The sequence below is a fragment of the Heptranchias perlo genome, unplaced genomic scaffold (assembly GCF_035084215.1).
Source record: "Heptranchias perlo isolate sHepPer1 unplaced genomic scaffold, sHepPer1.hap1 HAP1_SCAFFOLD_154, whole genome shotgun sequence".
NCBI classification, from domain to species: domain Eukaryota; kingdom Metazoa; phylum Chordata; class Chondrichthyes; order Hexanchiformes; family Hexanchidae; genus Heptranchias; species Heptranchias perlo.
This window is the reverse complement of record NW_027138796.1, coordinates 657,075-709,529: the sequence shown is the minus strand read 5'-3', so window position 1 is coordinate 709,529 and position 52,455 is coordinate 657,075. Positions and strand designations below refer to the sequence as shown.

The following is a 52,455-nucleotide window of genomic DNA, read 5'->3' as shown; positions in this document are numbered from 1 at the left end:
GGGGCCTGAATGATGGGATCTGACTGATGGGGGTCTGACTGATGGTTGGGGGTCTGACTGATGGTTGGGGGTCTGACTGATGGTTGGGGGTCTGACTGATGGGGTTCTGATTGAAGGGAATCTGACTGATGGTTGGGGGTCTGATTGATAGGGGTCTGATTGATGAGGGTCTGATTGATGGGGGTCTAATTGATGGGGGTCTGATTGATGAGGGTCTGATTGAAGGGAATCTGACTGATGGTTGGGGGTCTGATTGATGGGGGTCTGATTGATGGGGGTCTGATTGAAGGGAATCTGATTGATGGGGATCTGACTGATGGGGGTCTGATTGAAGGGAATCTGATTGATGGGGATCTGACTGATGGGGGTCTGATTGATGGGAGTCTGATTGAAGGGAATCTGATTGATGGGGATCTGATTGATGAGGGTCTGACTGATGGGGGTCTGACTGATGGGGGTCTGATTGAAGGGAATCTGATTGATGGGGATCTGATTGATGAGGGTCTGACTGATGGGGGTCTGACTGATGGGGATCTGACTGATGGGGATCTGACTGATGGGGGTCTGATTGAAGGGAATCTGATTGATGGGGATCTGACTGATGGGGGTCTGACTGATGGGGTCTGATTGATGAGGGTCTGATTGATGGGGGTCTGATTGATGAGGGTCTGATTGAAGGGAATCTGATTGATGGGGATCTGATTGATGAGGGTCTGACTGATGGGGGTCTGACTGATGGGGGTCTGATTGATGAGGGTTTGATTGAAGGGAATCTGATTGATGGGGGTCTGACTGATGGGGGTCTGATTGAAGGGAATCTGATTGATGGGGATCTGACTGATGGGGGTCTGACTGATGGGGGTCTGACTGATGGGGGTCTGATTGAAGGGAATCTGATTGATGGGGATCTGACTGATGGGGGTCTGACTGATGGGGGTCTGACTGATGGGGGTCTGACTGATGGGGTTCTGACTGATGGGGTTCTGACTGATGGGAATCTGATTGATGGGGATCTGACTGATGGGGGTCTGACTGATGGGGGTCTGATTGATGGGAATCTGACTGATGGGGGTCTGACTGATGGGGGTCTGATTGATGGGAATCTGACTGATGGGGGTCTGACTGATGGGGGTCTGATTGATGGGAATCTGACTGATGGGGGTCTGACTGATGGGGGTCTGATTGATGGGAATCTGACTGATGGGGGTCTGACTGATGGGGGTCTGATTGAAGGGAATCTGACTGATGGGGGTCCAAGTGATGGGATCTGATGTTTGGGGGTATGAATGGTGGGGGTCTGATGTTTGGGGGTATGAATGGTGGGGGTGTGATTGATGGGGTGTGATTGATGGGGTCTGGTCGATGGGGATCTGATTGACAGGGATCTGATTGGTGGAGTCTGACTGATAGCGCCCGATTGATGGGGGTCTGATTGATGGGGGTCTGATTGATGGGGTTATAATTGACGGGGTCTGATGGTTCAGCTCTGATTGATGGGGGTCTGATTGATGGGGTTCTGATTGTTGGGAGTCTGATTGATGGGGGTGTGATTGATGCAGCTCTGATCGATGGAGTCTGATGGTTGGGGGTCAGATGGTTGGGGGTCTGATCAATGGGGTCTGCTTGATTGGGGTCCGATTGATGGCGTCTGATTGATTGGGGTCTGATTGATTGGGTATGATCGTGGGGCTGATTGATGGGGTCTGATGGTTGGGGGTCTGATCGTTACAGTCTGATTGATGGGGATCTGTTTAATTGGGTCTGACTGATCGACGTCCAATTGATGTGGGTCTGATTGATGGTGGTCTCATGGTGACGGGTCTGATCGATGGGTTCTGATTGATGGGGTCTGATGCTTGGGAGTCTGATTGATAGGGTTCTGATGTTTGGGGGTCTGATTGATGAGGGTCTGATTGTTGTGGGTCTGATTGATGGCGTCTGATTGATGGGGGTTCTGATGGTTGGGGGTCTGATTGATGGTGTGGGACTGATGGAGATCTGATTGATCGGGTCTAATTGATGGGGGTCTGAATGATAGGGATCTGATTGATGGAGTCTGATTGATGGGGGTCTGATGGTTGGGGGTCTGATTGATGGAGTCTGATTGATGGGGGTCTGATGGTTGGGGGTCTGATTGATGGTGTGGGACTGATGGAGATCTGATTGATCGGGTCTAATTGATGGGGGTCTGAATGATAGGGATCTGATTGATGGAGTCTGATTGATGGGGGTCTGATGGTTGGGGGTCTGATTGATGGAGTCTGATTGATGGGGGTCTGATGGTTGGGGGTCTGATTGATGGGGTCAGATGGTTCGGGACCTGATTGATGGGGGTCTGAGGTTGGGGGTCTGATTGCTGAGGTCGGATGGTTGGGGGTCTGATTGATGGTGTCTGATTGATGGGGGTCTGATGGTTGGGGGTCTGATTGATGGTGTCTGACTGATGGGGGTCTGATGGTTGGGGGTCTGATTGATCGGTGTCCGATTGATGGCATCTGATTGATGTGGCTCTGATTGATGGTGGTCTGAATGATGGGAGTCTGATTGATGGGGTCAGATGGTTCGGGACCTGATTGATGGGGGTCTGAGGTTGGGGGTCTGATTGCTGAGGTCGGATGGTTTTGGGTCTGAATGATGGTGTCTGAGGACGGGGGTCTGATTGATGGTGTCTGAGGACGGGGGTCTGATTGATGGGGATCTGACTGATGGGGGTCTGACTGATGGGGGTCTGACTGATGGGGGTCTGATTGAAGGGAATCTGATTGATGGGGATCTGACTGATGGGGGTCTGACTGATGGGGGTCTGACTGATGGGGGTCTGACTGATGGGGTTCTGACTGATGGGGTTCTGACTGATGGGAATCTGATTGATGGGGATCTGACTGATGGGGGTCTGACTGATGGGGGTCTGATTGATGGGAATCTGACTGATGGGGGTCTGATTGATGGGAATCTGACTGATGGGGGTCTGACTGATGGGGGTCTGATTGATGGGAATCTGACTGATGGGGGTCTGACTGATGGGGGTCTGATTGATGGGAATCTGACTGATGGGGGTCTGACTGATGGGGGTCTGATTGAAGGGAATCTGACTGATGGGGGTCCAAGTGATGGGATCTGATGTTTGGGGGTATGAATGGTGGGGGTCTGATGTTTGGGGGTATGAATGGTGGGGGTGTGATTGATGGGGTGTGATTGATGGGGTCTGGTCGATGGGGATCTGATTGACAGGGATCTGATTGGTGGAGTCTGACTGATAGCGCCCGATTGATGGGGGTCTGATTGATGGGGGTCTGATTGATGGGGTCTGATTGATGGGGGTCTGATTGATGGGGGTCTGATTGATGGGGTTATAATTGACGGGGTCTGATGGTTCAGCTCTGATTGATGGGGGTCTGATTGATGGGGTTCTGATTGTTGGGAGTCTGATTGATGGGGGTGTGATTGATGCAGCTCTGATCGATGGAGTCTGATGGTTGGGGGTCTGATTGATAGTGGTCTTATTGCTGGGGATCTGGTTGATAGGGATCTGATTGATGTGGTTGGATTGATGCAGCTCTGATCGATGGAGTCTGATGGTTGGGGGTCAGATGGTTGGGGGTCTGATCAATGGGGTCTGCTTGATTGGGGTCCGATTGATGGCGTCTGATTGATTGGGTATGATCGTGGGGCTGATTGATGGGGTCTGATGGTTGGGGGTCTGATCGTTACAGTCTGATTGATGGGGATCTGTTTAATTGGGTCTGACTGATCGACGTCCAATTGATGTGGGTCTGATTGATGGTGGTCTCATGGTGACGGGTCTGATCGATGGGTTCTGATTGATGGGGTCTGATGCTTGGGAGTCTGATTGATAGGGTTCTGATGTTTGGGGGTCTGATTGATGAGGGTCTGATTGTTGTGGGTCTGATTGATGGCGTCTGATTGATGGGGGTTCTGATGGTTGGGGGTCTGATTGATGGCGTGGGACTGATGGAGATCTGATTGATCGGGTCTAATTGATGGGGGTCTGAATGATAGGGATCTGATTGATGGAGTCTGATTGATGGGGGTCTGATGGTTGGGGGTCTGATTGATGGAGTCTGATTGATGGGGGTCTGATGGTTGGGGGTCTGATTGATGGGGTCAGATGGTTCGGGACCTGATTGATGGAGGTCTGAGGTTGGGGGTCTGATTGCTGAGGTCGGATGGTTGGGGGTCTGATTGATGGTGTCTGATTGATGGGGGTCTGATGGTTGGGGGTCTGATTGATGGTGTCTGACTGATGGGGGTCTGATGGTTGGGGGTCTGATTGATCGGTGTCCGATTGATGGCATCTGATTGATGTGGCTCTGATTGATGGTGGTCTGAATGATGGGAGTCTGATTGATGGGGTCAGATGGTTCGGGACCTGATTGATGGGGGTCTGAGGTTGGGGGTCTGATTGCTGAGGTCGGATGGTTTTGGGTCTGAATGATGGTGTCTGAGGACGGGGGTCTGATTGATGGTGTCTGAGGACGGGGGTCTGATTGATGGGGATCTGACTGATGGGGGTCTGACTGATGGGGGTCTGACTGATGGGGGTCTGATTGAAGGGAATCTGATTGATGGGGATCTGACTGATGGGGGTCTGACTGATGGGGTTCTGACTGATGGGAATCTGATTGATGGGGATCTGACTGATGGGGGTCTGACTGATGGGGGTCTGATTGATGGGAATCTGACTGATGGGGGTCTGATTGATGGGAATCTGACTGATGGGGGTCTGACTGATGGGGGTCTGATTGATGGGAATCTGACTGATGGGGGTCTGACTGATGGGGGTCTGATTGATGGGAATCTGACTGATGGGGGTCTGACTGATGGGGGTCTGATTGAAGGGAATCTGACTGATGGGGGTCCAAGTGATGGGATCTGATGTTTGGGGGTATGAATGGTGGGGGTCTGATGTTTGGGGGTATGAATGGTGGGGGTGTGATTGATGGGGTGTGATTGATGGGGTCTGGTCGATGGGGATCTGATTGACAGGGATCTGATTGGTGGAGTCTGACTGATAGCGCCCGATTGATGGGGGTCTGATTGATGGGGGTCTGATTGATGGGGTTATAATTGACGGGGTCTGATGGTTCAGCTCTGATTGATGGGGGTCTGATTGATGGGGTTCTGATTGTTGGGAGTCTGATTGATGGGGGTGTGATTGATGCAGCTCTGATCGATGGAGTCTGATGGTTGGGGGTCTGATTGATAGTGGTCTGATTGCTGGGGATCTGGTTGATAGGGATCTGATTGATGTGGTTGGATTGATGGGGGTGTGATTGATGCAGCTCTGATCGATGGAGTCTGATGGTTGGGGGTCTGATCAATGGGGTCTGCTTGATTGGGGTCCGATTGATGGCGTCTGATTGATTGGGGTCTGATTGATTGGGTATGATCGTGGGGCTGATTGATGGGGTCTGATGGTTGGGGGTCTGATCGTTACAGTCTGATTGATGGGGATCTGTTTAATTGGGTCTGACTGATCGACGTCCAATTGATGTGGGTCTGATTGATGGTGGTCTCATGGTGACGGGTCTGATCGATGGGTTCTGATTGATGGGGTCTGATGCTTGGGAGTCTGATTGATAGGGTTCTGATGTTTGGGGGTCTGATTGATGAGGGTCTGATTGTTGTGGGTCTGATTGATGGCGTCTGATTGATGGGGGTTCTGATGGTTGGGGGTCTGATTGATGGTGTGGGACTGATGGAGATCTGATTGATCGGGTCTAATTGATGGGGGTCTGAATGATAGGGATCTGATTGATGGAGTCTGATTGATGGGGGTCTGATGGTTGGGGGTCTGATTGATGGAGTCTGATTGATGGGGGTCTGATGGTTGGGGGTCTGATTGATGGGGTCAGATGGTTCGGGACCTGATTGATGGGGGTCTGAGGTTGGGGGTCTGATTGCTGAGGTCGGATGGTTGGGGGTCTGATTGATGGTGTCTGATTGATGGGGGTCTGATGGTTGGGGGTCTGATTGATGGTGTCTGACTGATGGGGGTCTGATGGTTGGGGGTCTGATTGATCGGTGTCCGATTGATGGCATCTGATTGATGTGGCTCTGATTGATGGTGGTCTGAATGATGGGAGTCTGATTGATGGGGTCAGATGGTTCGGGACCTGATTGATGGGGGTCTGAGGTTGGGGGTCTGATTGCTGAGGTCGGATGGTTTTGGGTCTGAATGATGGTGTCTGAGGACGGGGGTCTGATTGATGGTGTCTGAGGACGGGGGTCTGATTGATGGGGATCTGACTGATGGGGGTCTGACTGATGGGGGTCTGACTGATGGGGGTCTGATTGAAGGGAATCTGATTGATGGGGATCTGACTGATGGGGGTCTGACTGATGGGGGTCTGACTGATGGGGGTCTGACTGATGGGGTTCTGACTGATGGGGTTCTGACTGATGGGAATCTGATTGATGGGGATCTGACTGATGGGGGTCTGACTGATGGGGGTCTGATTGATGGGAATCTGACTGATGGGGGTCTGATTGATGGGAATCTGACTGATGGGGGTCTGACTGATGGGGGTCTGATTGATGGGAATCTGACTGATGGGGGTCTGACTGATGGGGGTCTGATTGATGGGAATCTGACTGATGGGGGTCTGACTGATGGGGGTCTGATTGAAGGGAATCTGACTGATGGGGGTCCAAGTGATGGGATCTGATGTTTGGGGGTATGAATGGTGGGGGTCTGATGTTTGGGGGTATGAATGGTGGGGGTGTGATTGATGGGGTCTGGTCGATGGGGATCTGATTGACAGGGATCTGATTGGTGGAGTCTGACTGATAGCGCCCGATTGATGGGGGTCTGATTGATGGGGGTCTGATTGATGGGGTCTGATTGATGGGGGTCTGATTGATGGGGGTCTGATTGATGGGGTTATAATTGACGGGGTCTGATGGTTCAGCTCTGATTGATGGGGGTCTGATTGATGGGGTTCTGATTGTTGGGAGTCTGATTGATGGGGGTGTGATTGATGCAGCTCTGATCGATGGAGTCTGATGGTTGGGGGTCTGATTGCTGGGGATCTGGTTGATAGGGATCTGATTGATGTGGTTGGATTGATGGGGGTGTGATTGATGCAGCTCTGATCGATGGAGTCTGATGGTTGGGGGTCAGATGGTTGGGGGTCTGATCAATGGGGTCTGCTTGATTGGGGTCCGATTGATGGCGTCTGATTGATTGGGGTCTGATTGATTGGGTATGATCGTGGGGCTGATTGATGGGGTCTGATGGTTGGGGGTCTGATCGTTACAGTCTGATTGATGGGGATCTGTTTAATTGGGTCTGACTGATCGACGTCCAATTGATGTGGGTCTGATTGATGGTGGTCTCATGGTGACGGGTCTGATCGATGGGTTCTGATTGATGGGGTCTGATGCTTGGGAGTCTGATTGATAGGGTTCTGATGTTTGGGGGTCTGATTGATGAGGGTCTGATTGTTGTGGGTCTGATTGATGGCGTCTGATTGATGGGGGTTCTGATGGTTGGGGGTCTGATTGATGGCGTGGGACTGATGGAGATCTGATTGATCGGGTCTAATTGATGGGGGTCTGAATGATAGGGATCTGATTGATGGAGTCTGATTGATGGGGGTCTGATGGTTGGGGGTCTGATTGATGGAGTCTGATTGATGGGGGTCTGATGGTTGGGGGTCTGATTGATGGGGTCAGATGGTTCGGGACCTGATTGATGGAGGTCTGAGGTTGGGGGTCTGATTGCTGAGGTCGGATGGTTGGGGGTCTGATTGATGGTGTCTGATTGATGGGGGTCTGATGGTTGGGGGTCTGATTGATGGTGTCTGACTGATGGGGGTCTGATGGTTGGGGGTCTGATTGATCGGTGTCCGATTGATGGCATCTGATTGATGTGGCTCTGATTGATGGTGGTCTGAATGATGGGAGTCTGATTGATGGGGTCAGATGGTTCGGGACCTGATTGATGGGGGTCTGAGGTTGGGGGTCTGATTGCTGAGGTCGGATGGTTTTGGGTCTGAATGATGGTGTCTGAGGACGGGGGTCTGATTGATGGTGTCTGAGGACGGGGGTCTGATTGATGGGGATCTGACTGATGGGGGTCTGACTGATGGGGGTCTGACTGATGGGGGTCTGATTGAAGGGAATCTGATTGATGGGGATCTGACTGATGGGGGTCTGACTGATGGGGTTCTGACTGATGGGAATCTGATTGATGGGGATCTGACTGATGGGGGTCTGACTGATGGGGGTCTGATTGATGGGAATCTGACTGATGGGGGTCTGATTGATGGGAATCTGACTGATGGGGGTCTGACTGATGGGGGTCTGATTGATGGGAATCTGACTGATGGGGGTCTGACTGATGGGGGTCTGATTGATGGGAATCTGACTGATGGGGGTCTGACTGATGGGGGTCTGATTGAAGGGAATCTGACTGATGGGGGTCCAAGTGATGGGATCTGATGTTTGGGGGTATGAATGGTGGGGGTCTGATGTTTGGGGGTATGAATGGTGGGGGTGTGATTGATGGGGTGTGATTGATGGGGTCTGGTCGATGGGGATCTGATTGACAGGGATCTGATTGGTGGAGTCTGACTGATAGCGCCCGATTGATGGGGGTCTGATTGATGGGGGTCTGATTGATGGGGTTATAATTGACGGGGTCTGATGGTTCAGCTCTGATTGATGGGGGTCTGATTGATGGGGTTCTGATTGTTGGGAGTCTGATTGATGGGGGTGTGATTGATGCAGCTCTGATCGATGGAGTCTGATGGTTGGGGGTCTGATTGATAGTGGTCTGATTGCTGGGGATCTGGTTGATAGGGATCTGATTGATGTGGTTGGATTGATGGGGGTGTGATTGATGCAGCTCTGATCGATGGAGTCTGATGGTTGGGGGTCTGATCAATGGGGTCTGCTTGATTGGGGTCCGATTGATGGCGTCTGATTGATTGGGTATGATCGTGGGGCTGATTGATGGGGTCTGATGGTTGGGGGTCTGATCGTTACAGTCTGATTGATGGGGATCTGTTTAATTGGGTCTGACTGATCGACGTCCAATTGATGTGGGTCTGATTGATGGTGGTCTCATGGTGACGGGTCTGATCGATGGGTTCTGATTGATGGGGTCTGATGCTTGGGAGTCTGATTGATAGGGTTCTGATGTTTGGGGGTCTGATTGATGAGGGTCTGATTGTTGTGGGTCTGATTGATGGCGTCTGATTGATGGGGGTTCTGATGGTTGGGGGTCTGATTGATGGTGTGGGACTGATGGAGATCTGATTGATCGGGTCTAATTGATGGGGGTCTGAATGATAGGGATCTGATTGATGGAGTCTGATTGATGGGGGTCTGATGGTTGGGGGTCTGATTGATGGAGTCTGATTGATGGGGGTCTGATGGTTGGGGGTCTGATTGATGGGGTCAGATGGTTCGGGACCTGATTGATGGGGGTCTGAGGTTGGGGGTCTGATTGCTGAGGATCTGGTTGATAGGGATCTGATTGATGTGGTTGGATTGATGGGGGTGTGATTGATGCAGCTCTGATCGATGGAGTCTGATGGTTGGGGGTCTGATCAATGGGGTCTGCTTGATTGGGGTCCGATTGATGGCGTCTGATTGATTGGGGTCTGATTGATTGGGTATGATCGTGGGGCTGATTGATGGGGTCTGATGGTTGGGGGTCTGATCGTTACAGTCTGATTGATGGGGATCTGTTTAATTGGGTCTGACTGATCGACGTCCAATTGATGTGGGTCTGATTGATGGTGGTCTCATGGTGACGGGTCTGATCGATGGGTTCTGATTGATGGGGTCTGATGCTTGGGAGTCTGATTGATAGGGTTCTGATGTTTGGGGGTCTGATTGATGAGGGTCTGATTGTTGTGGGTCTGATTGATGGCGTCTGATTGATGGGGGTTCTGATGGTTGGGGGTCTGATTGATGGTGTGGGACTGATGGAGATCTGATTGATCGGGTCTAATTGATGGGGGTCTGAATGATAGGGATCTGATTGATGGAGTCTGATTGATGGGGGTCTGATGGTTGGGGGTCTGATTGATGGAGTCTGATTGATGGGGGTCTGATGGTTGGGGGTCTGATTGATGGGGTCAGATGGTTCGGGACCTGATTGATGGGGGTCTGAGGTTGGGGGTCTGATTGCTGAGGTCGGATGGTTGGGGGTCTGATTGATGGTGTCTGATTGATGGGGGTCTGATGGTTGGGGGTCTGATTGATGGTGTCTGACTGATGGGGGTCTGATGGTTGGGGGTCTGATTGATCGGTGTCCGATTGATGGCATCTGATTGATGTGGCTCTGATTGATGGTGGTCTGAATGATGGGAGTCTGATTGATGGGGTCAGATGGTTCGGGACCTGATTGATGGGGGTCTGAGGTTGGGGGTCTGATTGCTGAGGTCGGATGGTTTTGGGTCTGAATGATGGTGTCTGAGGACGGGGGTCTGATTGATGGTGTCTGAGGACGGGGGTCTGATTGATGGGGTCTGAGGTTGGGGGTCTGAGTGTTGGAGGTCTGACTGATGGGGTCTGATGGTTGGGGGGGTCTGAGTTTGGGGGTCTGATTGATGGGAGTCTGAATGATGGGACTGATTGCTGGGGATCTGATTGATAGGGGTCTGATTGATGGGGCCTGATTGCTGGGGATCTGATTGATGGGGATCTGATTGATAGGGGTCTGATTAATGGGGTCCGATTGATGGCATCTGATTGAAGGTGGTCTGATTGATGGTGTCTGAGGTTGGGGTCTGATTGATGGGTCTGAGGTTGGGGTTTGATTGATGGGGTCAGTGGTTGGGGGTTTGATTGATGGGGTCTGATGGTTGGGGATCTTATTGATGGGGTCTGATGGTTGGGGGTTTGATTGATGGGGTCTGAGGTTGGGGTTTGATTGATGGGGTCTGATGGTTGGGGATCTGATTGATGGGGTCTGATGGTTGGGGATCTGATTGATGGGGTCTGATGGTTGGGGTCTGATTGATGGGGTCTGATGTTTGGGGGTCTGAGGTTGGGGTTCTGATTGACGGGGTCTGATGTTTGGGGGTCTGATTGGTGGTGTCTGTGGTTGGTGGTCTGTTTGATGGGGTTTGTGGTTGGGGGTCTGATTGATGGGGTCTGATGGTTGGGGGTTTGATTGATGGGGTCTGATGGTTGGGGATCTGATTGATGGGGTCTGAGATTGGGGTCTGATTGAAGTGGTTCTGAGGTTGGGGTCTGATTGATGGGGTCCGAAGTTGGGGGTCTGATTAATGGGAGTCTGAAGGTCAGGAATCTGATTGATGGTGGCTGAGGATGGGGTCTGATTGATGGGGTCTGAGGTTGAGGGTCAGATTGATGGGGTCTGATGGTTGGGGGTCTGTTTGATGGGGGTCTGAGGGTGGGGTCAAAGGTTGGGGGTCTGATTGATGGGGTCGGAGATTGGGGGACTGATTGATGGGATCTAAGGTTGGGGGTCTGATTGACGGAGTCTGATGGTTGAGGGTCTGATTGATGGGGACTGATTGATGAGGGTTGGCTGATTGGGGGTCTGATTAATGGGGTCTGATTGATCGGTGTCCGCTTAATGGCGTCTGATTGATGGGGTCTGAAATTTGGGGGTCTGATTGATGGGGGTCTGATTGATGGGGGTCCGATTGATGGGGTCTGATTGATGGGGTCTGATTGATGGGGTCTGATTGATGGGGGTCTGATTGATGGGGACTGATTGATGAGGGTCAGCTGATTGGGGGTCTGATTATGGGGTCTGATTGATCGGTGTCCGCTTCACGGTGTCTGATTGATTTGGGTCTGATTGATGGGGTCTGATTGATGGGGTCTGATGGTTGGGGGTCTGAGTTTGGGTGTCTGAGGTTGCGGGACTGATTGATGGGGTCTGAGGTTGGGGGTCTGATTGCTGGGATCTGAATTTGGGGTACTGATTGGTAGGGTCTGATGGTTGGGTGTCTGTGTGATGGGGTCTTAGGTTGGGGGTCTGATTGATGGGGTCTGATGTTGTGGGTCTGATTGTTTGGGTCTGATGGTTGGGGGTCCGATTGATGGGGTCTGAGGTTGGTGATCTGATTGATGGGGTCTGATTGATGGGGTCTGATTGATGGGGACTGATTGATGAGGGTCGGCTGATTGGGGGTCTGATTAATGGGGTCTGATTGATCGGTGTCCGCTTAATGGCGTCTGGTTGAGGTGGGTCTGATTGATGGGGGTCTAATTGCTGGAGCCTGATGGTTGGGTGTCCGATTGATGGGGTCTGAGGTGGGGGGGGGGTCTGAGAATGTGGGTTTGAATGATCGGGTCTGATGGTGGGGGTCTGATGGTTGGGGGTCAGTTTGATGGGGGTCTGAGGTTGCGGGTTTTATTGATGGGATCTGAGGTTGGGGGTGTGATTGATAGGGTCTGATTGATGGGGTCATTGGGTTGGGGGTCTGATTGATGGGGTCTGAGGGTTGGGGGTCTGATTGATGGGGTCTGTTGGTTGGGGGTTTGATTGATGGGATCTGATTGATGGGGTGTGATGGTCGGGGGTCTGATTGATGGGGTCGAATGGTCGGGGGTCTGATTGATGGGGTCTGTGGTTGAGGGTCTGATTGTTGGGGGTCTGAGGTTGGGGGTCTGATTGATGCGGTCTGAGGTTGGGGATCGGATTGTTGGGTTCTGAAGTTGGGCGTCTGATTGATGGGTTTTGATGATTGGAGGTCGGATTGATGGGGCCTGAGGTTGGGGTCTGATTGATGGTGATCTGATTGTTGGGATCAGATTGATGGGGTCTGATTGATGGGGGTCTGATTGATGGGGTCTGATTGATGGGGGTCGGATTGATGGGGATCTGATTGTTGGGATCAGATTGATGGGGTCTGATTGATGGGGGTCTGATTGATGGGGTCTGATTGATGGGGGTCGGATTGATGGGGATCTGATTGTTGGGATCAGATTGATGGGGTCTGATTGATGGGGGTCTGATTGATGGTGATCTGATTGTTGGGATCAGATTGATGGGGTCTGATTGATGGGGGTCTGATTGATGGTGATCTGATTGTTGGGATCAGATTGATGGGGTCTGATTGATGGGGGTCTGATTGATGGGGCCTGAGGTTGGGGTCTGATTGATGGTGATCTGATTGATGGTGATCTGATTGTTGGGATCAGATTGATGGGGTCTGATTGATGGGGGTCTGATTGATGGGGGTCTGATTGATGGGGATCTGATTGTTGGTGATCTGATTGATGGGGTCTGATTGATGGGGATCTGATTGTTGGTGATCTGATTGATGGGGATCTGATTGTTGGGATCAGATTGATGGGGTCTGATTGATGGTGGTCTGATTGATGGTGATCTGATTGTTGGGATCAGATTGATGGGGTCTGATTGATGGGGGTCTGATTGATGGTGATCTGATTGTTGGGATCAGATTGATGGGGTCTGATTGATGGGGGTCTGATTGATGGTGGTCTGATTGATGGGGTCAGATTGATGGGGTCTGATTGATGATGATCTGATTGATGGGGGTCTGATTGATGGTGGTCTGATTGTTGGGGTCAGATTGTTGGGGTCTGATTGATGGGGTCTGATTGATGGGGGTCTGATTGATGGGGTCTAATTGATGGTGATCTGATTGATGATGATCTGATTGATGGTGGTCTGATTGATGGTGATCTGATTGATGGGGGTCTGATTGATGATGATCTGATTAATGGTGATCTGATTGATGGTGATCTGATTGATGGGGGTCTGATTGATGGTGATCTGATTGATGGGGACTGATTGATGAGGGTCGGCTGATTGGGGGTCTGATTGATGGGGTCTGAGGGTTGGGGGTCTGAGGGTTGGGGGTCTGATTGATGGGGTCTGTGGTTGGGGGTCTGATTGATGCGGTCTGAGGTTGGGCGTCTGATTGATGGGTTTTGATGATTGGAGGTCGGATTGATGGGGTCTGATTGTGGGGGGTCTGATTGATGGGATCTGATTGATGGTGATCTGATTGATGGGATCAGATTGATGGTGATTTGATTGATGGGATCAGATTGATGGTGATCTGATTGATGGGATCTGATTGATGGTGATCTGATTGATGGGATCTGATTGATGGTGATCTGATTGATGGGATCTGATTGATGGTGATTTGATTGATGGGATCAGATTGATGGTGATCTGATTGATGGGATCTGATTGATGGTGATCTGATTGATGGGATCTGATTGATGGTGATCTGATTGATGGGATCTGATTGATGGTGATCTGATTGATGGGATCTGATTGATGGTGATCTGATTGATGGTGATCTGATTGTTGGGATCAGATTGATGGTGATCTGATTGATGGTGGTCTGATTGATGGTGATCTGATTGATGGTGATCTGATTGATGGGATCTGATTGATGGTGATCTGATTGATGGGATCAGATTGATGGTGATCTGATTGTTGGGATCAGATTGATGGTGATCTGATTGATGGGGGTCTGATTGATGGTGATCTGATTGACGGGATCAGATTGATGGTGATCTGATTGATGGGGGTCTGATTGATGGTGATCTGATTGTTGGGTTCAGATTGATGGTGATCTGATTGTTGGGTTCAGATTGATGGTGATCTGATTGTTGGGTTCAGATTGATGGTGATCTGATTGTTCGGATCAGATTGATGGTGGTCTGATTGATGGTGATCTGATTGTTGGGATCAGATTGATGGGATCTGATTGATGGTGATCTGATTGATGGGGTCTGATTGATGGGGTCTGATTGATGGGATCTGATTGATGGGGTCTGATTGATGGTGATCTGATTGTTGGGATCAGATTGATGGTGATCTGATTGTTGGGATCAGATTGATGGTGATCTGATTGATGGGGGTCTGATTGATGGGGTCTGATTGATGGGGGTCTGATTGATGGGGGTCTGATTGATGGGGGTCTGATTGATGGTGATCTGATTGATGGGGGTCTGATTGATGGTGATCTGATTGATGGGGTCTGATTGATGGTGATCTGATTGATGGGGGTCTGATTGATGGGGGTCTGATTGATGGTGATCTGATTGATGGGGGTCTGATTGATGGGGGTCTGATTGATGGTGATCTGATTGATGGGGTCTGATTGATGGTGACCTGATTGATGGGGGTCTGATTGATGGTGGTCTGATTGATGGTGATCTGATTGATGGGGTCTGATTGATGGGGATCTGATTGATGGGGTCTGATTGATGGTGATCTGATTGATGGGGTCTGATTGATGGGGATCTGATTGATGGGGGTCTGATTGATGGTGATCCGATTGATGGTGATCTGATTGATGGGATCTGATTGATGGTGATCTGATTGATGGGATCAGATTGATGGTGATCTGATTGTTGGGATCAGATTGATGGTGATCTGATTGATGGGGGTCTGATTGATGGTGATCTGATTGACGGGATCAGATTGATGGTGATCTGATTGATGGGGGTCTGATTGATGGTGATCTGATTGATGGGATCAGATTGATGGTGATCTGATTGTTGGGTTCAGATTGATGGTGATCTGATTGTTCGGATCAGATTGATGGTGGTCTGATTGATGGTGATCTGATTGTTGGGATCAGATTGATGGGATCTGATTGATGGTGATCTGATTGATGGGGTCTGATTGATGGGGTCTGATTGATGGGATCTGATTGATGGGGTCTGATTGATGGTGATCTGATTGTTGGGATCAGATTGATGGTGATCTGATTGTTGGGATCAGATTGATGGTGATCTGATTGATGGGGGTCTGATTGATGGGGTCTGATTGATGGGGGTCTGATTGATGGTGATCTAATTGATGGGGTCTGATTGATGGTGATCTGATTGATGGGGGTCTGATTGATGGGGGTCTGATTGATGGTGATCTGATTGATGGGGGTCTGATTGATGGTGATCTGATTGATGGGGTCTGATTGATGGTGATCTGATTGATGGGGGTCTGATTGATGGGGGTCTGATTGATGGTGATCTGATTGATGGGGGTCTGATTGATGGGGGTCTGATTGATGGTGATCTGATTGATGGGGTCTGATTGATGGTGACCTGATTGATGGGGGTCTGATTGATGGTGGTCTGATTGATGGTGATCTGATTGATGGGGTCTGATTGATGGGGATCTGATTGATGGGGTCTGATTGATGGTGATCTGATTGATGGGGTCTGATTGATGGGGATCTGATTGATGGGGGTCTGATTGATGGTGATCTGATTGATGGTGATCTGATTGATGGGGTCTGATTGATGGGGGTCTGATTGATGGTGATCTGATTGATGGTGATCTGATTGATGGGGGTCTGATTGATGGTGATCTGATTGATGGGGGTCTGATTGATGGGGTCAGATTGATGGGGGTCTGATTGATGGGGGTCTGATAGATGGGGTCTGATTGATGGGGGTCTGATTGATGGGGTATGATTGATGGGGATCTGATTGATGGTGATCTGATTGATGGGATCAGATTGATGGTGGTCTGATTGATGGGATCTGATTGATGGTGGTCTGATTGATGGTGATCTGATTGATGGGGGTCTGATTGCTGGTGATCTGATTGATGGTGATCTGATTGATGGTGATCTGATTGATGGGATCAGATTGATGGTGATCTGATTGATGGTGGTCTGATTGATGGTGATCTGATTGATGGTGATCTGATTGATGGTGATCTGATTGATGGGGGTCTGATTGATGGGGGTCTGATTGATGGTGATCTGATTGATGGTGATCTGATTGATGGTGATCTGATTGTTGGGATCAGATTGATGGTGGTCTGATTGATGGGATCTGATTGATGGTGATCTGATTGATGGGGGTCTGATTGATGGTGATCTGATTGATGGTGATCTGATTGATGGTGATCTGATTGATGGGATCTGATTGATGGTGGTCTGATTGATGGTGATCTGATTGTTGGGATCAGATTGATGGTGATCTGATTGATGGGATCAGATTGATGGTGATCTGATTGTTGGGATCAGATTGATGGTGATCTGATTGATGGGGGTCTGATTGATGGTGATCTGATTGATGGTGATCTGATTGATGGGGGTCTGATTGATGGTGGTCTGATTGATGGTGATCTGATTGTTGGGATCAGATTGATGGTGATCTGATTGATGGGATCAGATTGATGGTGATCTGATTGTTGGGATCAGATTGATGGTGATCTGATTGATGGGGGTCTGATTGATGCTGATCTGATTGATGGTGATCTGATTGATGGGTGTCTGATTGATGGTGGTCTGATTGATGGTGATCTGATTGATGGGGGTCTGATTGATGGGGGTCTGATTGATGGGGGTCTGATTGATGGGGGTCTGATTGATGGTGATCTGATTGATGGTGGTCTGATTGATGGTGGTCTGATTGATGATGATCTGATTGATGGGGTCTGATTGATGGGGGTATGATTGATGGGGGTCTGATTGATGGGTCTGATTGATGGTGGTCTGATTGATGGTGATCTGATTGATGATGATCTGATTGATGGGGTCAGATTGATGGGGTCTGATTGATGGGGGTCTGATTGATGGGGGTCTGATTGATGGGGGTCTGATTGATGGTGATCTGATTGATGATGATCTGATTGATGGTGGTCTGATTGATGGTGATCTGATTGATGGTGGTCTGATTGATGATGATCTGATTGTTGGGGTCAGATTGATGGGGTCTGATTGATGGTGATCTGATTGTTGGGATCAGATTGATGGTGATCTGATTGATGGGGGTCTGATTGATGGTGATCTGATTGATGGTGATCTGATTGATGGGGGTCTGATTGATGGTGGTCTGATTGATGGTGATCTGATTGTTGGGATCAGATTGATGGTGATCTGATTGATGGGATCAGATTGATGGTGATCTGATTGTTGGGATCAGATTGATGGTGATCTGATTGATGGGTGTCTGATTGATGGTGGTCTGATTGATGGTGATCTGATTGATGGGGGTCTGATTGATGGGGGTCTGATTGATGGGGGTCTGATTGATGGGGGTCTGATTGATGGTGATCTGATTGATGGTGGTCTGATTGATGGTGGTCTGATTGATGATGATCTGATTGATGGGGTCTGATTGATGGGGGTATGATTGATGGGGGTCTGATTGATGGGGTCTGATTGATGGTGGTCTGATTGATGGTGATCTGATTGATGATGATCTGATTGATGGGGTCAGATTGATGGGGTCTGATTGATGGGGGTCTGATTGATGGGGGTCTGATTGATGGGGGTCTGATTGATGGTGATCTGATTGATGATGATCTGATTGATGGTGGTCTGATTGATGGTGATCTGATTGATGGTGGTCTGATTGATGATGATCTGATTGTTGGGGTCAGATTGATGGGGTCTGATTGATGGTGGTCTGAGGTTGGGGGTCTGATTGATGCGGTCTTGAGGTTGGGGGTCAGATTTATAGGGTCTGAGGTTGGGGGTCAGATTGATGGGGTCTGATGGGGTCAGACCCACAAACTCAGAGCCCATCAAACCCACATCCTCAGACCCACCATCTCAGACCCCATCAATCAGACCCCCAACCATCAGACCCCAGCAATTAGACCCCCAACCCTCATACCCCATCAATCAGACCATCATCAATCAGACCCACAAACTCAGAGCCCATCAGAACCCGACCATCAAACCCCATCAATCAGACCCCCAACATCAGACCCCATCAAACTGACCCCCAACATCAGAGCCCATCAATCAGATTGATGGGGTATGATGGTTGGGGATCTGATTGATGGGGTCTGTGCTTGGGGGTCTGATTGATGAGGTCGGAGGTTGGGGGTCTGATTGATGGGGGATGATGGTTGGGGGTCTGATTGATGGGGTCAAGGGTTGGGGGTCTGATTGATGGGGTTGGATGGTTGAGGGTCTGATTGATGGGCTCAGAGGTTGGGGGTCTGATTGATGGGTTCGGAGGTTGGGGGTTTGATTGATGGGGGTCTGAAGTTAGGTTCCGATTGATGGGCTCTGAGGTTGGGGGTCGGATTGATGGGCTCTGAGGTTGGGGGTCTGATTGATAGGGTCTGATGGCTGGGGGTCGCATTACTGGGGTCTAAGGTTGGCAGTCTGATTGATGGGGTCTGATTGATGGGGTTCTGATGATTGGGGGTCTGAATAATGGGGACTGATTGATGGTAGTCTAATTGATGGGGTCTGCTGGTTCGGGTCTGATTGATGGGGTTCTAAGGTTGGGGTCTAAATGCTGGGGTCTGATGGTTCGGGGTCTGATTAATGGGGTCTGAGGTTTGGGGGTCTGATTGATGGGGTCTGAGGGTTGGGGTCTGATTGATGGGGTCTGGGGGTTGGGGGTCTGATTGATGGTGATCTGATTGTTGGGATCAGATTGATGGTGGTCTGATTGATGGGATCTGATTGATGGTGATCTGATTGATGGGGGTCTGATTGATGGTGATCTGATTGATGGTGATCTGATTGATGGTGATCTGATTGATGGGATCTGATTGATGGTGGTCTGATTGATGGTGATCTGATTGTTGGGATCAGATTGATGGTGATCTGATTGATGGGATCAGATTGATGGTGATCTGATTGTTGGGATCAGATTGATGGTGATCTGATTGATGGGGGTCTGATTGATGGTGATCTGATTGATGGTGATCTGATTGATGGGGGTCTGATTGATGGTGGTCTGATTGATGGTGATCTGATTGTTGGGATCAGATTGATGGTGATCTGATTGATGGGATCAGATTGATGGTGATCTGATTGTTGGGATCAGATTGATGGTGATCTGATTGATGGGGGTCTGATTGATGCTGATCTGATTGATGGTGATCTGATTGATGGGTGTCTGATTGATGGTGGTCTGATTGATGGTGATCTGATTGATGGGGGTCTGATTGATGGGGGTCTGATTGATGGGGGTCTGATTGATGGGGGTCTGATTGATGGTGATCTGATTGATGGTGGTCTGATTGATGGTGGTCTGATTGATGATGATCTGATTGATGGGGTCTGATTGATGGGGGTATGATTGATGGGGGTCTGATTGATGGGTCTGATTGATGGTGGTCTGATTGATGGTGATCTGATTGATGATGATCTGATTGATGGGGTCAGATTGATGGGGTCTGATTGATGGGGGTCTGATTGATGGGGGTCTGATTGATGGGGGTCTGATTGATGGTGATCTGATTGATGATGATCTGATTGATGGTGGTCTGATTGATGGTGATCTGATTGATGGTGGTCTGATTGATGATGATCTGATTGTTGGGGTCAGATTGATGGGGTCTGATTGATGGTGATCTGATTGTTGGGATCAGATTGATGGTGATCTGATTGATGGGGGTCTGATTGATGGTGATCTGATTGATGGTGATCTGATTGATGGGGGTCTGATTGATGGTGGTCTGATTGATGGTGATCTGATTGTTGGGATCAGATTGATGGTGATCTGATTGATGGGATCAGATTGATGGTGATCTGATTGTTGGGATCAGATTGATGGTGATCTGATTGATGGGTGTCTGATTGATGGTGGTCTGATTGATGGTGATCTGATTGATGGGGGTCTGATTGATGGGGGTCTGATTGATGGGGGTCTGATTGATGGGGGTCTGATTGATGGTGATCTGATTGATGGTGGTCTGATTGATGGTGGTCTGATTGATGATGATCTGATTGATGGGGTCTGATTGATGGGGGTATGATTGATGGGGGTCTGATTGATGGGGTCTGATTGATGGTGGTCTGATTGATGGTGATCTGATTGATGATGATCTGATTGATGGGGTCAGATTGATGGGGTCTGATTGATGGGGGTCTGATTGATGGGGGTCTGATTGATGGGGGTCTGATTGATGGTGATCTGATTGATGATGATCTGATTGATGGTGGTCTGATTGATGGTGATCTGATTGATGGTGGTCTGATTGATGATGATCTGATTGTTGGGGTCAGATTGATGGGGTCTGATTGATGGTGGTCTGAGGTTGGGGGTCTGATTGATGCGGTCTTGAGGTTGGGGGTCAGATTTATAGGGTCTGAGGTTGGGGGTCAGATTGATGGGGTCTGATGGGGTCAGACCCACAAACTCAGAGCCCATCAAACCCACATCCTCAGACCCACCATCTCAGACCCCATCAATCAGACCCCCAACCATCAGACCCCAGCAATTAGACCCCCAACCCTCATACCCCATCAATCAGACCATCATCAATCAGACCCACAAACTCAGAGCCCATCAGAACCCGACCATCAAACCCCATCAATCAGACCCCCAACATCAGACCCCATCAAACTGACCCCCAACATCAGAGCCCATCAATCAGATTGATGGGGTATGATGGTTGGGGATCTGATTGATGGGGTCTGTGCTTGGGGGTCTGATTGATGAGGTCGGAGGTTGGGGGTCTGATTGATGGGGGATGATGGTTGGGGGTCTGATTGATGGGGTCAAGGGTTGGGGGTCTGATTGATGGGGTTGGATGGTTGAGGGTCTGATTGATGGGCTCAGAGGTTGGGGGTCTGATTGATGGGTTCGGAGGTTGGGGGTTTGATTGATGGGGGTCTGAAGTTAGGTTCCGATTGATGGGCTCTGAGGTTGGGGGTCGGATTGATGGGCTCTGAGGTTGGGGGTCTGATTGATAGGGTCTGATGGCTGGGGGTCGCATTACTGGGGTCTAAGGTTGGCAGTCTGATTGATGGGGTCTGATTGATGGGGTTCTGATGATTGGGGGTCTGATTAATGGGGACTGATTGATGGTAGTCTAATTGATGGGGTCTGCTGGTTCGGGTCTGATTGATGGGGTTCTAAGGTTGGGGTCTAAATGCTGGGGTCTGATGGTTCGGGGTCTGATTAATGGGGTCTGAGGTTTGGGGGTCTGATTGATGGGGTCTGAGGGTTGGGGTCTGATTGATGGGGTCTGGGGGTTGGGGGTCTGATTGATGGGGTCTGAGGTTGGGGGTCTGATTGATGGGGTATGATGGTTGGGGGTCTGATTGATGGGGTCAAGGGTTGGGGGTCTAATTGATGGGGTTGGATGGTTGGGGGTCTGATTGATGGCGTCTGATTGTGGGGGGTCTGATTGATGGGGTCTGGGGTTTGGGGGTCTGATTGATGGGGTCTGAGGGTTGGGGATCTGATTGATGGGGTCTGAGGGTCTGATTGATGGGGTCTGGGAGTTGGGGGTCTGAGGGTTGGGGGTCTGGTTGATGGGGTCGGGGTTGGGGGAGTGATTGATGCGGTCTGGAGGTTGGGGGTCAGATTGATGGGGTCTGGGGGTCTGATTGATGGGGTCTGGGGGTTGGGGGTCTGATTGATGGGGTCTGGGGGTTGGGGGTCTGATTGATGAGGTCTGGGGGTTGGGGGTCTGATTGATGGGGTCTGGAAGTTGGGGGTCTGATTGATGAGGTCTGGAGGTTGTCGGTCTGATTGACGGGGTCTGCGTTGGGGGTCTGATTTATGGGGTCTGGGGGTTGGGGGTCTGATTGATGTGATCTGAGGGTTGGAGGTCTGAGGGTTGGGGGTCTGATTGATGGGGTCTGGGAGTTGGGGGTCTGAGGTTTGGGGGTCTGATTGATGGGGTCGGGGTTGGGGGACTGATTGATGGGGTCTGGGGGTCTGATTGATGGGGTCTCAGGTTGGGGGTCTGGTTGATGGGGTCTGGGGGTCAGATTGATGGGTTCTGGGAGTTGGGGGTCTGATTGATGGGGTCTGGGGGTTGGGGGTCTGATTGATGGGTTCTGGGAGTTGGGGGTCTGATTGATGGGGTCTGGGGGTTGGGGGTCTGAGGTTTGGGGGTCTGATTGATGGGGTCTGGGGGTTGTGGGTCTGATTGATGGGGTCTGGGCGTTGGGGGTCTGCTTGATGGGGTCTGGGGGTTGGGGTTCTGATTGATGGGGTCTGGGCGTTGGGGGTCTGATTCACGGGGTCTGGGGGTTGGGGGTCTTACTGATGGGGTCTGGGGGTTGGGGGTCTGATATATGGGGTCTGGGGGTTGGGTGTCTAATTGATGGGGTCTGGGGGTTGGGGGTCTGATTGATGGGGTCTGGGGGTTGAGGGTTCGATTGATGGGATATGGGGGGTTGGGGGTCTGATTGATGGGATCTGGGGGTTGGGGATCTGATTGATGGGGTCTGGGGGTTGGGGGTCTGATTGATGGGGTCTGGGGATTGGGGGTCTGAGGGTTGGGGGTCTGATTGATGGGGTCTGGGGGTTGGGGGTCTGATTGATGGGATCTGGGGGTTGGGGGTCTGATTGATGGGGTCTGAAGGTTGGGGGTCTGATTGATTGGGTCTGGGGGTTGGGGGTCTTACTGATGGGGTCTGGGGGTTGGGGGTCTGATTGATGGGGTCTGGGGGTTGGGTGTCTGATTGATGGGGTCTGGGGGTTGGGGGTCTGATTGATGGGGTCTGGGGGTTGGGGGTCTGATTGATGGGGTCTGGGGGTTGGGGGTCTGATTGATGGGGTCTGGGGGTTGGGGGTCTGATTGATGGGGTCTGGGGGTTGGGGGTTCGATTGATGGGATATGGGGGGTTGGAGGTCTGATTGATGGGATCTGAGGGTTGGGGGTCCGATTGATTGGGTCTGGGGGTTGGGGGTCTGATTGATGGGGTCTGGGGGTTGGGGGTCTGATTGATGGGGTCTGGGGGTTGGGGGTCTGAGGGTTGGGGGTCTGATTGATGGGGTCTGGGGGTTAGGGGTCTGATTGATGGGATCTGGGGGTTGGGGGTCTGATTGATGGGGTCTGAAGGTTGGGGGTCTGATTGATTGGGTCTGGGAGTTGGGGGTCTGATTGATGGGGTCTGGGGGTTGGGGGTCTGATTGATGGGGTCTGGGGGTTGGGGACTGATTGATGGGGTCTGGGGGTTGGGGGTCTGATTGATGGGGTCTGGGGGTTGGGGGTCTGATTGATGGGGTCTGCGGGTTGGGGGTCTGATTGATGTGGGTCTGATTGATGGGGGTCTGATTGATGGCGTTTGATTTACGGGGTCTGTTTGATGGGTTCTGTTTGATGGGGGTCTGATTGATGTGGTCTGATTGTTGGGGACTGGTTGATTCGGGTCTGATTGATGGGGACTGATAGTTGGGAGTCTGATCGATGGGAGTCTGGTGGTTGGGGGTCTGATTGATGGGGTCTGGGGGTTGGGGGTCTGATTGATGGGGTTTGAGGTTGGGGGTCTGATTGATGGGGTCTGATTGTGGGGGGTCTGATTGATGGGGTCTGGGGTTTGGGGGTCTGATTGATGGGGTCTGAGGGTTGGGGATCTGATTGATGGGATCTGAAGTTGGGGGTCTGATTGATGGGGTCTGGGGTTGGGGGTCTGATTGATGGGGTCTCGGGGTTGGGGGTCTGGGGTTTGTGGGTCTGATTGATGTGGTCTGGGCGTTAGGGGTCTGATTGATGGGGTCTGGGGGTTGGGGGTCTGATTGATGGGGTCTGGGGGTTGGGGGTCTGATTGATGTGGTCTGGGGATTGGGGGTCTGATTGATGGGGTCTGCGGGTTGGGGGTCTGATTGATGGGGTCTGGGGGTTGGGGGTCTGATTGATGGGGTCTGGGGGTTGGGGTTCTGATTGATGGGGTCTGGGGTTTGGGCGTCTGATTGATGGGGTCTGGGGGTTGGTGGTCTGATTGATGGGGTCTGGGGTTTGGGGGTCTGATTGATGGGGTCTGGGGTTTGGGGGTCTGATTGATGGGGTCTGGGGTTTGGGGGTCTGATTGATGGGGTATGGGGGTTGGGGGTCTGATTGATGGGGTCTGGGGGTTGTGGGTCTGATTGATGGGGTCTGAGGGTTGGGAGTCTGATTGATCGGTTCTGGGGGTTGGGGGTCTGATTGATGGGGTCTGGGGGTTGGGGGTCTGATTGATGTGGTCTGGGGGTTGGGGGTCTGATTGATGGGGTCTGGGGGTTGGGCGTCTGATTGATTGGGTCTGAGGGTTGGGGGTCTGATTGATGGGGGTCTGATTGATGGGGTCTGGGGGTTGGGTGTCTGATTGATGGGGTCTGGGGGTTGGGGGTCTGATTGATGGGGTCTGGGGGTTGGGGGTCTGATTGATGGGGTCTGGGGGTTGGGGGTCTGATTGATGGGGTCTGGGGGTTGGGGGTCTGATTGATGGTGTCTGCAGGTTGGGGGTCTGATTGATGGGGTCTGGGGGTTGTGGGTCTGATTGATGGGGTGTGGGGTTGGGGGTCTGTTTGATGGGGTCTGGGGGTTGGAGGTCTGATTGATGGGGTCTGGGGGTTGGGGGTCTGATTGATGGGGTTTGGAGGTTGGGGGTCTGATTGATGGGGTCTGGGGGTTGGGGGTCTGATTGATGGTGTCTGGGGGGTGGGGGTCTGATTGATGGGGTTTGGAGGTTGGGGGTCTGATTGATGGGGTCTGGGGGTTGGGGGTCTGATTGATGGTGTCTGGAGGTTGGGGGTCTGATTGATGGGGTCTGGGGGTTGTGGGTCTGATTGATGGGGTGTGGGGTTGGGGGTCTGTTTGATGGGGTCTGGGCGTTGGGGGTCTGATTGATGGGGTCTGGGGGTTGGGGGTCTGATTGATGGGGTCTGGGGGTTGGGGGTCTGAATGATGGGGTCTGGGGGTTGGGGGTTTGATTGATGGGGTCTGGGGTTTGGGGGACTTATTGATGGGGTCTGGGGGTTGGGGGTCTGATTGATGGGGTCTGGGGGTTGGGGGTCTGATTGATGGGTTCTGGGGTTGGGGGTCTGATTGATGGGGTCCAGGGGTTGGGGGTCTTATTGATGGGGTCCGGGGATTGGGGGTCTGATTGATGGGGTCTGGGGGTTGGGGGTCTGATTGATGGGGCCTGGGGGTTGGGGGTCTGATTGATGGGGTCTGGGGGTTGGGGGTCTGATTGATGGGGTCTGGGGGTTGGGGGTCTGATTGATGGGGTCTGGGGGTTGGGGGTCTGATTGATGGGGTCTGGGGGTTGGGGGTCTGATTGATGGGGTCTGGGGGTTGGGGGTCTTATTGATGGGGTCTGGGGGTTGGGGGTCTGATTGATGGGGTCTGGGGGTTGGGGGTCTGATTGATGGGGTCTGGGGGTTGGGGGTCTGATTGATGGGGTCTGGGGGTTGGGGGTCTGATTGATGGGGTCTGGGGGTTGGGGGTCTGATTGATGGGGTCTGGGGGTTGGGGGTCTGATTGATGGGGTCTGGGGGTTGGGGGTCTGATTGATGGGGTCTGGGGGTTGGGGGTCTGATTGATGGTGTCTGGGGGTTGGGGGTCTGATTGATGGGGTCTGGGGGTTGGGGGTCTGATTGATGTGGTCTGGGGGTTGGGGGTCTGATTGATGGGGTCTGGGGGTTGGGGGACTGATTGATGGGGTCTGGGGGTTGGGGGTCTGATTGATGGGGTCTGGGGGTTGGGGGTCTGATTGATGGGGTCTGGGGGTTGGGGGTCTGATTGATGGGGTCTGGGGGTTGGGGGTCTGATTGATGGAGTCTGGGGGTTGGGGGTCTGATTGATGGGGTCTGGGGGTTGGGGGTCTGATTGATGGGGTCTGGGGGTTGGGGGTCTGATTGATGGGGTCTGGTGGTTGGGGGTCTGATTGATGGGGTCTGGGGGTTGGGGGTCTGATTGATGGGGTCTGGGGGTTGGGGGTCTGATTGATGGGGTCTGGGGGTTGGGGGTCTGATTGATGGGGTCTGGGGGTTGGGGGTCTGATTGATGGGGTCTGGGGGTTGGGGGTCTGATTGATGGGGTCTGGGGGTTGGGGGTCTGATTGATGGGGTCTGGGGGTTGGGGGTCTGATTGATGGGGTCTGGGGGTTGGGGGTCTGATTGATGGGGTCTGGGGGTTGGGGGTCTGATTGATGGGGTCTGGGGGTTGGGGGTCTGATTGATGGGGTCTGGGGGTTGGGGGTCTGATTGATGGGGTCTGGGGGTTGGGGGTCTGATTGATGGGGTCTGGGGGTTGGGGGTCTGATTGATGGGGTCTGGGGGTTGGGGGTCTGATTGATGGGGTCTGGGGGTTGGGGGTCTGATTGATGGGGTCTGGGGGTTGGGGGTCTGATTGATGGGGTCTGAGGGTTGGGGGTCTGATTGATGGGGTCTGGGGGTTGGGGGTCTGATTGATGGGGTCTGGGGGTTGGGGGTCTGATTGATGGGGTCTGGGGGTTGGGGGTCTGATTGATGGGGTCTGGGGGTTGGGGGTCTGATTGATGGGGTCTGGGGGTTGGGGGTCTGATTGATGGGGTCTGGGGGTAAGGGGAATTCTCTTGTTCCCTGGCGCTCCTCCCATAAAAGAATGTTGCGAATTCTTGGTTCCGCCTTTTACACAATGAACCAATCAGCACTGAGCAACGTCGCTACGTTTAACAAAGCAACAATAGGTCATTGTTCTCACAGACCAATCAGAGCCCGATTTGCTGAATAGGAGGGTTCTATCGGGCGGGGTATAAATAGCGGGAGCGGCAGCACGAGGCACATTCTCAAGAGCTGCGAGAATAGGAGGAGATTATGGTGAGAGCTCACTGGGCAATGCACAGAGCGAGGGTGTTCCACCGAGACAGAGGGATCCACAGGGAGAGGGGGATCCACTGGGAGAGAGGGATTCACAGGGAGAGTGGGATCTACTGGGAGAGTGGATTTCACAGGGAGAGGGGGATCTCCTGGGTGAAAGGAATTCACGGGGAGATAGGGGTCTACTGGGAGAGAGGAATCTACTGGGAGAGAGGGATCCACAGGGAGAGTGGGATCCACTGGGAGAGAGGGATCCATTGGGAGAAAGGAATTCACAGGGAGAGAGGGATCTACTGGGAGAGAGGGAGTCACAGGGAGAGAGGGATCTCCTGGGACAGAGGGAGTCACAGGGAGAGAGGGATCCACTGGGAGAGAGCGATTCACAGGGAGGGAATAAATCCACAGGGAGATAAGTATCCACAAGGGGAGCGGGAGTCTCGGAGAGAGGGGGTTTCCATAGGGGGTTGGTCAATCGGCATGGAGAGGAGGTGACCTGCGGGAGCGAGCGCGAATCCCCAGGGAGAGAGGAGGGATCCTGAGAGAGGGATCCACAGAGAAGGGATCCAAAGAAATCCATAGGTAGAGAGGGATCCACTGAGAGAGTTCTACAATGAGAAGTGACCCAAAGGGAGAGATGAGATCCATAGGGAGGTAAGATCCACAGGGAGAAGGCTCATCGACCTGGAGTGCGGGGGCTCCACAAGGAGAGTGAGGGGTAATCGACAGGGAGACATGGGGAATCCACGGGCAGTGTTGGAATCCATGGGGAGAGAGGGATTCCACATAAAGAGGCTCTGCAGTAAGAATGGGATTCCACAGGGAGCGAGGGGGTGGTTTCTAGAGGAAAACAGGGGTCCACAGGGATACAGGAGATCTGCTGGTAGAAGGGGAATCTGTAGGGAGAGAGGAAATCCACGTGTAAAGGGAAATCAACAGGAAGTGGGGAATCGACAAGTGGAGGGGCAATCTACAGGGAGAGGGGAACTACTGGGAGAGAGAAAGCATCCACTCAGACTGAGTGGAAGGGGCCCACAGGGAGAGAAGTATTCACATGGAGAGAAGAACAATCCACACGGAGAGATGGGGATCCCCAGGGAAAGAGGGATGGTCCACGGGGAGAGAGTGCTAATCAACAGGGGGAGAGAAGGGGCATCCAGAGGAGAGAGAATTCTACAGAGAGAGTAGGACCCAAAGGAAGAGAGAAGAGACCCAGTGGGAGAAGGGAGATCGACAGGGAGATGGATAATCAACAAGAAGGGCACCCACAGGGAGAGTGAGGGGTGATCCACAGGGACAGAGCAGGAATCCACAGGGAGAGTAGGAATACATGCAGGGAGAGAGAGAGTTAATCCACTGGTATGGTAGGAATCCATAAGATGAGCAAGAATCCACAGGAAGAAAGGATCTGCAGGGAAAATAGGAATCCACAGGGACAGAGGATCTGCATGAAGAATGGGAATCCACAGGAAGACAGTGGGAATCCACAGGGAGAGGGATATCCACAGGGAATGACAGCTGGAATTCACAGGCAAAGGGATCCACAAGGAGTGACAGGGAGATCCACAGGGAATTAAGGATTCGAGGAGAGTGGGATCCACTGGGAGAGTGGGATCCACTGGGAGAGAGAAGGGATCCACACACCCTTCTCCCTTCCACCTCCACTGACTGTATAAGGCATTGTCCTCCTACCTGTGTAAATAATCCTGTGTTCTCCACTCTTTAGCGTGAGTGTCTTTCAATCCACGCTGGCCAGGCAGGTGTGCAGATCGGCAATGCTTGCTGGGAGCTGTATTGCCTGGAGCATGGGATCCAACCAGATGGGCAGATGCCCAGTGACAAGACCATCGGAGGTGGGGACGACTCCTTCAACACCTTCTTCAGTGAGACGGGGGCGGGCAAGCACATCCCCCGAGCCGTGTTTGTAGATCTGGAGCCCACTGTGATCGGTAAGGGGAGAGATTGTTGATGTGTTAGGTGGTCAGTGCTCTCACTAAACTCGTTCAAGTATGGCCGGACTCGTATCAAAGTGCCTGGAACGTTTTGTGTTCAGGTTTTTAACTCTCCGTTCCCTGCCCCCAGATGAGGTCCGCACCGGCACCTACCGACAGCTCTTTCACCCCGAGCAACTCATCACCGGCAAGGAGGATGCGGCCAATAACTACGCACGGGGCCACTGCTCCATCGGCAAGGAGATCGTGGATCTGGTCTTGGATCGAATACGGAAGCTGGTAGGTTGTGTACTGGCTCCCGCTGCCTGATCCCGCTGCCCAATCCCATCATCTCCCTCCGCCCCGTCCCGCCATCGCTCCCTCCGCCCCGTCCCGCCATCGCTCCCTCCGCCCCGTCCCGCCATCACTCTCACCGCCCCGTCCCGCCATCGCTCCCACCGCCCCGTCCCGCCATCGCTCCCTCCGCCCCGTCCCGCCATCGCTCCCACCGCCCCGTCATCTCTCCCACCGCCCCGTCCCGCCATCGCTCCCTCCGCCCCGTCCCGCCATCGCTCCCACCGCCCCGTACCGCCATCGCTCCCTCCCCCCGTCCCGCCATCGCTCCCACCGCCCCGTCCCGCCATCGCTCCCTCCGCCCCGTCCCGCCATCGCTCCCACCGCCCCGTCCCGCCATCGCTCCCACCGCCCCGTCCCGCCATCGCTCCCACCGCCCAATACAACTTGTAGAATTAAAATCTTACAGCTGACGAAGTGTCACGAGTAAAGAAATCCTGCTTATTCTCTCCAGTATCACTTATTGATGTCTCTTCCACTACCCATTCTGGAAAAAAGCAGCCAATAACAATGCTGAAAAGTGGATGGGAATTTCTCCCAATTGGCCGCACAAACTTCGGAAGATCGGTGGACTTCCTGTTTACATAGAGCCGGCCTTTGGTCAAGTCCTTTGAGTGGCCATTTTGGTTTCCCATGCACCCTACAATATTCGATGCCTGATGGTCCCTTCCCTGACTCTTCCCGCCCCCCCAACCTCAATTACTCTCCCAACTCCCCCAGTGCTTCCACCCTTGGTTCCGCACTCCCTCCACCCCAATTCATTACTCTCTCCCCCAGGCTTCCACTGCCCCTTGTCCCCATCTCCCACTGCCCCTTGTCCCCATCTCCCACTGCCCCTTCTCCCCATCTCCCAGTGCCCCTTGTCCCCATCTCCCACTGCCCCTTGTCCCCATCTCCCACTGCCCCTTCTCCCCATCTCCCAGTGCCCCTTGTCCCCATCTCCCACTGCCCCTTCTCCCCATTTTCCACTGCCCCTTCTCCCCATCTCCCAATGCCCCTTGTCCCGATCTCCCACTGCCCGTTGTCCCCATCTCCCGCCGCCCCTTGTCCCCATCTCCCGCCGCCCCATTCTCACCAGCTCCAACTCTCCATTCTCACCATCTCCCACTCTCCCCTCTCCCCATCTCCCCTCTCCCCATCTCCCTTCTCCCACTCTCCCTTCTCCCCATCTCCCACTCTCCCTTCTCCCCAGCTCCCACTGCCCTGTCCCACCAGGAACGGTCAGTATCTTTGCTCCTGTCCTGTGTTCACTGTCCTTTGATGATAGATTCCATTTCCTGCTCCCTTTTAATGTTTTGTACCTTCTTTGCCCACAGGCTGACCAGTGCACGGGACTCCAGGGTTTCCTCATTTTCCACAGTTTCGGGGGTGGGACCGGCTCGGGTTTTACATCCCTCCTGATGGAGAGACTATCTGTAGACTACGGCAAGAAATCCAAACTGGAGTTTGCCATTTACCCTGCGCCGCAGATTTCCACTGCGGTGGTCGAGCCGTACAACTCTGTGCTTGTTACCCACTGCACCCTCGAGCACTCTGACTGCGCCTTCATGGTCGACAACGAGGCCATTTACGACATATGTCGGCGTAACCTTGACATTGAGCGTCCAACGTACACCAATCTCAACCGTCTTGTTGGACAGATAGTGTCGTCCATTACGGCGTCACTACGGTTCGACGGTGCCCTCAATGTGGACCTGACTGAGTTCCAAACCAACCTGGTCCCCTATCCCCGCATTCATTTCCCACTGGCAACCTATGCCCCCCTTATTTCAGCCGAGAAGGCTTACCACGAGCAAATAACTGTGGCAGAGATCACCAACGCCTGCTTTGAGCCAGCCAATCAGATGGTGAAGTGCGACCCCCGCCAGGGCAAGTACATGGCGTGCTGCATGCTGTACCGAGGAGATGTCGTGCCAAAGGATGTCAACGCCTCCATCGCCACCATCAAAACCAAGCGCTCGATCCAGTTTGTTGATTGGTGCCCGACCGGGTTCAAGGTAAGTGTGGGTTTTGTGTTCAATCCATGGGGCTCTGGGGAAAAATGGATTCTGACAATCTGATATCCCACATGAACAATACGTCTGTTCAGTCTGGGTCAAAAGCTGCCCCTCCTTTCAGACCCTCCCCATTCCTGGCCCAAAGAGGAGCTCCCTCTGAGGCTGTAGGTGGAATTGTCTCAGCTCCAATCCTGGATTGCAGCCCTGAGTGTTCCAGGAAAAGTCCAGCCTTAAACAAAGAAAAGGCATCCTGAAAAATGAAGGGCCTCATTGGAGAAGATGAAATGAAGAAAAGAATTATCCCTGTACAGTGAAAGATACAAACTGGTTCTTAAATTTATCTTTCTGATAATTAAGTGAGTCAATGACTCTGATTTTGAACCTCCTATTTTGAACATTTGAAATCTAAAGAATTTTCTTTTCCCACAGGTTGGCATCAACTACCAGCCCCCGACTGTGGTGCCAGGGGGCGATCTGGCAAAGGTGCAGCGTGCCCTCTGTATGCTGAGCAACACCACCGCCATTGCCTTGGCTTGGACCCGCCTCAACCTCAAATTCGATAAGATGTACGCCAAGCGGGCCTTTGTCCACTGGTACGTGGGGGAGGGGCTGGAGGAAGGGGAGTTCCAGGACGCACGGGAGGACCTGGCCTCACTCGAGAAGGATTACGAAGAGGTGGCCGTCGATTCTTCCTCGCTGGACAGAAAGGCGGAGGAGGAAGAATAAGATTTATTCATTTAGAAAGTAAAGAGTTTAACTAAATTTCACATTTATTTTACCAAACGACTTATTAATTTAGAAAGTAAAAAGAGTTTAACTTTAATTCACATTTATGTTACAAATTATAGTTAAGAAAATAAATATTTTTAAATAACTGTGGAAGTGTGTTGCTTTAAAAGCCACAAATACACGACAAGGGATTGAGAAACACGGTGTAAAAGAAGCTGTTTGAATTGGAAGAGGATCAATGGACCCAGGGGGGTTAATCAAACTGCGTCCTGGTGTCAGAGAACTTCAGTCATTAAAACACTGTCCAGACTGATAGATGGGGGTCTGACTGATGGGCGTCTAATAGATGTTGGGCTGATCGGTGGGGTCTGATTGACGGGGGTCCGATTGGTGTGAATCTGGTTGATGCGAATATGATAGATGGGGGACAAATTGGTGTGGGTCATTGTTTGCTTTCACAGATTAGATTCTAATAGATGAGGTTCTGATTGATGGGGTTCTGATTGATGGGAGTCTGATTGATGGGAGTCTGATTGATGGGAGTCTGATTGATGGGAGCCTGATAGGTGGGAGCCTGATTGATGGGATTTTGATTGACGGGGGACTGATTTGATGGGGGACAGATTGATGGGAGTTTGATTGACGGGGGACAGATTGATGGGAGCTTGATTGATGGGGGTCTGAATGACAGAGGTCTGTGCGACGGGAGTCTGATTGATGTGGGTTTAATGGCTGGGGGTCAGATGGTTGGAGGACTGATGGTAGATCGTCTGATTGATGGGGGTCTGATTGATGGGGGTCTTATTGATCAGTGTCTGATGGGGGTCTGATTGAGGGGAGTCTGATTGAGGGGGGTCTGATTGAGGGGGGTCTGATTGAGGGGGGTCTGATTGAGTGGGGTCTGATTGAGGGGGGTCTGATTGATGGGGTCTGATTGTTGGGAGTCTGATGATTGGGTGTGTGATTGATTGGGTAATGATTGATGGGGGGTCTGATTGATGGGGCATCTCAATGATGGGGGTCTGATTGATGGGGGGTCTGATTAATGGGGGTTCTGAGTGATGGGGGGGTCTGATTGATGGGGGGTCTGATTAATGGGGGTTCTGAATGATGGGGGTCTGATTGATGGGGGTCTGATTGATGGGGATCTGTCTGATGGGGATCTGATTGGGGGCTGAGCTTGATTGGGGTCTGACTGATGGGGTTTTGATTTATGGCATTTGACTGATGGGGTTCTGATCGTTAGGATATGATTGACGGGGTTCTGATTGAGGGGGTTTGAATTGATGGGGCTGTGATGTTTGGAGGTCTAATTGATGGGGGCTTGATTGATTGGGGTCTGATAACCGGGGTCTGATGGTTGCGGTCTGACTGACGGGGGTCTGATGGGTGGGGGTCCGATTGACGGGGATCCGATTGATGGGGGTCTGATGGTTGGGGTGTCTGATTGATTGGGTAATGATTGAATGGGGGGTCTGATTGATGGGGCGTCTGATTGATGACGTCTGATTGATGGCGTGTGATTGATGGGGGTCTGATCGTTAGGGTCTGATTGATGGGGGGTCTGATTGATGGGGATCTGATTGATGAGAGGCAGCTTGATGGGAATTTGATATATGAGAGTCTGATTAATGGGGTTCCAATTGATGGGGGTCTGGCTGATGGAACTCCGTTAGATGGGTTCTGATTGATGGGGGTCTGATTGACGAGGGCCTGATTGACAGGGGTCTGATTGACAGGAGTCTGATTGATGGGGGTCCGATTGACGGCAGTCTGATTGACGCGTGTCTGATTGATGGGGGACAGAGTGATGGGGGACAGGTTGATGGGGGACAGGTTGATGGGGGACAGATTGATGGGCGTCTGATTGATGGTGGTGTGTTAGACGGTAGTCTGATTGATGTGGGTTTGATGGCTGGGGGTCAGATGGTTGGAGGACTGATTGATGGGGGTCTGATTGATGGGGGTCTGATTGATGATGTCTGATGGTTGGGGGTCTGATGGTTGGGGGTCTGATTGATGGGGTCTGATTTATGGGAGTCTGATTAATGGAGGACAGATTGATGGGAGTCGGATTGATGGGCTGCGATTGATGGGGGTCTGATTGATGGGAGTCTGATTGATGGTGTCTGATTGATGGTGTCTGATTAATGGGAGTCTGATTGATGGGTGTCTGATAGATGGGGGTCTGATTGATGGGAGTCTGATTGATGGGAGTCTGATTGGTGTCTGGTTGATGGTGTCTGATTAATGGGAGTCTGATTGATGGGAGTCTGATTGATGGGAGTCTGATTGACGGGAGTCTGATTGACGGGAGTCTGATTGATGGGGGTCTGAATGATGCGAGTCTGATTGATGGGAAACTGATTGGTGTCTGATTGATGGTGTCTGATTAATGGGAATCAGATTGAGGGGGATCTGATTGATGGGAGTTTGAATGATGGGAGTCTGATTGATGGGAGTCTGATTGATAGGAATCTGATTGATGGGAGTTCGATTGACTGGTGACTGATTGATGGGCATCTGATTGACGGTTTCTGATTGATGGGAGTCTGATTGATGGGAGTCTGATTGATGGGAGTCTGATTGGTGTCTGATTGATGGGAATCTGAATGAAGGGAATCAGATTAATGAGAATCTGATTGATGGGGGTCTTATTGATAGGAATCTGATTGATGGGGGTCTGATTGATGGGAGTCTGATTAATGGGAATCTGATTGATGGTGTCTGATTAATGGGGTCTGACCGATGGGGGTCCAATAGTTGGGGTGTCTGATTGGGGTATGATTGATGGGGTCTGATTCAGGGGGATTCTGATTGATGGGGTTCTGATTGATGGGAGTCTGATTGTTGGGAGACTGATAGATGGGAGTCTGATTGATGAGAATCTGATTGATGGGAGTTTAATTGATGGGAGTCTGATTGATGGGAGTCCAAATGATGGGGGTCTGATTGATGGGGGTCTGATTGATAGGAGTCTGATAGATGGGGGACAGGTTGATGGGGGTCTGATTGATAGGAGTCTGATTGATGGGGGTCTGATTGATGGGAGTCTGATTGATGGGAGTCTGATTGATGGGAGTCTGATTAATGGGAATCTGATTGATGGGGGCCAGATTGATGGGAGTCTGATTGATGGGAGTCTTATTGATAGGTGTCTGATAGATGGGGGTCTGATTGATGGGAGTCTGATTGATGGGAGTCTGATTGGTGTCTGGTTGATGGTGTCTGATTAATGGGAGTCTGATTGATGGGAGTCTGATTGATGGGAGTCTGATTGACGGGAGTCTGATTGACGGGAGTCTGATTGACGGGAGTCTGATTGATGGGGGTCTGAATGATGCGAGTCTGATTGATGGGAAACTGATTGGTGTCTGATTGATGGTGTCTGATTAATGGGAATCAGATTGAGGGGGATCTGATTGATGGGAGTTTGAATGATGGGAGTCTGATTGATGGGAGTCTGATTGATAGGAATCTGATTGATGGGAGTTCGATTGACTGGTGACTGATTGATGGGCATCTGATTGACGGTTTCTGATTGATGGGAGTCTGATTGATGGGAGTCTGATTGATGGGAGTCTGATTGGTGTCTGATTGATGGGAATCTGAATGAAGGGAATCAGATTAATGAGAATCTGATTGATGGGGGTCTTATTGATAGGAATCTGATTGATGGGGGTCTGATTGATGGGAGTCTGATTAATGGGAATCTGATTGATGGTGTCTGATTAATGGGGTCTGACCGATGGGGGTCCAATAGTTGGGGTGTCTGATTGGGGTATGATTGATGGGGTCTGATTCAGGGGGATTCTGATTGATGGGGTTCTGATTGATGGGAGTCTGATTGTTGGGAGACTGATAGATGGGAGTCTGATTGATGAGAATCTGATTGATGGGAGTTTAATTGATGGGAGTCTGATTGATGGGAGTCCAAATGATGGGGGTCTGATTGATGGGGGTCTGATTGATAGGAGTCTGATAGATGGGGGACAGGTTGATGGGGGTCTGATTGATAGGAGTCTGATTGATGGGGGTCTGATTGATGGGAGTCTGATTGATGGGAGTCTGATTGATGGGAGTCTGATTAATGGGAATCTGATTGAGGGGAATCCAATTCATGCGAATCTGATCGATGGTGTCTGATGAATGGGAGTTTAATTGATGGGGGACAGATTGATGGGCGACAGATTGTTGGGATTCTGATTGATGGGGGTCTGATTGATGGGGGTCTGATTGATGGGAGTCTGATTGATGGGAGTCTGATTGATAGGAGTGTGATTGATGGGGATCTGATTGATGGGTAACAGATTGATGGGGGTCTGATTGACAGGTCAGATTGTTGGGAGTCTGAATAATGGGAGTCTGATTGAGGGGGGTCTAATTAATAGGAGTCTGATTGATGGGGGTCTGATTGATGGGAGTCTGATTGGTGTCTGATTGATGGTGTCAGATTAATGGAAGTTTGATTGATGGGAATCTGATTGGTGTCTGACTGATGGTGTCTGGTTAATTGGAGTCTGATTGATGGGAGTCTGATTGATGGGAGTTTGATTGATGGGGGTCTAATTGATAGGAGTCTGATTGATGGGAGTGCGATTGATGGGAGTCTGATTGATGGGGGTCTGATTGAAGGGAGTCTGATTCAGGGGGGTTCTGATTGATGGGGGTCTGATTGATGGGGATCTGGTTGATGGGGTCTGATTGATGGGAGTCTGATTGATGGGAGTCTGATTCATGGGAGTTCGGTTGATGGGGGTTTAATTGATAGGAGTCTGATTGATGGGAGTGTGATTGATGGGAGTCTGATAGACGGGAGTCTGATAGATGGGGGACAGATTGATGAGAGACTTTTGATGGGAGTCTGATGGATGGGCGTCTGATTGATGGGAATCTGATTGGTGTCTGACTGATGGTGTCTGGTTAATGGGAGTCTGATTGATGGGAGTCTGATTGATGGGAGTTTGATTGATGGGGGTCTAATTGATAGGAGTCTGATTGATGGGAGTGCGATTGATGGGAGTCTGATTGATGGGGGTCTGATTGAAGGGAGTCTGATTCAGGGGGGTTCTGATTGATGGGGGTCTGATTGATGGGGATCTGGTTGATGGGGTCTGATTGATGGGAGTCTGATTGATGGGAGTCTGATTCATGGGAGTTCGGTTGATGGGGGTTTAATTGATAGGCGTCTGATTGATGGGAGTGTGATTGATGGGAGTCTGATAGACGGGAGTCTGATAGATGGGGGACAGATTGATGAGAGACTTTTGATGGGAGTCTGATGGATGGGCGTCTGATTGATGGGAATCTGATAGACGGGAGTCTGATTGATGGGAAACTGATTGGTGTCTGATTGATGGGGATCTGGTTGATGGGAGTCTGATTAATGGGGGTCTACTTGATGGGAGTCTGATTGATGGGGGTCTGGTTGATGGGAGTCTGATTGATGGGAGTTCGATTGATGGGGGTCAAATTGATCGGAGTCTGATTGATGGGAGTGTGATTGATGGGAGTCTGATTGATGGGAGTCTGATAGACGGGAGTCTGATAGATGGGGGACAGATTGATGAGAGACTTTTGATGGGGGTCTGATTGATGGGAGTCTGATTCAGGGGGGTTCTGATTGATGGGGGTCTGATTGATGGGGCTCTGGTTGATGAGGGTCGGCTTGATGGGAGTCTGATTGATGGGAGTGTGATTGATGGGAATCGGATTGGTGTCTGATTGATGGTGTCTGGTTAATGGAAGTCTGATTGATGGGAGCCCGATTGATGGGTAACAGATTGATGGGTAACAGATTGATGGGGGTCTGATTGACCGAGGTCTGATTGTTGGGAATCTGATTGATGGTGTCTGATTGATGGGGGTCTGGTTGATGGGTCTCTGATTGATGGGTGTCTGATTGATGGGAGTCTGATTGATGGGAATCTGATTAATGGGAATCTGATTGATGGTGTCTGATTGATGGGGTCTGATCGATGGGGATCCAATAGTTGGGGTGTCTGATTGGGGTATGATTGATGGGGTCTGATTGATGGGAGACTGATAGATGGGAGTCCAACTGATGGGAGTCCGATTGATGGGGGTCTGATTGATAGGAGTGTGATGTCTGATTGATGGGAATCTGATTAATGGGAGTGTGATTAATGGGAGTCTGATTGATGGGAGTCTGATTGATGGGAGTCTGATTGGTGTCTGATTGATGGTGTCAGACTAATGGGAGTCTGATTAATGGGAATCAGATTGAGGGGGATCTCATTCATGAGAACCTGATTGATGGTGTTTGATTGATGGGAGTCTGATTGATGGGATCAGATTGATGGGAGTCTGATTGATGGAGGTCTGATTGATGGGAGTCCAATTGATGGGTAACAGATTGATGGGGTTCTGATTGCCGGAGGTCTGATTGTTGGGAGTCTGAATAATGGAAGTCTGATTGATGGTGTCTGATTAATGGGAGTGTGATTGCTGGGAGTCTAATTGATGGGAGTCTGATTGATGGGAGTTTGATTGATGGGAGTCTGATAGATGGGAGTCTGATAGATGGGGGACAGGTTGATTGGGGTCTGATTGATAGGAGTCTGATTGATGGTGGTCTGATTGATGGGAATCTGATTGAGGGGAGTGAGATTAATGGGAGTCCGATTGATGAGAGTCTAATTGATGGGGGACAGATTGATGGGGGTCTGATTGACGGAGGTCTGATTTTTGGGGGTCTGATTGATGGGAGTCTGATTGATGGGAGTCTGATTGATGGGAGTTTAATTGATGGGGGACAGATTGATGGGGGTCTGATTGACGGAGGTCTGATTGTTGGGGGTCTGATTGTTGGGAGTCTGATTGTTGGGAGTCAGATTGATGGGAGTCTGATTGATGGTGTCTGATTGATGGGAGTCTGATTAATGGGGGTCTGGTTGATGGGAGTCCGATTGATGGGGGTCTGGTTGATGGGAGTCTGATTGATGGGCGTCTGATTGATGGTGGTTTAATTGATGGGTAACAGATTGATGGGGGGCTGATTGACGTAGGTCTGATTGTTGGGAGTCTGATTAATGGGAGTCTGATTGATGGGCGTCTGATTAATGGTGATTAATCTGATTGATGGTGTCTGATTAATGGGAGTTTAATTGATGGGGGACAGATTGATGGGCGACAGATTGTTGGGAGCCTGATTGATGGCAGTCTGATTGATGGGAGTCTGATTGAAGGGAGTCTGATTGATGGGAGTCTGATTGATGGGAGTCTGATTGATGTGAGTCTGATTAATGGGAGTCTGATTAATGGGAGTCTGATTGATGGGCGTCTGATTCATGGGTGTCTGATTGATGGGAGTCTGATAGATGGGAGTCTGATTGATGGGAAACTGATTGGTGTCTGATTGATGGGGGTCTGGTTGATGGGAGTCTGATTAATGGGGGTCTGGTTGAGGGGAGTCCGATTGATGGGGGTCTGGTTGATGGGAGTCTGATTGATGGGCGTCTGATTGATGGTGTCTGATTGATGGGGTCTGATTGATGGGAGTCTGATTGCTGTGGTCTGATCGATGGGGGTCCGATAGTTGGGGTGTCTGACTGGGGTATGAATAATGGGGTCTGATTCAGGGGGGTTCTGATTGATGGGGATCTGATTGATGGGAGTCTGATTAACGGAGGTCTGATTGTTGGGAGTCTGAATGATGGGAGACTGATTGATGGGAGTCTGATTAATGGGAGTCTGATTGAGGGGGGTCTAACTGATAGGAGTCTGATTGATGGGGGTCTGATTGATGGGAGTCTAATTGATGGGGTCTGATTGATGGGAGTCTGATGGACGGGAGTCTGATAGATGGGGGACAGATTGATGAGAGACTTATTGATGGGAGTCTGATTGATGGGCGTCTGATTGATGGGCGTCATATTGATGGGGGTTTGATTGATGGGAGTCTGATTCAGGGGGGTTCTGATTGATGGGGGTCTGATTTATGGGGTCTGATTGATGGGGCTCTGGTTGATGAGGGTCGGATTGATGGGAGTCTGATTGATGGGAGTCTGATTGGTGTTTGATTGATGGTGTCAGATTAATGGGAGTCTGATTAATGGGAATCTGATTGAGGGGGATCTCATTCATGAGAACCTGATTGATGGTGTTTGATTGATGGGTGTCTGATTGATGGGATCTGATTGATGGGAGTCTGATTGATGGAAGTCTGACTGATGGGCGTCATATTGATGGGGGTTTGATTGATGGGAGTCTGATTCAGGGGGGTTCTGATTGATGGGGGTCTGATTTATGGGGTCTGATTGATGGGGCTCTGGTTGATGAGGGTCGGCTTGATCGGAGTCTGATTGATGGGAGTCTGATTGATGGGAGTCTGATTGGTGTCTGATTGATGGTGTCAGATTAATGGGAGTCTGATTAATGGGAATCTGATTGAGGGGGATCTCATTCATGAGAACCTGATTGATGGTGTTTGATTGATGGGTGTCTGATTGATGGGATCTGATTGATGGGAGTCTGATTGATGGGAGTCTGATTGATGGAAGTCTGACTGATGGGAATCTGATTGATGGGAGTCTGATTGGTGTTTGATTGATGGTGTCAGATTAATGGGAGTCTGATTAATGGGAATCTGATTGAGGGGGATCTCATTCATGAGAACCTGATTAGAATCATAGAATCATAGAAGTTTACAACATGGAAACAGACCCTTCGGCCCAACATGTCCATGTCGCCCAGTTTATACCACTAAGCTAGTCCCAATTGCCTGCACTTGGCCCATATCCCTCGATACCCATCTTACCCATGTAACTGTCCAAATGCTTTTTAAAAGACAAAATTGTACCCGCCTCTACTACTGCCTCTGGCAGCTCGTTCCAGACACTCACCACCCTTTGAGTGAAAAAATTGCCCCTCTGGACCCTTTTGTATCTCTCCCCTCTCACCTTAAATCTATGCCCCCCTCGTTATAGACTCCCCTACCTTTGGGAAAAGATTTTGACTATCTACCTTATCTATGCCCCTCATTATTTTATAGACTTGTATAAGATCACCCCTTAACCTCCTACTCTCCAGGGAAAAAAGTCCCAGTCTATCTAACCTCTCCCTATAAGTCAAACCATCAAGTCCCGGCAGCATCCTAGTAAATCTTTTCTGCACTCTTTCTAGTTTAATAATATCCTTTCTATAATAGGGTGACCAGAACTGTACACAGTATTCCAAGTGTGGCCTAACTAATGTCTTGTACAACTTCAACAAGACATCCCAACTCCTGTATTCAATGTTCTGACCAATGAAACCAAGCATGCCGAATGCCTTCTTCACCACCCTATCCACCTGTGACTCCACTTTCAAGGAGCTATGAACCTGTACTCCCAGATCTCTTTGTTCTACAACTCTCCCCAACGCCCTACCATTAACGGAGTAGGTCCTGGCCCGATTCGATCTCCCAAAATGCATCACCTCACATTTATCTAAATTAAACTCCATCTGCCATTCATCGGCCCACTGGCCCAATTTATCAAGATCCCGTTGCAATCCTAGATAACCTTCTTCACTGTCCACGATGCCACCAATCTTGGTGTCATCTGCAAACTTACTAACCATGCCTCCTAAATTCTCATCCAAATCATTAATATAAATAACAAATAACAGCGGATCCAGCACCGATCCCTGAGGCACACCGCTGGTCACAGGCCTCCAATTTGAAAAACAACCCTCTACACCCACCCTCTGTCTTCTGTCGTCAAGCCAATGTTGTATCCAATTGGCTACCTCACCTTGGATCCCGTGAGATTTAACCTTATGTAACAACCTACCATGCGGTACCTTGTCAAAGGCTTTGCTAAAGTCCATGTAGACCACGTCTACTGCACAGCCCTCATCTATCTTCTTGGTTACCCCTTCAAAAAACTCAATCAAATTCGTGAGACATGATTTTCCTTTCACAAAACCATGCTGACTGTTCCTAATCAGTCCCTGCCTCTCCAAATGCCCGTAGATCCTGTCTCTCAGAATACCCTCGAACAACTTACCCACTACAGATGTCAGGCTCACCGGTCTGTACTTCCCAGGCTTTTCCCTGCCGCCCTTCTTAAACAAAGGCACAACATTTGCTACCCTCCAATCTTCAGGCACCTCACCTGTAGCGGTGGATGATTCAAATATCTCTGCTAGGGGACCCGCAATTTCCTCCCTAACCTCCCATAACGTCCTGGGATACATTTCATCAGGTCCCGGAGATTTATCTACCTTGATGCGCGTTAAGACTTCCAGCACCTCCCTCTCTGTAATATGTACACTCCTCAAGACATCACTATTTATTTCCCCAAGTTCCCTAACATCCATGCCTTTCTCAACCGTAAATACCGATGCGAAATATTCATTTAGGATCTCACCCATCTCTTGTGGTTCCGCACATAGATGACCTTGTTGATCCTTCAGAGGCCCTACTTTCTCCCTAGTTGCTCTTTTGCCCTTTATGTATTTGTAGAAGCTCTTTGGATTCACCTTTGCCTTATCTGCCAAAGCAATCTCATGTCCCCTTTTTGCCCTCCTGATTTCTCTCTTAACTCTACTCCGGCAATCTCTATACTCTTCAAGGGATCCACTTGATCCCAGCTGCCTATGCATGTCATATGCCTCCTTCTTCTTTCTGACTAGGGCCTCAATCTCCCAAGTCATCCAAGGTTCCCTACTTCTACCAGCCTTGCCCTTTACTTTATAAGGAATGTGCTGACCCTGAACCCTGGTTAACACATTTTTGAAGGACTCCCACTTACCAGACGTCCCTTTGCCTGCCAACAGACTCTCCCAATCAACTTCTGAAAGTTCCTGTCTAATACCATCAAAATTGGCATTTCCCCAATTTAGAATTTTAACTTTTGGGCCAGACCTATCCTTCTCCATAGCTATCTTAAAACTAATGGAATTATGATCACTGGTCCCAAAGTGATCCCTCACTAACACTTCTGTCACCTGCCCTTCCTTATTTCCCAAGAGGAGGTCAAGTTTTGCCCCCTCTCTAGTCGGGCCATCCACATACTGAATGAGAAATTCCTCCTGAATACACTCAACAAATTTCTCTCCATCCAAGCCCCTAATGCTATGGCTGTCCCAGTCAATGTTGGGAAAGTTAAAGTCCCCTACTAATACCACCCTATTTTTTTTGCAGCTGTCTGTAATCTCCTTACATATTTGCTCCTCAATTTCCCGTTGACTATTTGGGGGTCTGTAGTACAATCCTATCAACGTGATCTCTCCCTTCTTATTTTTCAGTTCTACCCATATCGACTCCCGTCGATATGGGGGTCTGATTGATGGGAGTCTGAATGGTGTCTGATTGATGGTGTCTGGTTAATGGGAGTCTGATTGATGGGAGTCTGATTGATGGGAGTTCGATTGATGGGGGTCTAATTGATAGGAGTCTGATTGATGGGAGTCTGATTGATGGGAGTCTGATTCGGGGGGGTTCTGATTGATGGGGGTCTGATTGATGCGGCTCTGGTTGATGAGGGTCGGATTGATGGGAGTCTGATTGATGGGAGTCTGAATAATGGGAGTCTGAATGATGGGAGTCTGATTGACGGAGGTCTGATTGTTGGGAGTCTGAATAATGGGAGTCTGATTGATGGTGCCTGATTAATGGGAGTCTGATTGAGGGGGGTCTAACTGATAGGAGTCTGATTGATGGGGGTCTGATTGATGGGAGTCTGATTGATGGGAGTCTGATAGATGGGGGTCTGATTGATGGCAGTCTGATTGATTGGAGTTTGATTGATGGGAGTTCGATTGATGGGAGTCTGATTGATGGGAGTCTGATGGACGGGAGTCTGATAGATGGGGGACAGATTGATGAGAGACTTATTGATGGGAGTCTGATTGATGGGCGTCTGATTGATGGGCGTCATATTGATGGGGGTCTGATTGATGGGAGTCTGATTCAGGGGGGTTCTGATTGATGGGGGTCTGATTGATGGGGTCTGATTGATGGGGCTCTGGTTGATGAGGGTCAGCTTGATAGGAGTCTGATTGATGGGAGTCTGATTGATGGGAGTCCAATTGATGGGTAACAGATTGATGGGGGTCTGATTGACGGAGGTCTGATTGTTGGCAGTCTGAATAATGGGAGTCTGATTGAGGGGGGTCAAATTGATAGGAGTCTGATTGAGGGGGGTCAAATTGATAGGAGTCTGATTGATGGGCGTCTGATTGATGGGAGTCTGATTGGTGTCTGATTGATGGGAATCTGATTAATGGTTGTGTGATTAATGGGAGTCTGATTAATGGGAGTCTGATTAATGGGAATCTGATTGAGGGGGATCTCATTCATGAGAACCTGATTGATGGTGTTTGATTGATGGGAGTCTGATTGATGGGATCTGATTGATGGGAGTCTGATTGATGGAAGTCTGATTGATGGGAATCTGATTGGTGTCTGATTGATGGTGTCTGGTTAATGGGAGTCTGATTGATGGGAGTCTGATTGATGGGAGTCCAAATGATGGGTAACAGATTGATGGGGGTCTGATTGACAGAGGTCTGATTGTTGGGAGTCTGAATAATGGGAGTCTGATTGATGGTGTCTGATTAATGGGAGTCTGATTGAGGGGGGTCTGATTGATGGGAGTCTGATAGACGGGAGTCTGATAGATGGGGGACAGATTGATGAGAGTCTTATGGATGGGAGTGTGATTGATGGGCGTCTGATTGATGGGCGTCTTATTGATGGGGGTCTGATTGATGGGAGTCTGATTCAGGGGGGTTCTGATTGATGGGGGTCTGATTGATGGGGTCTGATTGATGGGGCTCTGGTTGATGAGGGTCAGCTTGATAGGAGTCTGATTGATTGGAGTCTGATTGATGGGAGTCTGATTGGTGTCTGATTGATGGTGTCTGGTTAATGGGAGTCTGATTGATGGGAGTCTGATTGATGGGAGTCCAGTTGATGGGTAACAGATTGATGAGGGTCTGATTGACGGAGGTCTGATTGTTGGGAGTCTGAATAAAGGGAGTCTGATCGATGGTGTCTGATTAATGGGAGTCTGATTGAGGGGGGTCTAATTGATAGGAGTCTGTTTGATGGGGGTCTGATTGATGGGCATCTGATTGATGGGAGTCTGATTGGTGTCTGATTGATGGGAATCTGATTAATGGTAGTGTGATTAATGCGAGTCTGATTGATGGGAGTCTGATTAATGGGAATCTGATTGAGGGGGATCTCATTCATGAGAACCTGATTGATGGTGTTTGATTGATGGGAGTCTGATTGATGGGATCTGATTGATGGGAGTCTGATTGATGGAAGTCTGATTGATGGGAATCTGATTGGTGTCTGATTGATGGTGTCTGGTTAATGGGAGTCTGATTGATGGGAGTCTGATTGATGGGAGTCCAAATGATGGGTAACAGATTGATGGGGGTCTGATTGACAGAGGTCTGATTGTTGGGAGTCTGAATAATAGGAGTCTGATTGATGGTGTCTGATTAATGGGAGTCTGATTGAGGGGGGTCTAATTAATAGGAGTCTGATTGATGGGGGTCTGATTGATGGGCGTCTGATTGATGGGAGTCTGATTGGTGTCTGATTGATGGTGTCTGGTTAATGGGAGTCTGATTGATGGGAGTCTGATTGATGGGAGTTCGATTGATGGGGGTCTAATTGATAGGAGTCTGATTGATCGGAGTGTGATTGATGGGAGTCTGATTGATGGGGGTCTGATTGATGGGAGTCTGAATAATGGGAGTCTGATTGATGGTGTCTGATTAATGGGAGTCTGATTGAGGGGGGTCTAATTGATAGGAGTCTGATTGATGGGGGTCTGATTGATGGGCATCTGATTGATGGGAGTCTGATTGATGGAGGTCTGATTGATGGGAATCTGATTGATGTGTCTGGTTAATGGGAGTCTGATTCATGGGAGTCTGATTGATGGGAGTCTGATTGATGGGAGTCCAATTGATGGGTAACAGATTGTTGGGGGTCTGATTGACGGAGGTCTGATTGTTGGGAGTCTGAATAATGGGAGTCTGATTGATGGTGTCTGATTAATGGGAGTCTGATTGAGGGGGGTCTAATTGATAGGAGTCTGATTGATGGGGGTCTGATTGATGGGGTCTGATTGATGGGAGTCTGATTGATGGGAGTTCGATTGATGGGAGTCTGATTGATGGGAGTCTGATAGACGGGAGTCTGATAGATGGGGGACAGATTGATGAGAGACTTATGGATGGGAGTGTGATTGATGGGCGTCTGATTGATGGGCGTCTTATTGATGGGGGTCTGATTGATGGGAGTCTGATTCAGGGGGGTTCTGATTGATGGGGGTCTGATTGATGGGGTCTGATTGATGGGGCTCTGGTTGATGAGGGTCGGCTTGATAGGAGTCTGATTGATTGGAGTCTGATTGATGGGAGTCTGATTGGTGTCTGATTGATGGTGTCTGGTTAATGGGAGTCTGATTGATGGGAGTCTGATTGATGGGAGTCCAGTTGATGGGTAACAGATTGATGAGGGTCTGATTGACGGAGGTCTGATTGTTGGGAGTCTGAATAAAGGGAGTCTGATCGATGGTGTCTGATTAATGGGAGTCTGATTGAGGGGGGTCTAATTGATAGGAGTCTGTTTGATGGGGGTCTGATTGATGGGCATCTGATTGATGGGAGTCTGATTGGTGTCTGATTGATGGGAATCTGATTAATGGTAGTGTGATTAATGCGAGTCTGATTGATGGGAGTCTGATTAATGGGAATCTGATTGAGGGGGATCTCATTCATGAGAACCTGATTGATGGTGTTTGATTGATGGGAGTCAGATTGATGGGATCTGATTGATGGGTGTCTGATTGATGGGAGTCTGATTGGTGTCTGATTGATGGTGTCAGATTAATGGGTGTCTGATTAATGGGAATCTGATTGATGGGAGTCTGATTGATGCAAATCCGATTGATGGGAATCTGATTGGTGTCTGATTGATGGTGTCTGGTTAATGGGGGTCTGATTGATGGGAGTCTGATTGATGGGAGTCCAATTGATGGGTAACAGATTGATGGGGGACTGATTGACGGAGGTCTGATTGTTGGGAGTCTGAATAATGGGAGCCTGATTGATGGTGTCTAATTAATGGGAGTCTGATTGAGGGGGGTCTAATTGATAGGAGTCTGAATGATGGGGATCTGATTGATGTGCGTCTGATTGATGGGAGTCTGATTGGTGTCAGATTGATGGTGTCTGGTTCATGGGAGTCCAATTGATGGGGGTCTGATTGACGGAGGTCTGATTGTTGGGAGTCTGAATAATGAGAGTCTGATTGATGGTGTCTGATTAATGGGAGTCTGATTGAGGGGGTCTAATTGATAGGAGTCTGATTGATGGGGGTCTGATTGATGAGCGTCGGATTGATGGGAGTGTGATTGGTGTCTGATTGATTGGAATCTGATTCATGGTAGAGTGATTAATGGGAGTCTGATTGATGGGAGTCTGATTGATGGTGTCTGTTTAATGGGAGTCTGATTGATGGGAGTCCAGTTGATGGGAATCTGATTGGTGTCTGATTGATGGTGTCTAGTTAATGGGAGTCTGATTGATGGGAGTCTGATTGATGGGAGTCCAATTGATGGGTAACAGATTGATGGGGGTCTGATTGACGGAGGTCTGATTGTTGGGAGTCGGAATAATGGGAGTCTGATTGAGGGGGGTCTAATTGATAGGAGTCTGAATGATGGGGGTCTGATTGATGGACGTCTGATTGATGGGAGTCTGATTGGTGTCAGATTGATGGTGTCTGGTTAATGGGAGTCTGATTAATGGGAGTCTGATTGATGGTGTCTGATTAATGGGAGTCTGATTGATGGTGTCTGATTAATGGGAGTCTGATTGAGGGGGGTCTAATTGATAGGAGTCTGATTGATGGGGACTGATTGGTGTCTGATTGATGGTGTCAGATTAATGGAAGTCTGATTGATGGGAATCTGATTAATGGTAGTGTGATTAATGGGAGTCTGATTGATGGGAGTCTGATTGTTGGGATCTGATTGATGGGAGTCTGATTGATGAGGGTCTGATTGATAGGAGTCTGATTGATGGGAGCCTGATAGATGGGAGACTTATTGTTGGGAGTCTGATTGATGGGAGTCAGATTGATGGGAGTCTGATTGAGGGGAGTCAGGTTGATGGGAGTCTGATTGATGGGAATCTGATTGATGGTGTCTGACTGATGGGATCCGATTGATGGGGGTCCAATAGTTGGGGTGTCTGATTGATGGGAATCTGATTAATGGGAGTCTGACTGGTGTCTGATTGATGGTGTCAGATTAATGGGAGTCTGATTAATAGGAATCTGATTGAGGGGGATCTCATTCATGAGAACCTGATTGATGGTGTTTGATTGATGGGAGTCTGATTGATGGGATCTGATTGATGGGAGTCCAATTGATGGGTAACACATTGATGGGGTTCTGATTGACGGAGGTCTGATTGTTGGGAGTCTGAATAATGGGAGTCTGATTGATGGTGTCTGATTAATGGGAGTCTGATTGATGGGGTCTAATTGATGGGAGTCTGATTGATGGAAGTCTGATTGATGGGAGTTCGATTGATGGGGGTCTGATTGATAGGAGTCTGATTGATGGGAGTCTGATTGATGGGAGTCTGATTGATGTGAGTCCGATTGATGGGGGACTGATTGATAGGAGTCTGATTGATGGGAGTCTGATTGATGGGAGTTTGATTGATGGGAGTCTGATAGATGGGAGACTTATTGATGGGAGTCTGGTTAATGGGAGTTTGATTGACGGGAGTCTGATTGACGGGGGTCTGGTTGACGGGAGTCTGATTGATGGGAGTCTGATTGACGGGAGTCTGATTGATGGGGGTCTGGTTGACGGGAGTCTGATTGATGGGAGTCTGATTGATGGGAGTCTGATTGATGGGAGTCTGATTGATGGTGTCTGATTGATGGGGTCTGATCAATGGGGATCCAATAGTTGGAGTGTCTGATTGGGGTATGATTGATGGGGTCTGATTCAGGGGGGTTCTGAATCATAGGGGTCTGATTGATGGGGTCTGATTGAGGGGGGTCTAATTGATAGGAGTCTGATTGATGGGGGTCTGATTGATGGGCGTCTGAATGATGGGAGTCTGATTGATGGGGTCTGATTGATGGGAGTCTGATTGATGGGAGTCTGATAGATGGGGGTCTGATTGATGGGCGTATGAATGATGGGAGTCTGATTGATGGGGGTCTGATTGATGGGCGTCTGAATGATGGGAGTCTGGTTGATGGGAGTCTGATTGATGGGCGTCTGATTGATGGGAGTCTGATTCAGGGGGGTTCTGATTGATAGGGGTCTGATTGATGGGGTCTGATTGAGGGGGGTCTAATTGAAAGGAGTCTGATTGATGGGGGTCTGATTGATGGGCGTCTGAATGATGGGAGTCTGATTGATGGGGTCTGATTGATGGGAGTCTGATTGATGGGAGTCTGATAGATGGGGGTCTGATTGATGGGTGTATGAATGATGGGAGTCTGATTGATGGGGGTCTGATTGATGGGTGTCTGAATGATGGGAGTCTGGTTGATGGGAGTCTGATTGATGGGCGTCTGATTGATGGGAGTCTGATTCAGGGGGGTTCTGATTGATGGGTGGCTGATTGATGGGGTCTGATTGATGGGGCTCTGGTTGATGAGGGTCGGCTTGATGGGAGTCTGATTGATGGGAGTCTGATTGATGGAAGTCTGATTGATGGAAATCTGATTGGTGTCTGATTGATGGTGTCTGGTTGATGGGAGTCCGATTGATGGGTGTCTGATTGATGGGAGTCCAATTCATGGGTAACAGATTGATGGGGGTCTGATTGACGGAGGTCTGATTGTTGGAAGTCTGAATAATGGGAGTCTGATTGATGGTGTCTGATTAATGGGAGTCTGATTGAGGGGGGTCTAATTGACAGGAGTCTGATTGATGGGGGTCTGATTGATGGGCGTCTGATTGATGGGAGTCTGATTGGTGTCTGATTGATGGGAATCTGATTAATGGTTGTGTGATTAATGGGAGTCTGATTGATGGGAGTCTGATTGGTGTCTGATTGATGGTGTCAGATTAATGGGAGTCTGATTAATGGGAATCTGATTGAGGGAGAACTCATTCATGAGAACCTGAATGATGGTGTTTGATTGATGGGAGTCTGATTGATGGGAGTCTGATGGATGGGAGTCTGATAGATGGGGGACAGATTAATGGGAGACTTCTTGATTGGAGTCTGATTGATGGGAGTCTGATTAATGGGAATCTGATTGATGGTGTCTGATTGATGGAGTCTGATTGATGGGGGTCCAATAGTTGGGGTGTCTGATTGGGGTATGATTGATAGGGTCTGATTCAGGGGGGTTCTGATTGATGGGGGTCTGATTGTTGAGAGTCTGATTGATGGGAGACTGATAGATTTGAGTCCAACTGATGGGAGTCCGATTGATGGGGGTCTGATTGATAGGAGTCTGATGTCTGATTGATGGGAGTCTGATAGATTGGAGTCTGATAGATGGGGGACAGGTTGATGTGGGTCTGATTGATAGGAGTCTGATTGATGGGGGTCTGATTAATGCGAATCTGATTGATGGTGTCTGATTAATGGGAGTTTGATTGATGGGAGTCTGATTGATGGGGGTCTGATTGATGGGAGTCAGATTGATGGGAGTCTGATTAATGCAAATCTGATTGATGGTGTCTGATTAATGGGAGTGTGATTGCTGGGAGTCTAATTGATGGGAGTCTGATTGATGGGAGTTTGATTGATGGGAGTCTGATTGATGGGAGTCTGATAGATGGGAATCTGATTGAGGGGAGTGAGATTAATGGGAGTCCGATTGATGAGAGTCTAATTGATGGGGGACAGATTGATGGGGGTCTGATTGACGGATGTCTGATTGTTGGGGGTCTGATTGATGGGAGTCTGATTGATGGGAGTCTGATTGATGGGAGTTTAATTGATGGGGGACAGATTGATGGGGGTCTGATTGACGGAGGTCTGATTGTTGGGGGTCTGATTGTTGGGAGTCTGATTGTTGGGAGTCAGATTGATGGGAGTCTGATTGATGGTGTCTGATTGATGGGAGTCTGATTAATGGGGGTCTGGTTGATGGGAGTCCGATTGATGGGGGTCTGGTTGATGGGAGTCTGATTGATGGGCGTCTGATTGATGGTGGTTTAATTGATGGGTAACAGATTGATGGGGGGCTGATTGACGTAGGTCTGATTGTTGGGAGTCTGATTAATGGGAGTCTGATTGATGGGCGTCTGATTAATGGTGATTAATCTGATTGATGGTGTCTGATTAATGGGAGTTTAATTGATGGGGGACAGATTGATGGGTGACAGATTGTTGGGAGCCTGATTGATGTGAGTCTGATTAATGGGAGTCTGATTGATGGGAGTCTGATTGATGGGCGTCTGATTAATGGTGATTAATCTGATTGATGGTGTCTGATTAATGGGAGTTTAATTGATGGGGGACAGATTGATGGGAGTCTGATTGATGGGAGTCTGATTGATGTGAGTCTGATTAATGGGAGTCTGATTAATGGGAGTCTGATTGATGGGCGTCTGATTCATGGGTGTCTGATTGATGGGAGTCTGATAGATGGGAGTCTGATTGATGGGAAACTGATTGGTGTCTGATTGATGGGGGTCTGGTTGATGGGAGTCTGATTAATGGGGGTCTGGTTGAGGGGAGTCCGATTGATGGGGGTCTGGTTGATGGGAGTCTGATTGATGGGCGTCTGATTGATGGTGTCTGATTGATGGGGTCCGATTGATGGGAGTCTGATTGCTGTGGTCTGATCGATGGGGGTCCGATAGTTGGGGTGTCTGACTGGGGTATGAATAATGGGGTCTGATTCAGGGGGGTTCTGATTGATGGGGATCTGATTGATGGGAGTCTGATTAACGGAGGTCTGATTGTTGGGAGTCTGAATGATGGGAGACTGATTGATGGGAGTCTGATTAATGGGAGTCTGATTGAGGGGG

The 52,455-nt window shown here is 50.1% G+C and overlaps 1 protein-coding gene across 1 annotated transcript; it reads left to right on the top strand.

The window, feature by feature from the left end:
* The first annotated feature begins 29,260 nt into the window (after window positions 1-29,260).
* Window positions 29,261-32,469, top strand: LOC137309223 (tubulin alpha-1 chain-like). Its single transcript, XM_067977485.1, has 4 exons — window positions 29,261-29,396; window positions 29,530-29,678; window positions 31,049-31,729; window positions 32,159-32,469. Exons 1-4 carry the CDS (start codon window positions 29,276-29,278, stop codon window positions 32,453-32,455), a joined length of 1,248 nt encoding a protein of 415 aa, XP_067833586.1. The 5' UTR covers window positions 29,261-29,275; the 3' UTR covers window positions 32,456-32,469.
* The last annotated feature ends 19,986 nt before the right edge of the window (window positions 32,470-52,455 follow it).

Coding starts and splice junctions, on each gene's coding strand:
- LOC137309223 (XM_067977485.1), top strand. CDS start 29,276: ATGCCCAGTGACAAGACCATCGGAGGTGGGGACGACTCCTTCAACACC. Junction 29,397..29,529: donor TCTGGAGCCCACTGTGATCG/GTAAGGGGAGAG, acceptor CCCTGCCCCCAG/ATGAGGTCCGCACCGGCACC. Junction 31,730..32,158: donor GGTGCCCGACCGGGTTCAAG/GTAAGTGTGGGT, acceptor CTTTTCCCACAG/GTTGGCATCAACTACCAGCC.